This window comes from Gymnodraco acuticeps, unplaced genomic scaffold (assembly GCF_902827175.1).
Source record: "Gymnodraco acuticeps unplaced genomic scaffold, fGymAcu1.1, whole genome shotgun sequence".
NCBI classification, from domain to species: Eukaryota; Metazoa; Chordata; class Actinopteri; order Perciformes; family Bathydraconidae; genus Gymnodraco; species Gymnodraco acuticeps.
The window spans coordinates 3,795-75,883 of record NW_022990406.1 but is presented as its reverse complement, the minus strand read 5'-3'; the positions used below and the strand labels follow the sequence as shown (position 1 = coordinate 75,883).

Sequence of the window (72,089 nt, the reverse complement as noted above, 5' to 3'; positions counted from 1 at the left end):
GCCTATGGGGTCCCCTGGGGGTCAGATTTGAAAGAACATCCTATTCTGAGTTGGGTGCAAAGTGCTCCCAAAAAAATAGTTTCGTTTATCTATAATAATCTTAACTCCCAGAACTATATTCCTACATCAGGCATGAGAGCATGGGACAGGGAAATATCTACTTTAGGACAAGAATTGGATTGGGATGCAATTTGGGCTAATGTTACGGGTGCTTCAAAAAACCCAAACCATCAGTATATACATCTGAAATTTTGTCATAGAGCATATCTAACACCAATAATTAGACACAGAATTGGATTGGTACCTGACCCGTATTGTTCATTTTGTCACCAGGGAACCATTGGCTCTTTCTTACATGTTGTATGGGAGTGTCCAGGAGTATTACACTTTTGGGGGAAGGTTATTAGTACCCTTACAGATTTAATGGAGTGGTTGGGGGGTGGGCTATGGAGTGGGTGGGTAGCTGGGTGGGATGTAGGATAGAGGGATGGGATTGAATTAATCCAAAATGTTGTGCAACCTGAATTGTCTTCTGTACTGTGTTGTAAATTGAAGATGTTGCAATAAAAAATGTATGATTAAAAAAAAAAAAAAAAAAAAACGGAAGTTCACACTATTAACTCAATACTTTTATTCTGAAGATTCTTCACTTCCGGTTAGCATTAGCATGTGGCGAAATGCTACGTTTTCAAACCGTGAATCGAAGGTGAAATGACATGTGATTTTGTACACTGAGCACACTGGGATTAGCACTCATTTATTGACGCTGAATAACGTTTATCAGGGAATGTTTAAATAACCACAGACACCAGAATATACGTAAGTGCTAGTTTTGTTGCGAGTCCAAGTACCGGTTCGGCGTACCGGTACGCAGCACTACACGTGACTGCTTCAGCAAGCCATTCAGATGGGTTGAACCAGCGCCATATAGATATTTATCTATATAGATACCTAGTGGTTCGATGCTTCATTCAAAGCTTCATTTTGCCATCACTACAGAGTAGGCTTGTTTGAGACGCGTTGCGGCTCGCCTCGAAAGTAGACGAGAATAGCCGATCGCAGCCGGGGGAGGTCTCAAAACGCTCGCCTGAAGTCGGACAGCTCGGAGTCGGCTTCGTCTTCTTCTTCTTCTCTCGGTTTTTTGGCGGATTGCAAACAGCTTGAAGGTGCATACCGCCACCTCCGGAGTCGGCTTGACTCGGTTTGCATTTATAAAGAATGCACAAATGTGTTTAATCGTTAATGTCAGATATGTACTAAGTAAATACATTTGTTCCTGCTCAAGATTAGGTTCAACTTTATTGTTATTGCACATATTACAGGTACTGAGACAACAAAATGCAGTTTAGTTTCTAACCAGGTGCAACAAGCAGTAAAGTGAAAAGTAATGTACACAATCTACAGAATAAAAGATAGAATGAATTGAATGATGAATAAACAGTGAGGGGTATGAATATAGGCAAGGCAAGTTTATTTATATAGCACTTTTCAACACAAGGCAATTCAAAGTGCTTTACAAAAAATGAAAGACATTCAGAAAATGGCATTTAAAATCAGTCATTAAAAAGAAAAGCTAATAAAATAAACATTAAAGAAAAAATACATGGATAAAAGTTTCAGTGCAGTCTAAGATATGAATAGTTCAATTAAAAGCAGCGACAAAAAGAAAAGTCTTCAGCCTGGATTTGAAAGTAGTCAGAGTTGCAGCGGACTTGCAGGTTTCTGGGAGTTTGTTCCAGATATTTGGAGCATAATAACTGAACGCTGCTTCTCCATGTTTAGTTCTGACTCTGGGGACAGAAAGCTGACCAGTCCCTGAAGACCTGAGAGATCTGGATGGTTCATCATTTAGCAGGAGGTCAGAAATGTATTTTGGTATTTTTTAGTGAGACCTGTGAAGACACAGTTGCAGTAGTCGAGTCTACTGAAGATAAAAGCATGGACAAGTTTTTCCAAATCCTGCTGTGACATTAGTCTTTTAATCCTAGATATATTCTTTAGGTGATAGTAGGCTGATTTAGTAACTGTTTTAATGTGACTGTTGAAACTCAGGTCAGAGTCCATGACTACACCTAGATTTCTGGCTCTATCTGTTGTTTTGAACATTGCAGACTGAAACTCAGTGCTAACTTTTATACGTTCTGCCTTGGCTCCAAAAACCATTACCTCAGTTTAATCTTTGTTTAATTGGAGAAAGTTCTGACACATCCAGTCATTGATTTGTTCAATGCACTTACTCAGTGTTTGAATTAGAGCATAGTCTCCTGGTGAAATTGTTACGTAAATGTGTGTGTCATCTGCATAGCTATGGTAACTTATTTTGTTGTTTTTCATTATCTGAGCCAGTGGTAGCATGTATATGTTAAAGAGAAGAGGCCCCAAGATGGAGCCTTGAGGAACCCCACATGTCATATTTGTCAACTCAGATGTGTATTTACCTATAGAAACAAAGTTGTTTCTGTCCTTTAAGTAGGATTCAAACCAATTTAGAACTGTTTCCGAAAGTCCCACCCAGTGTTCCAGTCGGTCTAGTAATATGCTGTGGTCAACAGTGTCAAACGCAGCACTGAGATCTAATAATACTAACACTGAAGTTCTGCCACTGTCTGTGTTTAAGTGGATGTCATTGAAGACCTTTACAAGAGCAGTCTCAGTGCTGTGGTTTGGACGAAAGCCTGACTGGAACACATCCAAACAGTTATTTAAATGCAAGAAATTACTCAACTGTTGAAAAACAACTTTTTCAATGATTTTACCTAGAAATGGGAGGTTTGATATGGGCCTGTAATTGTTCATTACTGAAGCGTCTAGATTATTCTTTTTTAAGAGCGGTTTAATGACTGCAGTTTTCTGGGCCTGTGGAAAAATACTTGAGTGAAGAGATTTGTTTACTATGTGAAGTAGATCTGAGGCCATGCAAGGAAAAACATCTTGGAAAAACCCTGTTGGAATAATATCAAGGCAGCAGGAGGAGGATTTCAGAAGTTGAATAATGTCCTCTAGGTTTTTATCATTAATCTGATGGAACTGTGTCATGGTGTTTGTATTGATTTTAGGTGGACACAGGGACAACACATCTGCTGTACCTGATGCAGAGGCACTGACTGCTGGTCTGATTTTCTGAATGGGGGGGATACTGACACTGGGGGGTTAGTTAGTCTGTCGACGGTAGCATTGTTTTTGTTTTTGGCAATGATGTCAGAGAAGAAAGACTGTCGTCAAATTTACAATTCCAAATGATAAAAGCCAAGTCTCTCTTTATAGATTTCAAAGTGAACCTGGAGATTTGTTTTTCTCCACCTGCGTTCAGCTTTTCGACACTCTCTTTTTGCTGTTCTCACGGTCATGGTCTTTCTCCATGGAGATCTTTTCTTCCCAGTCACTTCCTTTAACTTAGTTATTTTTGAATTAAAATAATCTACTAGCTCATTTACTGAGATGTTAGCAGGGGCAAGTGTGGAAGAAACATTCTGAGTAAACATTTCCCTAGTGTTTTCAGTTAAATATCGCTTTGTGGTTACTAGGGGTGTAACGGTATCCGTATTCGTCCCGTACCGTCACGGTTCGGACGTCACGGTTCGGACGTCACGGTTCGGCACATGCAGTCACACGACGAATACGCCTTTTTTTTACGAGTAGGAAAAAAGTCTGTCATTCAGGGCAGTATCCACTACACTATATATAATCCAGGGGGCGGTATTGCGCCTAAAATCTGTTTGCCAGCCGCCCTTAAACAACAAATGAAGAACAAGAAGAAACACAACAACAAGTCGAACAAAATACAATAAGAAGAAAAGTTAGTATGGCGATTTCAGATAACACACAGGAGCTAGAACCCACCTGCTTCTTTTAAATCAGCTGTGTGGGAACATTTCGGGTTCCCTGTGAACTACAATAACGATTAAGTGTGCGAGTGGTGGATCGGACGAGTGGTGGATCGGACGAGGACGGTGTGTCGACGTTGTTCGATAGCGGTGCTGTATGCTAATGGCAACACACGCCAAACATGCTAAATCATATCAGAAGGCATCACCCAGATTTGCCAATCACCGGAGCCCGGCAAAAGACAACAGCAGTTCAACAGCTTATCCCCGCTGTTTTTAAGAAGCCAATAGGCATGAAAGCCGTGAGACCAAAATAAATAACGGAAGCTTTTGGCATATGTTTTTCAACGACTTTGCGCTTTTGAAACACTTTCTTATTATTTATGATGTAATATTTTCAAGACATTCTTTTTAGTTTTACAGCTTGATGAAACCTTTTTGTTTGACATCAGCCATTATAGATAATATGGCCATCTGAGTGTATTGTGTATGGTTTGTTTTTAACTGTTTAATACAGTTAATTATTCAAAATGTCAGAGTTCTTTATTTTTAAACTGAAACTTGCACTACTGTTCAAACATAAATAACAACAAACCTGGAATTATGCATTTAGGACTTTTTTTTGCATTTTCTTGTTGTACCGAACCGTACCGAACCGTGACCTCCAAACCGAGGTACGAACCGAACCGTGACTTCTGTGAACCGTTACACCCCTAGTGCTTACCTCTTTTTGAACATTTGTATGAACAGAAATGGAGCTCTCAAAGGAATGGTCAGAGAGTGCAACATCAGTCACCACAACCTCAGAGATATTCAGACCCTTTGAGATCATTAAGTCCAGAGTGTGCCCCTTATTGTGCGTGGGCTCCGTCACATGCTGAGTCAGTCCATAGTTATCAAGAACACAAAACAGTTCTTTAGCCCCTCTGTCCTGGGGTTTGTCAACATGGATGTTAAAATCACCAACAATGACTAGACGGTCAAAGTCAAAGCACACTATAGACAGCAGTTCAGTAAAGTCATCAAAAGAAGCTAAAAGAAGCTAAGAGCACAGCTGAACTCCCGCAGCCCTGGGGGGCCCCTACATTGGTTGTGATTGCAGATGACAGGGTTTGGTCAAGTTGCTCTCTACTGGTGAGGAAAGCGGCATACCAGTAAATCAGGTGTGGATTTACTTCCATTTTGGCCATTTTTGACACCAAGATGTCTGCTTGTATTGTGTTGCTGCTGAGAAGTCTAGGAAGAGGGCTCTTGCATAGGTGTGACGTTTATCTAAATGTTTAGTGATGATGTGAACCAGAGTAGCAGCAGTACCACCCCCTTGCTTATAGGCAAATTGGTATGGATCAAGTATGTCTTGTCCTTCACAATAGGTTTAGCTGAAGAGGTCATTCCTGTCACGGTTCTCATGGTGTCCCACACTTTTTTGGGGTCTTTGGCTTTAAAAGCATTTCCCAAAAGCTCTCTGTGTGTTTTGATTCCCTCAATTTGACTTTCAGTTCTTTCTCTGTCTGTTCAAGTGCTCCATAGTCTTTGTTTTATGTCCTTAGTCACATATGATTTCTTACTTTCTTTTCTGGTTCCCTTGAGTTTGGTCTTATACACTGGTATCATATTCACAACACTATGATCAGAGTTCAGTATTGGTGGTCTGTATTTAGACACATAGGCTCCTTTATCATTAACAAAGCATTTGTGCAGGATATTGTCTTTCCTGCTGTGATCCCTAACATACTGCTGGAACCCAGGTAACACAGTCTCCAGGCGACATTGCTTCATGTCCCCGAGCACTATTGCCGGTGCATCGGGGTGGCTGAGTTGCAGCTCGTGAACACAGTGTCCTCTGCCGCTGGGAGGCACGTAAACAACAAACAGTAAAATACACCCGGATTCTCTAGTCAGATAAAAGGGTCTTAACGTCATGCCGAGAATTTCTACGTTGGGATTGCAGGTTTTACATTTTACTGAGTATGATCGGCACCACAGATCATTAATATACACACAAATACCGCCTCCTCTGGTTTTCCCCGAGTTCGCATCCCTGTCTGCTCGAACAAGGGTGAGTCCGGGTACTTCAAAGAGAGATTCAGGCATCGTAGATTGGAGCCAACTTTCCGTGAAACACAATAAAGAGGCCTCGAGAAATTCATGACAGTACCTTGTGTATGTCCTTAGTGTGTCCACGTTGTTGCTCAATGAGCGCAGGTTTGTGAGAATGATGGATGGAAGTGGTGGCCGGCTGAATCTCCGCCGTATTCTGAACGCCTCCCCTCCTTCCTCGTCTCTTTTTCCTGGTGTTTCTAAGCGGCTCCCGAGGGATTTCATCCAATAACGAAGAGCACAGATGGCTTGGTGTATTCGTAGGAGGCCGATCGCATTGTAGCTCTAGCATTGCCTCGCGTCTGTAGCAGCGTAGAGGCCGGGGCTCCTCGCCATACCTGTTCGTGCTGTCACTCAGGTGTGTCTTGGAAAGTTGAATGGCCAGACATGGTCTGCAGAAGGCAAACGTAATCCACAGGATCAAAAGCATGGTCTCTCAAAATGACGAGCATACTGAGACTCGCAGTGACAGGATGCCATCTCCCTCTGTCTCCTGTATACCAGAGGTGGGAGTAAGTCATACATGTGCAAGTCTCAAGTTACTGGGGTGAGAGTCAAGCAAGTCAAGTCCTACGAAATCCTGATGAATAACCCCAGTTTAAATCAGTTAAAAGACAGTGGTTATGAAACTAGAGTTTTATTTTCAACATTAACAACAATGGAGAGTGGGGCTCTGAAATCATAAAACAGGTAATAGGGGGAATAATTGTGTGTGTGTGTGTGGGGGTTAAAACGTAGCAGCCTGCGGTCGCTCGTTAGCTGTTCTAATGAAGGTAAACACAGTGAAGGCACAGCTCTTTGCAGCTGCTGCTGCTCTTCTCAGATTCTGTGAGTTACACGTTACAGCCTCCTGGTGCTGCAGAGATTTCATGAAGTGAAGGAGGTTGTCTTCTATAAAGCAGCAGATACTGTGAGAGTCACAGACATGAATACATAGGTCAAGGCAGACTGGTTCACAGACTCTCCTGTTTTGCCGATCCGGTGCTTGAACAAATAACTCTACACCCCTGGCCGAAATGTCCCTAAAATGAAGTTCGAGTTTGAAATATATCTCAAATAATGTATGTATTTCCCCACATAAACATAACAGTCTGCAATGAAACGGCTGTCTCCTGTGCGCTCCACTTCCTACTTTCTCCTGCGAACGAGAAGAGACTTTCTCTCTCTTTTTTTTCTTTCATTGCCCTCTAGGTGCTTCGTACAATACAAATGCAAATATTCTATTTTAAAAAGTAAAGTCCTTTCGAGTCATCTGTCTCAAGCCTAAGTCTCAAGTCATGAATACCAAGTCAAAGTCAAGTCTTTTATCAATGTTAGTCAAGCAAGTCTCAAGTCAAAAAATAGGCAAGTCAAGTCATGTGACTCGAGTCAAGTCATGTGACTCGAGTCAAGTCATGTGACTCGAGTCCCCCACCTCTGGTATATACTTTGGTTAGAATATTGCTGTATTACTGTATCAAATATAATAAAGACAAACAGTTGATAAGTAGTATTTTGTTAACTCAAGGTTTATATTAAGTGAGTTTTTATTGTGGTAACTTGTGTATTTATGCTTTTTAGATTGACTTTCTCTCTTTCTCTGTCCGTCTGTTCTAGAAACCGAAAGGAAGAGAGAGACATCACAGCTGTCAGCAATGTGACAAATCCTTTACAGCATCTGGAACTTTAAAGAGCCACCTGCGTATTCACACAGGAGAAAAACCGTACAGCTGTGAAGAGTGTGGGACAACTTTCACTCAATCAGTTAATCTCAAAAGACATCAACGTATTCATACTGGAGAAAAACCTTACAGCTGTGAAGAGTGTGGGAACACTTTCACTAGATCAGGTCATCTCAAAATACATCAACATATTCATACTGGAGAAAAACCTTACAGCTGTGAAGAGTGTGGGAAAACTTTCACTACATCAGGTGCTATCAAAATACATCAACATATTCATACTGGAGAAAAACCTTACAGCTGTGAAGAGTGTGGGACAACTTTCACTCAATCAAGTGCTCTAGAATCACATCACCGTATTCACACTGGAGAAAAACGTTATTGGTGTGAAGAGTGTGGGAAAACTTTCACTCAATCAGGTGCTCTAGAATCACATCACCGTATTCACACTGGAGAAAAACCTTACTGGTGTGAAGAGTGTGGGAAAACTTTCACTAGATCAGGTGCTCTCAAAAGACATCAACGTATTCATACTGGAGAAAAACCTTACAGCTGTGAAGAGTGTGGGACAACTTTCACTCAATCAGGTCATCTCGAAAGGCATCAACGTATTCATACTGGAGAAAAACCTTACAGCTGTGAAGAGTGTGGGACAACTTTCACTACATCAAGTGCTCTCAAAAGACATCTTCGTGTTCACTCAGGAGAAAAACCATAGTGGATTTAAGAGTGTAGGAGCCGCAATTAAGCATATTTTGTTTTTTTCACAGTTTACAATAAACAATTCCCATCTATTGGCCTTGTGTTGGGTAATCCTTTTTTCCATTACATATCCCATCCCAACAGCGCCATCTGTTGACGTAACGTCAGAATTTACAGGCATAATGTTCACTGTTCCTTTAAAGTGGACCTATCATGCTATATTTGAATAATATAGTGTAGGACCATACCTATATAAGGCATATTTATACTTTTTATTTTTCAAAATACCAAACAGATCATGCATTTTAGTCATTCCTCATTTCGCTTAATTTAACACTGTCTGATTCTGATTCTGTGAGAACAGCGCCATCTGTTGACGTAACGTCAGAATTGACAGGCATAATGTTCACTGTTCCTTTAAGTTTCGTTTTCTGTCCGTCTGCCATTAGCGCGCTGTTTCATTGCTTTACATACCAAGGTTTACGTACACTGTGTCAATAGTTGTAGTATGAGCATCGTCTGGGCTGGCCGTCTGGTAGAATCGGTATGCTCTTCCTCCTGTGTCCACTTCCTCGCCTGTCACCTATGACCCCTTTTATACACCCCACCACCAAGTGTTCAAAATAACATTCAGGGTGTCCGCGGGTCTTAAAAAGTATTAAAAGTTGATAAATCAATTTAGCAAAAATAAAAAAAGTATTAAACGGCATTTTCCAAGGTATTAAGAAGGTCCACAGCAACGACAACATGAAACACCCTTTAATTTAATGAAACAACATGTCGGGAAACCCCCTCAAGCAGACATGGGGACTCGAGTTTGTGACTCGGACTCGAGTCGCACTTAAGTCGCACACACAGAGACTTCAGACTTGACTTGGACTCCTGCTCAAAAGACTTCGGACTCGACTTGGACTCGTGTTTTGGGACTCGTGAACAATCATTGTGTTTTCTATTTTTGGCGTATTAAAGGTGGGGTAGGTAATTTTGAGAAACCGGCTCGAGATCGCTAGAATTTGAAAATACACAACCGGAGAAAATCTGCCACTTCCTCACAGAGCCCCTCCTCCAACACACACGAACGCGCACATGACCAATGAGGGCCCGAGATAAGTGTGTACACAGATGGAAGGCTGACAGGCAGGTAGGCCATCCAGTTACTTTAGCCGGGCCGGCTAAAGTAACTGGTCGTGCTTTTTACAGTATTGCGGCTTCCACAGATGACTCTTTTTATTGGATCTTTTGTCAAAGCACTCGGTTAGCAAACATGTTTAGCTCAGCATCAGCTATGTAATGTTAACTTAGCTTGCTACTAGCTTTGTAACTGAATATTTGAAAATATGAGTGAATGTTTGCTTGTCACACTTGTTTGCGTTGAATGACGTTGACATCCAACTCTTGACATGACATAAAAAGGTCGGTAACGTTAATCATTACGTTCCGCTGCCACCATCTACTGGCTAACGTTAAACGTTGAAAAATACATAGTTACATACATAAATACATCTGTCGGTTTATAGGCAGGTTACAGGTTTATTGTTGACCACGTAACGTTAATGTTACAGGTTTATCAGGTTACCATTACACTGGGTTTGAGTGAGAGGATAGAGGAATATGTTTATTTATAGTAGACTTAAAAGATGTCATTAGAGACCCAGTGTAATTAAACAATACGGTTGCAGAGGTCAAATTTTAACATTTTTGTCCACTGGCCAAATGGCTAGCCTAGTGAATGTTGAAATGTTACCAGCCACTCAATAGATTGCCATTGTTATTTGTGGCTGGTGCGTGCAACATACAGAACCAGCCACTTGCATGATTTACCAGCATCTGGCTGGTAAATGGTGTTAATGGTAGATATCTCTTTTGGAACAGGTCATGTTTTAATATCACCAGTTCAGTATATTTCAGATATTATTGCAGCAATAGTTTTTTAGTTGCAAATGGCACAGAACAAATGTTTACTTTGAAGTACTTTTAACACAGTTTCCCTGCGGGGGATTAATAAAGTATTTGTGATACTGATTTCTGATTCTGAAGTGTTTTGCTTATAAGTTGTTTGCATTTAGCTAAAGTGTGATGTTTGTCCTCATATTGCAATAGCCTGTTTAAAGTGATCATATAACAACTAATCAGTACTGATACTGTATGCTAATAGATATAGGAGTGATAATAATACAGTCAATGCTTTGAATGTCTTAGATATAGCTGTGCAGTATTCTTAACAGACTGGATAGCAGCAGACAATAGAAGGCTTATTACAACCAGAAGAGACATGAGACTTTTATTTTTTAGAGACTTGAGACTTGACTTGGACTCGTGACCAAAGACTTGAGACTTGATCAAGTCTCACCCCACAAAGACTTGAGACTTGACTTGGACTCGTGACCAAAGACTTGAGACTTGATCAAGTCTCACCCCACAAAGACTTGAGACTTGACTTGGACTCGTGACCAAAGACTTGAAAAGTCTTGAAAAGCACCGGGTTTTCCTCTTCACACCGCAGCGGAGCCGCCTCTTAGCTCCGGAATCCGGTTCGTTTCAAGCACCAACAAAAATTGTCCGGCCAGAGCAAAAGCACCACATACGTCACGCTTACGTCGAGGCGGGGGCAGAGATAGATCAACTCCTGAACAACAACAAAAAGCCCGTGTTTTATCCAGTTTGTACACAACGATGGAGAAACTTAACAACTTTCAGAGTTTCAGTGTATCTGCCATAGACTGTATATATAAAGGTTTCTGCTCATGGTGAAGCAACGTGTCTGCGTGTTAAGGTGGAACCTGAGCATTCACGTTGATCACCTCTCATTATAAATCTATAAAACTATAAATATTAAACTTTACTTCACGTGTTCATTTAAGAACAGCTGTTACATACCTGGGTGAAGGTTACAGTTCATTTAAATGAAAGATACAACGTTACTCCACACTCATGGTTCAGTCCACCTTAAGAAATAAGACCGACCTCGGAAGCAGTTGTGTTTTAAAAAAACCTTTATTGACACGAGTACACTTTTTTATAAGAATATAACTAAACCACAGAAATGACTCCGGAAAAGCTGCAGATAGAGCCATAAGAAATGAATGCAACTGATTTCATCCGCGCGGTTTGGCTTTATGAAGCAGGCACGCAAACGGTTACGCCATGACGCAAACGATGACGCAACACCACATTACCAGTCGGACTCTGGGCGGTGTGAAAAGAGCCAGAGCTAAACCGAAGAACTGGTTCTGAACCTGAAAAGCTCTAGCACGAAGCTTGACCGGAGTTGCGTTGGTGTGAATGAGGTAAAGGTGGCCCCATGCATAGCGTGCCATAAAATGCTGCTTCTTATTTTAAGTTTCGTTGCCTTGCTCCGCTCGGTGGGGGGGGGGGGGGGTATATGTACTTCCTGCTCTGGTCCCTTTTCCCGCCATCGTCAGTGTCTGCCCCGCCCCTGATTGTTTCCACCTGTGCCCACTTACCTCATGTACATATTGTCCTGTCTCCCCTTGTTAGTTGTCGGTTCGTCTTGTTCGTTGTCCCAAGAAGCCAGATCCAAGCCATCGCTTAAGAGATTCAGTGTTGTGCCTTTTTCCCTCCATGAGAGCACGTTACTTTAGTCATTTTGTTATTTCCTCTAAAAGAGTGATTTTGTTTTTTGCAAGTAAAGATTATTTGTTCTTCAAACCTTTTTTGTCTCTGGGTTGTGCATTTGAGTCCTAAACTATTGAGTCAAGGTTCCTAACACTATGGACATCAACTCTTAATCGCAGCAGCTTGTTTGGACAACATGTTGAACTGGAATGCTATAAAGAGTGAAGATAGAAAAGCACTGCATTCTTCTGCGATCTGTCTTCGTGGATGTTGCAACACAATGGAAGAGGTTGAGTTTTTGGATGAAATGAATAGCACATCAAACATGAGAAATGTGATCATGAAACTCCCGTTTAAACGTAGGGAAAAGTGAAGAACAACTGCATATGCATATAATGAACACAATAAGACAAGAGCAAAGTTTCCAATATTGGTCGACTTCATTGAAAAGCATGCTCGCATTGTATCAGACCCCATGTTTGGAGACATACAGGATGTCATGCCAAAAAGGGATATTAAAGTGTACAAGTCACCCAGCAATAACCCTGCTCATGGTTATAAGGGAAGTAGCTTTGTTACTGTGACAAGCCCAGGAGTCAATGAAGAGCAGAAACCTTTCCAAAACATCAACTCAGACCATAAAGGCATTACTGTTCAGAAGCGCTGTGTACTTTGTGCAGGAGAACACACCTCTGAAACATGTCAGATGAACAAAACATCTCACAATGAAAAGATCGACTGCTCAAGGAATTTGCTTTGGCTGTCTAACGAAAGGACATCTAAGCAAAGACTGTCAGAAAATAATGAAATGTGAAGTTTGTTCAATGAAACATCCAACAATATCTAAACATCTACAAGAAAAGGATTGAACAAAAAGACAGCTCTGATAAATCCACCCAAGCAGCTTCTGTCAGCATTAGTCTCTTTAGATGGCAGACACCACACTGGGGCCGGTGGGCAACAAACCCTACCAATTATCTCAGTTCAAATCAAGTTGTCAAACTCGACCCAGACTGTGCAGACTTACGCATGTATGGATCAGAGAAGCACTGCACGTTTCTGTACTGAAGCCCTTCAACAACATGTGCATGCCAAAGCCAAGAGAACAAGATCCTCTTAAAAACAATGGGTCAGGAGAAAGTGACACTTCCTTTGTCAAAGGTCTTGAAGTGAGTTGCATCGAAGGTAATGATGTTTATCAGCTGCCTAAAGTCTACACACAAGAGGAAAGTCCTGCTGGAAAAGAGCACATTCCCAAGAGACCATCAATCAATGGAAATATCTAAGAGAGATTAAGTGGCCTGAACTGGATTGTGAAATCGGGTCGCTTATAGGAACAAATGCACCAAAGCTAATGGAGCCGTGGAAAATAATAAACAGTCCAAATGGAGGACCCTTTGCTGTGAAGACAGTCCTAGGTTGGGCTGTGAATGGACTGAATCAGGAAACCACTGAATCTGAGGATACTTTATGTTGTTAATGGGATATCAGTGACAGATTTAGGTGAGCTGCTGGAGCAGCAATACAATCATGACTTTCCAGAGAAAGGTTGTGATGAGAAGAGAGAGATGTCAGTTGAAGACAAGCCATTTTTAAAGATCATGTCAGATTCAGCTCAAATCAAAGATGGACATTATCAGCTTGGACCTCCATTCAAACAGAAGAATATCATGATGCCAAACAATCGCAAACTTGCAGAGCAGAGAATCATTAAAAAGGAAATTCAAAAGGAACAAAGTTTTCCATGATGAATATAAAACATTCTTGGAGGCTGTGAGAGCAAAAGGTCGCACTCAGCTACTGCCCCAAGAGCAGCTCAACCCTGAGAGTGGAAAGGTGTGGTACATACCACATCATGGGGTTCATCACCCAAAGAAGGGCAAGATTCGTGTAGTGTTCGATTGTTCCGCATCTTATCAAGGATATTCATTACATGACTTATTCAGGGTCCCAGTCTTCCCAACACGCTACTTGGTGTGCTCATTCCATTCAGACAAGAACAGATAGCTTTCATGGCTGATGTCGGATGTACCATCAGGTCAAGGTGGCTCCTGCCAATCAAGATTTCGCTTTCTTTGGTGGCCAGGAGGAGATGTCAGTTTACCTCTCGCAGAGTACAGGATGACAGTACATCTATTTGGTGCCACTTCATCAGCAAGTTGTGCAACCTATGCTCTCACTAAAACCGCTGAAGACAACATCTCTACATCTCTCATCTCTACATCTCTCATCTCTCATCTCTACATCTCTACATCTCTCATCTCTACATCTCTCATCTCTCATCTCTCATCTCTCATCTCTCATCTCTACATCTCTACATCTCTTCATCTCTCATCTCTCATCTCTACATCTCTCATCTCTCATCTCTACATATCTCATCTCTTCATCTCTCATCTCTACATCTCTACATCTCTCATCTCTCATCTCTACATCCATCTCTCATCTCTCATCTCTACATCTCTACATCTCTCATCTCTACATATCTCATCTTCATCTCTCATCTCTACATCTCTACATCTCTTCATCTCTCATCTCTCATCTCTACATCTCTCATCTCTACATCTCTCATCTCTCATCTCTACATCTCTCTCTACATCTCTCTCTTCATCTCTCATCTCTCATCTCTCATCTCTACATCTCTCATCTCTCATCTCTACATCTCTCTCTATCTCTACATCTCTCATCTCTACATCTCTACATCTCTCATCTCTCATCTCTACATCTCTCATCTCTACATCTCTCATCTCTACATCTCTCATCTCTACATCTCTCATCTCTCATCTCTCATCTCTCATCTCTACATCTCTCATCTCTCATCTCTCATCTCTCATCTCTCATCTCTCATCTCTACATCTCTCATCTCTACATCTCTCATCTCTACATCTCTCATCTCTCATCTCTACATCTATCATCTCTCATCATCTCTATGGAGACACCCAGTTATCTATCTCTATGGAGACACCCAGTTATATATCTCTATGGACACACCCAGTGCTCTATATTGATTGAGATAGAACACACCCAGTTGCTATCTCTATGGAGAGGCGAAGTCACGCCCATCTACTTCCGGACCATGGGACCCCGGAAGCGAAAAATGTACATTGAATTCAATGGAGAGAGAACACGTATCTTTTGATCCCGTTTGAATTGTGCCACGAACTACACATATGATGTTTGTCAATCTTAAACAATCATTTCCATGTCAAAAAAGTCACATTTTGTCGTAAAACTGCTGAAATATAAGACTATGAAAAATACGCTACTACAAAGACTACAAATCCCAAATCCCATTCTGGGTCGCGTAAGTGATGTCACAGGCATGCTCGGTGATTTATAATAAGACTCGTAATTAAAGCGAAGAAGAAGAAGATCTCATAACTGATTTATTCCCTCCAATAAATTATAGATCGCTAAAAATAAATTCACTTTTACAAGATGCCTGTGTGCTTTGTACAAGGTTGTAGTCATAAAAGTGATCATACCACTTGCTCCTTCTATCGATTCCCGTCTGATGAAAGGACCAGGAGTCGCTGGATCAGACATATCAGGTAATATCATAGGTAATATACATGTTGTGCATGGAACATAGTCAAGTTAGCTACCTAGCTAGTAGCGACGAGTAGCGAGCACGTTAGTTAGCATTACATTACTTGGCCTTGTCATTTTTAGTAGCCTTACCATGAAGTTATTATTTTATTACATGAAGTAAACCAAAATGTTAAACAGTAACCAAACATGATGGTAAGTATTTCGTGAAACTTTTGAAGAGTAGCCTACTGCGCCCTCCACCGGGTGCTAAGGAAGCAGTTCAGGGAGAGTCGAAGGCAGGCAGGGAGCTTTGCATGACATTCTTCTGGACGTGTTTCATTGTGATGACAATCTGTTTGTTGGAAAGACAGTCGTTGTGTGCTTATTGAGAGAAAATGGTTAGAAGAGATAATTATTCAAAGTGTTGTTACTTTAAAGTGTTGTTACTGACCTTTTTCTCCTTTATTTTCTTTACCTCACCTGTAACTGCTGAGACGTTGAGGAACATGCACACTGACCTGCTCTGGCAACCTGATTTCCACTGTACGTAATAGTATTTGGTTATGATATATTATTTATATACATCAAAGGCACAATGCACCCCCCAGAGACACACATGTATTGAGTGTGATATTTTGCATAGGTCATGTGAAATCATCTTTACATACTAGAAAACTGTAGGAGCGGCAACTTGTTTTGAAATTGAATTTTTAATATCCGATAATAAAGTTGATCTGTTTTCTTTATTCTTCTCTCTTCCCAGCTCCATCACCATTCTCTGTTCCTGCAGGTCCTGCTTGCTAATCAATGCTCATATTTTTTTACACAATTACAAATAAAGTCATTGTATTGTATGACATGAAGTTGTGCTTCATTCGGAGTCAATAATAAATTCATTCTGCCTTCAACTGCGCAATGATTGTGGACTGCACCGACATCCATGTAGCTGCCCCCCAGTAAGATGAACCAAGCAAAGAGGGTCCCCATCATGCCCAAGGACATCCAGCTGGCCCGCCGCATCCGCGGAGAGAGGGCTTAGACTGACCTGAGACCAGCACACCCAAACACAACAGCTCTTTTAAGAGCCACATACATTTTCAAAGAGTTGCAATCCTACATTATTATAATGATTAAACTGGTTCATGTATCACTTAGTTTACTAAACCGTGATGAATGAAAGTGAAATTAGTGAGGTAGTGGTTTACTGAAGTTACGAAGACATTAATATATGAGTAACAGGTCAGTATAAACACAAGCTTCTGTCAATTATGGATCATTCAAACTATTTATATAAAAATATGTAATAAAGTTCTAAAACAAGTATTCGGTATATTCCTTGATAGCTTTTGGAGAAGGTTGTTTTTAAGTTTACTAAAATCTATCGTTTCAACTGTTTCACTTTATAAAAATGGAACAGGTGAGTAGAGCATCATTGAGTTTCTTATTCTGTCAGTAAATTATCCAAATGAATGTTTTTCATTATTTTAGTCAACCATAAACAAATTGATTGTACCTTTTAATGATGACCTTACATGGTCGGCAAAGTTAAATTAACTTCAGAAAATCAAATCTGTTCTGAGAAAAAACTAATAAATGTTTAAAGATAGGAACTTGCCATCCCACTGAAAAACAGTCCGTAGAGATTTAAAGGCGTAGTTGTAGTTCAGTCCAACGTTTCATTTGGATTCATTTGACAACAGTCAACTATTTTCATAAAGAATATATATATTTTTCAAAGTCAACTTTATTGTCAATCTTACTCAGTTTGAGAGATCAAAAAGACGTTTAAATACAATTATACAATTTACAGATATGTATACAAATATATATATCCTATATACACCATCATGTATAATGATGGTGTATGATGTAGAAGGAAGTGTGGTAGATAACAAGTAAATATAGAGTTACATACAGATCCATGTTACAGCAAAAGATGGAATAACTAAGAAGCACGCAGTATAATAATAATTACATGCAACAATTAAATAACTGTTTAGCATCTTCACCACAATCCCAATCTGCTGTGTCCTGTTTTCCTCCCCTCTGCATAACACCCCATCACACATACGAAACACAACGCAGAGTCCGAGGGTGTTAAGAGTATGTTTATTGAAATGTCCTCCTCTCTACTGGCCAACACAGGGTGTATATGCTGGGTGTAGAATTGTTCCAGGAGGAGGAGATTTCCATGCCATGCAGGGTCTTTGGGGATGGGGATGATGATCGCCTCCTTCGTGGTCCACACAACAAAGTAGCAGAGACTCCGGTCTGTGATGTGCAGCTGCCCTTGGACCTGGTGCCAGTATGGGTGATTCTCCTTGAGAATATATGACCCACCCTCCTCACGGAGACAGAAGGATGGTAACTGGACTGCCTCCGTGATGGTCATGTTCCTCTGGCTGTGTGGACACTTCACCTCCAGCAGGGCAGATGGCTGCACAAGTCCATCGGGTGATGCTCCCAGAACACCCGACTCACTCACAAAGAGACCAGACTCGATTCGAACACTGTCACTTGATAGGCTTCCACAAAAGCCTTCACCCCTTCGGCCTCGTTTACAACCCCCCAGTTGACAGTTGGCGATGTCTCTGGCCAGTGGGTTGTATGTCTCCTCTCGCTGATGGTAAAGTTGAGACACCGGCTGGACTACTTTGGAAGTGCCAGGCTTCCTCCACTGGCACTCAACATCTGTGGAGCTGATCTGCCACATGGCAAATATTGCCAATGCTGCAGCGTGGCTGCATTTGTACATCCCCTGTGCACAATCACAGACAGCGCTCTGCATCGCGCCATCGTCTCCCATGCAGATCTGTAAAAATAAAGTAAGTACCATTTGTTAACATGCTATAATAGATTGAATGAGCAATAATACAAGGATGGTCCGGATCTGGGGGTGGGAGGGTTTATTTTTCCATAGTTTTGTCCTCTTGTCTGTTGTTATTGTTTGTTTTTCTGTATTTTTTGTAATTTGTGTTGTATTGGTTGTGATTGTACATTGTATTTTTCTAAATGTGTATGAATACGTTTTTGAAAAACATTTGATCAACAATAAAAAAGGATTTGGTCAGGATCTAGACTCAGTGTGTAGTTTATTAATTAATCAATGCTCTCTACATTAGGAAAACACATACCGGTGTACCAGAGGGAGTCACACACAGCTGTCACTAGATAACCAAAATCCTTGAATCGACACACAGCAAATAAACTCAAATGACAACGAGAAAAAGGAGATCACACATACAGTATAGTCGATATAAAACTGGCCGCTTCAATCTGAAGAGCAACTAAAACAAAACACGGGAGTGTACCTTGTTCTTGTGAACACTAATGTTATCCACAGCATACACAGAGACCACAAAGTTCTTAAGGAGAAAACTAGTTGCTAAAACAAAACACGTTAGTGTACCTTGTTAGCTAATGTTAGCTAGCTGACATTAACGTTACACATTGCACTCATATTACTCACCGAAACCTTGTAAAGCCGGTCCCGCATGCTGGCTCTTACAGAACCGACTAACTCCCCTTTCATATAGGTACAGCTCTCAACGTGCCCAGACTTGTAGTGATTTTCACCTCGTAAAATACTTTTATTCTCATTCTGAAAGAATGTGGTGAAATGTGCTAACGTGACGGCCATCTTTATGTTGGTGACGCGTATTGTGCGAGACGAGAGACCTGTAGTTCACTGAGCGGTTTCACACGAAAAAATGTGTAACTTCACAGTTTTACGACACATTTTTATTTGTTTGACTTGCAAAATGTTCTTTTAAATTGACAAACATCATATGTGTCATTCGTGGCACAATTCAAACGGGATCAAAAGATAACCTTTCTCTCTCCATTGACTTCAATGTATAATTTTCCGCTTCCGGGGTCCCATGGAGGCTTTCGGAAGGGGAGGGACTTCGCCTCTCTATGAAGACACACCCAGGGCTCTATCTCTATGGACACACACAGTTATCTATATCTATGGAGACACCCAGTTCTCTATGGAGACACACAGTTCTCTATCGCTATGGAGATAGAATACACCTAGTGCTTGAGACCATGTGGGAGGGTCTTGCAGAGTGGGCGAGTTCAGTATTTGCTGTGCGCTTTAATTTAAAAGTATTGTTATATGTTGCCTATTCCTGGATGTATGTGTGTAGATATGTCCTATTTGTGTTTGAATAGTGTGAGGAGGGAGTACAGGTGAAGGAGGGGAACTTCCATATGTTTTCACTTTGGTTGGTGAGGTGTATGGATTGGAGTGCCTGTTTTAGCATTACTTTGTTTTTGCTCAGTTGAAGTGTCTCTTGTTTATTAGTGCCTTAAGTCTAGTCCTGTGTGAGGTGGTACTTCAACTTAATGGATGCCTCAAGGGCCTGAATGGCATTTGCAAGCCTATAAACCTACTTATTTTTGGACAAATGGTCTGGAGGTTACTCAAAATGTGTTAGCCTAAACCAGTTTTTAATAGAGGGTGATTTAAATCCATTGTGCATCTGAATACCAGTCGTGCAATCAATGCAAATGCAGTTGAAAGTCCCAAAGATTGGTAAATCAGGGGGTAAATTGAAACTTGTATAGACCCCCCAAAATAGGGCTCCTTATTGTAATCAATGTGGGTTTTATATTTAGCTGGAAAGTAAGATGCAGCCATAAGAATCAAACGCAACGGGGTGTAGTAGAACGAAAAGGACCGTCGTTCACGAGCATTACAATGACGAGGAGTCGAGAGAGACTGAAGAAGGGCAGAAAGAACTACTCTGCTCAGAAACCTTTGCGTTGGGTTTCTGACGGAGCATGCACCAGCAAAGCCAATGTGCAGGAATTGCAGGTAAATACATCCAGTTTTATCTAGTCATTGGTTTGTTTGGATACCAGAACACAAGATGAAAGTAACCTTAAATTGAGATGGTTTAAAATGCTATTTTGTTTTAGAACGTAATAAAACAAAGTAAGCGTAGATTATTGGATGAAGCCTGTGTAGATTTCCAGAATAAAGTCAAATATGAATAGGCTATGACCAGGCCATTCAATGTTGCAGGCTTATATGGAGAGCCAAGAGGCCAACTGTGACAATAGTCTCAGAATTTTTGCTTAAAATATACAACAGATTGTAATTATATTTAAAATATTACCACCCCCTTTATCCCCGACCCTTACAAACAAAACAAAACAGTGACGTCACGGATCAGCCAACCAATCAGACAGTAGTCTCGCGATGCCAGACCCATCTTCACACACTTGGTAGCACTGTACTTTAATCAGACAGTTATCAAGGTACCATATATGTTGAGTGGAGACGGCCGAAAACACTCGGTTTGTTACGAATTAGCTGGAGTTAAATAGCCTATTTTTTTTACCGGAATTCCGTCAACCTACTCTTCAAGAACTTCAAGAACAAAAATGGATAGCAGGAAAAGCCTGGTTTATACTTCTCCGTGAGCGCGTTAGCGAACGGAAATGTTCATTTGGTGCTCATGTTTGCACAGTGGTTTGCCATCAGGGATGCAAACTTGTCACCTTTCGGCAAAATGTGCCGTTTTGAATCCAAAATAGGTCGTTTGTGTGATTTATGTAGATCTGCAATACAAATATTTTTGGGGTATGGGGGGATCTGGGACCCGGAGTAATCTGCGGCCGCGAGCTGTTATGTGCCATCATGACACGCATGGTGTTCTTTTTTTATATATTATAATGAAGCGCGAGCTGTGTGCTCGAGTCTTCCTGCCTGTCGGCTCTGCTCATGGATGTATTATAAGGCTCTGCTGCTCCGCGGTGAGGGTCTAGCTTCAGCAGCTACATTACCTACGGGTGCGTTCGTTAATATGAACTGTGTGGTTCGGAGTCACTGTGGTACAGACTGGACCGCTGGTGAACAGCTGTTAGAACGGGCCGTTCAGAGCAGAGCTCCCTGTCGGAGCGCAGAGCGTGCACTGAAAAGTTTTTCTGTCGCAATATGATTTAATGAATCGTTGAGCAAGCTAACTAGCATACATTGTCACTATCTGCTAACGTTAGCTTTAGCCTTCGTTTTCTAATAGTTTTTAAAAAAAAACTTTACAGATGTTACAAATTTGGCACTGGTTTTAAATATGCAAAGGCCTCTAACTTCGATGTGATGGCAGCATGTATTTGCTATGTCCCATGGTAATATGGCTCATGTGTTTATTTATTATTTGTGGGGCAATTTAAATGTGTTATTTATCTTTTTTTCAAGATTGAAATGAAGCTCAGTGCAAGTTCTTTCAGGAAGACTGGGTGTGTATACATTCACTCCGCAGCTGCATATAATCAGCTCATCACAGGCGTTCTCTTTAACCTATTACATTTCACCTCATTCTCCAGCAGCCAATCAGCAAGCTGCAGCCAGACTTTAAAATGGTTCTCCTCTCTCCTGCAGTCAGCTGTGATGTCAGGTGTTCATGCACCTTATCATGGCATGTGTCAATACATGTTCCAACTAAATGAAGTCTCTCCTGATTGAAACATCATGTGTTGAAATAAACAACTGCAGTTCAAAATAAAAAGTGAATTGCCTAATACTTTTGTTGTGGAATCAATTCATTTCTTTCTTTAAAGGCAAAAACATGAAAAAGCTAAGAAAAAAACTATTGAATAAAATATATTTGGAGCAACTTCATTTATAAATGGCTGTCAACTTAAAAACGTGTGTTCACAATGATGGTAATTAAGTACATACAACTTACAATTCCTTTTAAATCATACGGTAAAACAAGTTGGAGCAACTTCATTTTTGAGTACTCAACTTCAAAACTTGTGTTTATGCTCCAATTATTGTAAGTGGTAATTAAAAACACCTCTGACTGTAGAGGGAAAGCCTTCTCCCCTAACTCAAATAACTTTGTTGCTTTAAGACAATTTCATTAGAAGTTGTCTTAACTCAATAAACATCGATGCAAACTGTTGATTGATTTTCTTTGTTGAGCCAAGGCATTTGTTTTTAGAGTGTAGTGCTACCACCACACAACAGTTATTCATACGCTTTCTTTGGTTTAGTTTTCTGTAAAATCATTGGGGTGAACAGAATAGAAAAGACTATGTCAATGACAATGTCAAATGTATTGATGAAGCACATTTTAAAACAGTTGACCAAAGTGCTGTACAATTTATATAGTAAAAGTAAATGCAATAAAACAACACAATAAAACACACAAAAATAGAATATAATACTTTAGATTGCAGTTTTTGTAATAGATGATGTGATACCCTTTGTTTCTGTTTCTGTTGCCTCATAAGCCTAGGGTCTACGCCTGCTCTTGCAATGGCACATTATTCACAGTTTTTGACATAACCCCTGTCATTCTCCAGACCACGGTTTTAAATGTCCACTCTCCTAGTGTCACAGAATGGTCTGGGGCATCCATTCTGCTACACTACTCCCAAACTCTATAATGAAGCTCTGGTCTCTGGAAAGCGGTCACTTTCAATACAAGTCACGGTTTACTGAAGAAATAGGAGAACCTGTGTTTTAATGAAAGCTTTAGCGCAAGTTCAATAAGGAAGACCTAACTCGAGTAACTCACACGTCACTCTATGGCTCCCTTCCCCCCTCATTAAATACGAGGGCGTCACCCCTCAGCAGCCAATCGCTGCACATGCTAAATGCCTTAAATGCCTGCTCTTCCTCCCTGTCAGTTGTCATTGCAGATGATCACACGCAATGGTAGTTGCAATACAATACTGCTTTTCGTGAGAAAAACCGTAAGAAACAACTAGCTCAAGATGTCCAACTCGGACAATTCGGAACACGAACCTTCTCTGGAAGTCTCCGATCCCGGTTCGGCTCCCCACAGCGGCTTATCAACAGAGGAAGACTTCCTCATCGCCCGGCTCCTGCAGCAGGGCTTTCCCACAGCCCCAGGCCTCACTCTCTCTCAGCGGCGATAGCTCTCGGACCAGGTCTCCAGCGTAGCTCCCCAGTCCGGGGCAGCAGCTCCAGCCAGCTTCCCAGAGAGCAGGACGAGGCCGCAGCCGCGGAGGTAAAAAAGGGCAGGAAGTCGAGCCCTCCAGGATCCCGTCCCCCTCCAAAAAAATCCACCCCTTCTCAGGCTCTCCAGTCCGGGAGCGTCACACACCCCTATGGAGAGTAGCGCGGCCGGCTCCCTGCAATCCCTGGCTAGCTCCATGATAGCTATCGATGCTCGCCTCCAGGCTCTGGAAGACTCCGCCACAGGAGCTTCAACTTCCGTTGCACTCAGGTACTAGTTTTAACGAAAACGTTTGCACTCGACCCTTACACAGGGTTGGGTCGTAACGGAATACATGTAACGGTGTTACGTAATCGGGAAAAAAAGGGAACAAAATCAGTATATTCAGCTGGCGTTACATTTGAAAAACGAGTAAACTGAGTGCAGTTACTTTCGTAAACCTGAAGTGAATACTTATTGGAATTATTGGTGGAAAGTTTCCTCACAATGTAATATTCATTACCGGCAGAACCGTGTGCACAGCGCTGCAGCGTATCTGCGAGCGAGAGATGCAGCGTGTCCGTGAGGCCCCGCCCCGCACGCAGATGAGAGAGAGAGAGAGAGAGAGAGTTCTCTTTCAAAACATATTGGAAGGTAGAAACGGAGATGTTTAGATACAACGTGGAAGATAACGTTTATGTAGCATTTATTTATTGTCGAAATGATGACATTCATAACGGGATCAAATCTAACTGAATGGCCTGCTGCTGCCGAATGCATGGGGCAAGTAACTGGGAAAAGTTTTAAAAGTGATTACATCGTTTCAGATAATAAATAATAATGATAATGTATTCTATTTAGGGGCGCCTTTCAAAGCACCCAAGGACACCTTACAATGCATACACTTTTCCAAGGAAAGGTTTTAAGACAGTACAAATAATGTAGTCTGGGTGAGTTTTTCTTTTTATGTGCGGTGCAGATGAGAGAGCTGTCAAGAATGACACTAAAATGTTGTGTTCGTGCTCTTCATAAGCCATTAAAACAGTAAAATACGTGTCTCCCGTTCACCAAAACATACCCATCTGTTATGGAAAAGAAAGTATTCTAAAGAGAAAGAGGAAAAGATAGAAAGAAGAGGAAAAGGAGAAAAGATAAAAAGAAGAGGAGGGAGGAAGAAAAAGAAGAGGAAAGGAAGTATTCTAAAAGTAATCTGCCACCGGTACCGGCGGGATCGTGGTTAGTTTCCGATGCGCAGAAGAAAAATCTGGCCCACCCTATATTTTTACAGGCCCACCCTAAAGTACATTTCTGCCTACGCTACTGGTCCGCACAGCAGCAACAACCAATCACATGAATCTCTTGCCCCCGACACACAAAGCAATAGCAATGTTAAAACTAAGTAAACTGGAAAAAAAAATTTTTTTAAAAATCCCCAACAGGCGAAAACCTACCAGTTTCACCCACTGTCTCTGCCTCCTCCCTCCATGCCTCGCTCCTCTGGTTTGTATCCCGGTAGATGAACAGAGACTGATCATACAGCACCGGGTGATTCACTACCGCCATAATGAATTTTCCCTCACATTTTTGGAATATGAGGAATTACCTGCGTAGTCTCTCCCAACATACACGCGGTCTGATTGGCTAGCGCTTGTACCGGCAGATTTGCATAAACGGGATTTCATTGGCTGACGCTTCTGCCGAGGCGCCAAAAGTTGAACATTGCTCAACTTTTTGAAGCGAGCAACGCCAGCAAACGCTCCACGTCGCTTCCCAAAATACAGTTATACTAAAAGTGACGTCACCCCATTCAAAGTGAATGGGCAGAAGCGTCTGGAAGCTGTAACGCACGCCACCGTGTGGACGGGCCGTCACAGTGGCTCTGCGCCAGAAACATCAACAAATAAATAAATAACTAAAAACATTCTGGAATATCACCCCTCCACTCCCATTAACATCCCTCAGCTAGCAGCTGCGCTATCTACAGATTCCGTGTTTGTTGACTATCTCCCGTCAGGGCTCTCCCAAGGCTTCAGGGTAGGGGTCCTCCCATCTCCCACAGTGACTTTCGTAGCAAGAAACTTACAGTCAGCCGCTAAAGAACCCAACATAGTTTCCCAGCTCATCGACAAAGAACTTCTCAAAGGATATATAATCGGTCCTTTTAGCTCCTCCCCCTTCTCAGTGCCACACGTAAATAAAAGGCTGATTTTCGATCTGTCCGCTCCCTGCTCCGGCCCATTCTGCAGCGTCAATAGCATCATCCCTCCAGATCAGTTCTCCCTTCACCATGCCTCAGTGGATAATGCAATAAAGATGATCAAGTTCACAGGGCACGGAGCTCGGCTCTCCAAAGCGGACATTACCGATGCCTTCAAATCATCCCCATTCATCCGTCTCAGTGGAACTTGTTCGGTATTAAGTGGGAGTCCAAACTCTATCTTTGCGTTCGCCTGACCTTCGGGTGCAGAAGCAGCCCCTGTATCTTCAATTCCTTCTCGGAAGCGCTCTATTGGATCCTGCTGAACATCGTCAGAATCCCCTCCGTCCTTCACCTACCGGACGACTTCCTCCCCATAAACCCGCACAGGACAGCTCAGGGATCTCACTGGCCAAGCTTAAACACTGCTTCAGGAGTGAGGTGTCCCTCTCTCCAAAGAGAAAAACGTTAGGTCCCGTCACACGCTTAGAGTTCTTAGGCATCATCCTCGACTCCATAGACATGAAGGCGTCTCTCCCCTCAGACAAATCGCAGCGCATCCAGGACATCACCAAGTCATACTGCGAGCAACAAGTTATCACAAAACAACAGTCGCTCTCCCTTCTCGTACACCTCAACTTCGCCATGCACGTCATCCCCCAGGGGCGCTCGTTCATCTCCCGCCTCCTGGACGCAGCATCAGCGGTCGACAACCTCCATGACTGCGTTTTCTTAGACGAAGGCTGCCGCTCAGACCTTCGGTTCTGGTCCCTCCTGCTCGCCCACTGGAACGGAATTACTTTATTTTACGATGGCCTCGTGCGTTCCTCTGACTCAATGAGGTCTTCACGGATGCCGCCCATCCATGGGTTTTGGGGGGTTTCTTCCAGGGAGAGTGGTTCGCAGGGTCATGGCCCCGTCAATTTCTACCTCAAGCAAGTTCTCACTAAATCCAGCCTATCACCCATATCATAGCCGGGGCATTCCTTCAGGATAGGTGCAGCCACCTCTGCTGCTAATCAAGGTCTCTCTACCTCATCCCTACAACAACTAGGACGGTGGTCCTCCTCCGCCTTCACAACCTTCATTCGTCCGGACATCAGCGCCGTACGGGCTTCCCAAAGATCTCTCAGACCCTAACTACACTCAAAAAACTGATTCTTGGTCCACATAAATATGAAGCAATATTTTCAGATATAATATAACTGAAATCTGTCAAATATAAAGTGGATTTGTTCAAGCAATTAAACACAACGTGAATATGTTGAATATAAACGGAATGTAAGACAATTAGTACAGTTTATTCTATTAAATCCCATAAAGGGGAGGCAGACCCTGAAGGGAGGTAACGCGCATGACGTTGATTGTTCACACTGGACGTAGACTTGGTGTTTTCTATGTGCTACCCGCTTGACTTGGCGTTTGGTTTCAACCTACACCGTCGATCGACGGACTTTAGGTAAGTCTAATTGTTTAATATTCCGCTGCTTAACCATACGTTATTGAAGATGAACAGTTATTTTAACGTGTTTATGCTATACGAATAGAATTGTCTGCATGTGTATATTCGTCGTGCAGTTAGTTTCGCGCCACAATGCTGGCTGGCTGGCTAGCTAGCGAAACGAGGCCTAGCTAGCGAAACGAGGCCTAGCTAGTTGGGTGCTGCTTGTACTAAGCATGAACCAGAGCCAGCAGCACAGTTTGTGCTTTGTTGCCCTCCAAACATAAGCCCGAATGCCCTATTAGGAGGGCTATGTATGTTTCTGTCGCTTAGGTTGCGTCAATAATTACAGTAGTAGCTTAGCCTTAGCCACCGTACTTCCGGTCTGTCTCAATGCGGTGATCGCAGCACAGATACACCCGGGAATTCGTGAGAGTAATGGCGCGTTTCCACTGCAGCGGGTAGCTCGCTTTAAGCGTGCTAATAAGGCCTAACCAAACCGAGCGAGGCCTGAAGTGGAAACGCGCCATTAGTAATTCAAGTTACATTGGAGTTCTTTTCGTGTCGTATTTTTAGCTAACACTATCTAATACTTTCTTATATCAACTCCACTCTTCGTCATGACATAAGGCTTAGCTATAGCTGTAGCTCGAGCCAGACAGAAAGAGAGTAGAGTTAGGATAGGAAAGAAAAAAGAAATGCATAAATACATGGATGAAAATAAATAAATGTAAGACATATTGGAGCCCTCTTAATTTACCAACTTCTATTCATGCATTTATGTACTTGATTTATGTATATATTCATGAATTACTCATGTATTTATGCTTTATTTTACTATTCATTTAGTATTTATTATTTTTCTTCCAATTTGTCTTCATTCTCTCAAGTATTTATTTACTGCTGCAATTATTTATACTATTAATTATTTCCCTATTCCCTCTTATAGTTATTTGAGCATTCATTTCATTTAGTGATTATTTGATTGATTTATTGATGTTTGTCATGTTGTTGTCCTCCATACTAGGGTTGGTGTGAATAATCAAATATGACATAATACTAATTAATTAGTGATTAAAAACCGACATTTTCTACCAAGTAGCATCATTTTAAAATCAAGCTGCTGCTCTACATCACAGACATCCAGCAGAGGCCTTATTTATTTACATAATATTTCAATATCTGGCTAGTTTGCTGCATTGTTCTACAATGCCAAGGAATAGCTTATTCCTCACCTTTGGAAACTAACCGTGTGCTATTTTTGTTATAGATCTAGGAGCTAAATCAACATTGTGGATGGGCAACCTCTATATAGGTAAGTAATTTGAACGTGATGCAATAATTTCATTTATTATACTTCATAGCATTGAGAAGTTTTTTAAACTTGTATTTTTTTAATTTTTTTTTTAGGTGTAATATGTGAATGGGCGTGTGGCAATGTAAGGTGTGTGGAAAGTCTGTAGCAAGTAGATACGAGCTGCTTAAACATGGCAAATTAAAACATCATGGGAACAGGTTCCGGCATCCTTGCCCATACACTAATTGCCCCTGCACATTTAGATTGTGGAACAGTCTTTTGAGTCATATATACCGTAGTCATAAAACCCAAACATCTCCAAAGCCATCTGAGTTGTCTACATTTTCATGTCAGTTGTGTGCTTGTCCTGAGCTTTCAAATGAACAAGCTTATTTCAGTCATGTAAATGAACATCTACGGAGAAATGAAACTGTAACATGCATGTTTAAAGATTGTGTTTTTAAAACTAACATCTACAATACATTTCATACTCATAAATACAGGAAACATAATCCCCATATTTTAAGTGATTTCAAAGCTGAGGTTGTTACTGTAGTTGTTGGATTAATTGAATCTGACAATACTGTTATTGATGGTGCTGCAGATGCAGATGTAGAATCTGATACTTGTATAGATGCACATGGTTGTTTTGATACTGAAGATCTACCCAAGGTTATTGAGCAGAAAATTGCCTCTGTTTTACTGAAATTAGAACACATTTTGTTTGTACCGGCAACTGCAATTGACGAATTACTGCAGGAATTACACTTTTTGTTAAGCTTCTCATCTGTTCCAATAACCTTTAACGGCCTATCGGACATTTTTAAAAACCACTGTGTTGAAATTGATGAGTCCATTGTCAAAGAGCTTGCTCAAGAAGTGTGTAAATCTAATCCCTTGACCAAAGCCTTTGCAAAAGACGGCCCCCTCGCTACATCTTTCAAAAGAAAAAAGTATTACAAAGAATATTTCAGTGTGGTAAATCCAGTTGAGTACATCCTTGATCCTAAGAGTAAAAGAACATATCAGTATATTCCTATATTGCGTTCTTTGCAGCATCTGTTAAGTAACAGTGACATACTAAAAAGTGTAATTCACACACACGAGACACAGAAAAGTACACAATGTTTAGGGCAGTATAAGTCGATAAGAGATGGAATTTACTCAAAAGAAAATGGCCTTTTTACTGGGGAGGATTTCAAATTATCATTATCACTATATGTTGATGACTTTGAGGTGTGCAACCCCATAGGTACATCCAGAAAAACTCATAAACTTTGTGGTGTGTATTGGATTTTGAATAATTTACCACCTGGATCTCACTCAGCTCTTTCTTCCATCTACTTAGCTGTATTATGCAAGACTATTGATGTGAAAGAGTACGGATATGAACACATTTTAGATCCCCTTTTACAAGACTTGGTCATTCTAGAGACACATGGTGTTTTTATTTCAGGTCTTGGAGCGTCTGTGAAAGGCACTGTCCAGTCGGTCATTGCAGACAACCTAGGAGCCCACGGGATAGCAGGGTTCATTGAATGCTTTTCTGGTGTCTACTTCTGCAGATTTTGTACAGGTACAAGAGCAGACATTCAGACTAAAACGGTTCAGTCAGGTTATTTTGAAAATCGTACAAAAGACTTGCATCACAAGCACATTACATTTGCAAGAGAGAATGCCACCATCTGTTGTGGGGTAAAGAGAGAGTGTGTTTTTACAAAAAGATTATCTTACTTTCACGTTACTCGGGGCTACCCTCCTGACATTGCACACGACTTATTTGAGGGTGTTGTTCCAGTTGAGATTGCCCTTTGCATTGGTTTGTTTATTTCCAAGAAATATCTATCTCTTAACACTTTAAATGAGCTTATCCTGAGCTTTCCATACAAGTGGGGGGACAGAACTAACAAACCTCATACCATACCGCGCACTTTTGCCGCTTCCAAGACCATTGGAGGAAATGCCCACGAAAATTGGAATCTGTTGAGGTTGTTGCCATTTATTATTGGAGACTTGATACCAGAGGCAGAGCCTGCTTGGCATGTTTTGCTTGATTTAAAAGAAATTGTTGAACTCTCTGTCGCCCCTCTTCATAATCAAGAAACTATTGCCTACTTGGACTGTAAAATCGTAGAACACAGAGATAGATTTTTGGAGCTTTTCCCTACAAAACTGTTACCAAAACATCACTATATTGAGCATTATCCTCAAATGATTGAACGTTTTGGACCTTTAGTTGGGCAATGGACCATGAGGTTTGAGGCAAAGCACAGTTTCTTCAAGCAAGTTGCTCGTCACACAAATTGCTTCAAGAATGTACCACTCACATTGGCATTCAAACATCAGCAAATGATTGCATATCATATCACTGCATCCCACCTTAAATCAACATTGGAAGTTTCAAATGTTTCCATGCTTCCTGTGGATGTACTGAACCAGAAAGTAGTGTTACACCTCAGGCAAAAATACCCCACTATTAACGAAGTACATTTTGCAAAGCACGCAACCCTTAAAGGAATCTCCTACAGAGTTGGCATGCTCATTCCTTATGGCTCAACTGGTGGTCTGCCTGATTTTGCTGAAATAATTCAAATATGCATTGTTGAAAAGAGTGTGAGCTTTGTTGTAAGGGTATTGTGTGCATGGTATCACGAGCACTTCAGAGCGTATGAGTTGACCATATCTCCGAATAGTGAGGTTGCCCTCGTTGATGTTGAACAGCTGCTCGATGCTTATCCACTCTGTGACTACACTGTCGGTGTAAGGCGAATGGTTACCCTGAAAAGGCATATCATTGTTTAAGGTTGGTCTGAATGTGACTTAAACAGCTGTGAATGAAAGCTGAATACTCTGTAGATATTTCTTTATTTAAAAGGGACAATGCACATTAACATGAACAACGTCCATCATGTAAAGGTGCCAGATTTAGCCATATGTGCCAAATTTCACCTGCAGTCTCTAGCAGGATGATTGCATTTGAGAAAACATTAGAAAGCATACAAAAACACGACATGTAAGCTTAAAACATGAGCACATGCGCATATAAAGAAGTAACAATCACTATTCCATGCCATTACAGCTATTCCTGTGTAAGCACAACACAAGCATAAAATAACAATTAATTACGTAAATGTTACAAGTTAATATTTAGTGATGGTTTAGTACTTGTCCTAACTTTGTTTCCCTGTATTTGTTTCCTAGAATACATTGAGGGGAAAGATGTCATGTCCTGTCCACCTGCGAGTTGTTCTTGGTGTAGATGACGCAAGAAAACTTACCCTCAAGTCAGGAATGCCATCATCTGTGGATCAACTTGTCCTTGAGATAAAGACCTATTTTGGACTTGAACAACAGTTCAGGCTCCAATACAAGGATCTCGACTTTGGAAATGAGTATTTTAATCTTGAGTCAATCAGTGACATTGAAGACAAGGCTACTGTAAAAGTGGTATTTGTTTCATGTGAAGAAACTAGCTCCAGCATTCCAGAGACATCACTACCTTGCAGCACCAGCACACCATTAACTTCACCCATGACATGCAACAGCTCTGTGATCCTAACCCTAACCTCTGTAAATGCCCTTCGTACTACATCCCCTGATGAAGACGGCTTGTCTTCTCAGCACTCATTTGACAGTGGAGACGCTGTCATTCTAGATCCAGCTCCAGAGACAAGAACCTCCTCCTGGCCACCAATCTTCTTTGTTCCCCGCTTTTCATATTTTGCTGAATTTCAGCTCCAAAGAGCAACTGCTGATTTCAGAGCAAATGGCACTCTTCTTACCCCTTCTCCTAAACTGCGAATGGATATCCTTGAAGGCATGGCTGAAGAAATATTCAAATGCACAGCATATCCCAGTGATTCCCAAATTGAAGAGGCTGCTACTGTCCTTGTGCATACCCATCCATGCTTGAAGGAGAGAGGAACTCGTGCTGGCCATGAGGGATGGAAGCAGTATCTAAAAACAAAGGTTGCCAATTTCCGCACAAAACTAAACAAGATTGGACACCCTGAGGTCAGTGTAAACTCTCTCAAGAACAAGCGCAAAGGACAAGAACAAGCAGCTGCAAATATCAAAAAGCCAAGAAAGGCAGAAGTTAACTTCCTCCCACCACTCCCTAGTGGTGAAACAAGAGACAGTCTTGAGAAAGAAAGGGTAGTGCTCCTGACCGAGGTGAAAAAGAGAAACAACGACGCTGTAGTCAAAAAGAAGATGCAGAAGACCTTCGCCTACAGACGCCAAGAGATTGTCCAGGAAGCTCCTGTGGTGGCTGAACTTGTAAACAAGTGGCCTGCCTTGTTTACAGTGAGTGAAGTGAGTATTGTTAATAATGATATTTTGATATTAATATTGCTCTGCTGATGTAGAGCTTACTCACACTGTTTAGTGCAAGTATAATTGAAGAACATGACGTTTATTTAATTGTTTGTCTCAGATAAATGCAGAATTCATGCGAATCACAACTTTGCCACTCCAAGCCAAGTTCCTGGCAGAGCTTGACAGATACTCGCCTAACCTACTGAAGGTCTTCCACAATAGAGGAGGAGATGCTGGAAGGAAGATCCGGCTTCTCATGGCACCGACAGCTAGGGTAAGTGCATTGTGCATTACATCCTTACATTATTTAGCCATATGAGCATATTTTTGCCATCCAACACTGGTTTTAACAAGTTTTAAAAAATCCTTGAAAATATATAGGTTTGTGGTTAGCACTGCCACTAACCACCAATGAAGAGCAATCTGAAGTGCAGCTCATTTTAAAAGTTGTCCTTATTTTTACCACAACATGAAGGTTTCTTGAGATGATAGTTTTAAAAATAGATCAACACAATCAAGTAATATGTGTATGTCCTATTAAAGGGAAGCTCAATGTAGAAAGATTAGAGAGAAAGGTGTCCCAAGTATTTTCAGATTGAAAATATTTCTAATGCACGCAAAATATTGATTTCACATTAACAATAAATCCCAATCATGTCAGTTTTCTTAAAACTATTTGGATGTTTAAAAGTATTCAGTATGTTCAATCTACATTAATAAATTGTTTGTCGTATCTAAACTCAATTGCTATCGTATGTGGGTGGTTATAGGATCCTTTGTAAAGGCTAAATTAATTTTTCACACATACCAAGCGGTTTATATATGATATGAATAAATGTAACAACATTCTGATATTAAAAACTACATTTGAGTTTAAAGCACATGTATTTTGATCAGACTTACATGTGTCAACCTTCTTCTCGCATGTTTTTTACATTAACAATAAATAATATACTTGTGCATACATTTTTTGTGCAAAGTCTTGAAATATTGAATATGTCTTGTTTTTATAGAGTGAGGACATTGAGCTCAAAAGAGACTCTGTCCTGAAAAGTCTGTGTGCCTACCTGAAGGAGGACAGCAACAGTCTCATCAAGGAGTACCTGGTAAGTAATTTGACTGTAACGTTTTTGTATTAAAGGTACATAACAATGTGTTAAGAGTATAATGGCTTAAATATAAGTTTGTTATTTGTATTACCCTAGAATGATCATTTTTGTTGTCTACATAGGAGCGGGTACGTGCCGCAATGATTCTACACTAGCACAGAATGGACAAACTTAATGGCCATACACGTTTTTATACATAGTAGGTGCCTGCTAGAAAAGCCTTAGTTATTGAGCTATAACATATAGTACTATAGATAAATAACCAAGTCCATCTTCAGCACACTTGATACTGAAAGGCTTGAGGCAGTGGTGGATGATGCCATCTTCAGTTACTAAATTACTGTCCTTGAAGGCCACCATACTTTCTGAACATTTTTCCAAAGGGAGGGTGGAGTAAGGGAGCTTTGCTATCTCCGATATTACGCACTGAACCTTTTAAAGAGTCTATGTCTACTTTTTCAAAATAGTCATCTTGTTTTCCACCTTTTTTTAGAATGTCAGGAGTGAGGAAGCCGAGAGTGCAATCCCACAGACTACCATGGGACTTTATGTGATCCGCAATGAGGGCGCTCAGGAAGAGGACGGGCCAGAGGATGTCGGTGTGATCATCGAAGGTGTGGAACTGCTATCCAATCTGCGAAGTATTTCGTTAGGATGGGCCATGCTTTTTGGGTTGATTTACACTCTCAACTTGAGCTATCCACCGGAACTCAAGTTCACTTTTGAGTTTTTACAGAAAGTGTTGATGAACTTGGATGGCAACAAGCTGTCACCAAAGGTCCAAAGCCTTAAAATCAAGATGCTTCAGTGAGCCCATCATTTCAGGGCTGGACAATCAAGCTGTGACAAGAATTTTTCTTGTTGGACAATATACGTTTGATGACTACATACTACTTAAGGCGGTTCAAGTAGGAAATATTGAACTCTGGGACAGTTATTTTTTGGCACATTCATTCGGTTTGAACTTTAATGGACCATTTTGGTGGAGAAAACTGTTCTTTGACATGTACATTTTTCGATGAGATTGCATAATCTTTTGTTGCAATAGATGAGAACGAGCGATGGAGATCCCTTTTTTTTTTTATCGCCATAAACATCTCATGGACTCGCCACTTAAAAAGCTACAATGCCAAGTGAGATTCCTCTGTGAAAGTCAGTCTGAAAATGTTTACAATGGACAATTGTGATGTTCTTAAAAGTTGCAAGGTGTTGAATTTTAACATTTCTTTTCACCACTTAAAAAGCTACAATGCCAAGTAAGATTCCTCTGTGAAAGTTAGTCTGAAAATGTTTACAATGGACAATTGTGATGTTCTTAAAAGTTGCAAGGTGTTGAATTTTAACATTTCTGTGTTAATACCTAATAGAGTGGTGCAGTGAAGATGTATTTTTGTAGGCCGACCCTGAAGTAAGCTGCGCAAGGGTTCCCTCGACAAAAAAGCAATGGGATTTCTCTGTGGGTCTGTGGAAAACGAACCCGTTTGATAAATGCACATTTTGTTCAGCCGGATAATCTCCACGTCTACCTACTTTTATAATAATTACAATTATAATAATACAAATTAGAAAAGTAGGTAGACGTGGAGATTATCCGGCTGAACAAAATGTGCATTTATCAAACGGGTTCGTTTTCCACAGACCCACAGAGAAATCCCATTGCTTTTTTTTGTCGAGGGAACCCTTGCGCAGCTTACTTCAGGGTCGGCCTACAAAAATACATCATCACTGCACCACTCCATATTGAAAAATGTTGCACTTGAATTTGATTCCAACGCTTTCTGAAAGCGTCAGGAATGGAGCAGCTCAAGGTAGCTTAATGGGTTACAAAGGGGACTGCAGTTGCCTCCTGTTTATTCCAGACCATTATATTTTCTTAACTGTGAAAAAAGTACTCATGCTGTGAATACTAGTGCTGGGGGGAAACGATTATTTTGAAAACGATTAATCGGGCGATTATTTGATCGATTAGTCGACTAATCGAACGATTATTTTTCTGTTGTTCAATTCATAAAAAACGTAATGTAAAAAAAAAATTGTTCACGATACTGTGTCTCAGGGGATCTTAATATTTAAGAACCTATTAATGTGTTATACCAGATTAACGGAAATAATCTCAGCTAACTGACGATACAAACCATGTTTACCAAAACAAAACACAAGTCTCATAAGAAGCATCTAAATGACCCCTGAGCGAAAAATGCTAACGGACATTGGCACAGATCTCAAGATAAAAGTACCCTTATTACTTATCGTAGCTGCACATACAAGATATCCGATTAAAGCTGAGACTCCACAGATTATGTAGGTACATAGTATCATCACTGAGTGATCCGGACTCGCGACAGGGGAAGCAAATAGTCATCACAACACGTACCTTCACAGAGCTTCTAGGGAGATCGTCTCACCGCCGTAGCTGTCAATCTGATCAAAAGACGTGTTCAATGGCATTCAAATGAGAAAAAACGCGGCTGAATCGGTTAATCCATCCATCCATCCATCCATCCATCTTCTCCCGCTTATCCGTGGTCGGGTCGCGGGGGTAGCAGTTCCAGCAGAGAGCCCCAAACTTTCTTTTCCCTGGCGACATCAACCAGCTCTGACTGGGGGATCCCAAGGCGCTCCCAGGCCAGCGAAGAGATATAATCCCTCCACCTGGTCCTAGGTCTACCCCTTGGTCTCTTCCCAGCTGGACGTGCCTGGAACACCTCCCTAGGGAGGCGCCCAGGTGGCATCCTAACTAGGTGCCCGAACCACCTCAACTGGCTCCTTTCGACGCGAAGGAGGAGCGGCTCAACTCCGAGTCCCTCCCTGATGACCGAACTTCTCACCTTATCCCTAAGGGAGACACCAGCCACCCTGCGGAGAAAACCCATCTCGGCCGCTTGTATCCGCGATCTCGTTCTTTCGGTCATGACCCATCCTTCATGACCATAGGTGAGGGTAGGAACGAAAATGGCCCGGAAGACAGAGAGCTTTGCCTTCTGGCTCAGCTCCCTTTTCGTCACAACGGTGCGGTAAAGCGACTGCAGTACCGCTCCCGCTGCCTGTCTATGTATAAACAAATTATTGAATTTATAATCCATAATTCCATTTTAAATCGGAGAGCAAATGCTAGCTGCTAATGGTTGCCACCACAGCTAGCTGCTGCTTCCGGTCAAGCAGCAGTCTCAGTGAGATATAAATATCTTTGCGTTTTGGACTAACTTTAAAATATTCCCATGCTTTTGAAGACCTAGGGCGAGATGTTTTCGTTTGAGGGCTTCGTGCGCAATCCTGTGAGGAGGAGTTGGTAGCCGTTTCAGTCTCCATTGTGTTAGAAGTGCGATTGCGAACTGCTTGTTGCTTTGGGTGACCCACGTGTGTGTGGCGTCATACAGTCTATGGTGGCGACGCGTCGACGCGGAAATATGTCGTCGACGATATTTTGAAGTCGACGCGTTGACGACGTCGACGCGTCGCTACAGCACTAGTGAATACAAAGCTGACTGTTCAGTGTTTGCAATGTGGTTGTGAAAACATTGTGAAATATTTGTGGTTTAAAGTTTAGTGAACAGCACTAGGTTGAAGAAAATACCATCATAGTTTGAGCTCAAAGTAATGAATGTTTGGTCAATCTGGAAATGTGACAAATTGACAGATTTGATGATGAAAGGATGTGAGCAGATGTTGAAAAAGTTCCATTGTGAATTAAACCTTGGAAAACTATTCTTGTATGTGCATATATGATTTAGTTGCACAATGATGCATATGAAAAGCATTTAAAACATCCCTTAACCTGTATGTGCAGTAAGTGAATCAACACATTAGGTTTATTTAAAACATCCCTTAACCTTTATGTGCAGTAAGTGAATCAACACATTAGGTTTATTTAAAACATCCCTTAACCTTTATGTGCAATAAGTGAATCAACACATTAGGTTTATTTAAAACATCCCTTAACCTTTATGTGCAATAAGTGAATCAACACATTAGGTTTATTTAAAACATCCCTTAACCTTTATGTGCAATAAGTGAATCAACACATTAGGTTTATTTAAAACATCCCTTAACCTTTATGTGCAGTAAGTGAATCAACACATTAGGTTTATTTAAAACATCCCTTAACCTTTATGTGCAGTAAGTGAATCAACACATTAGGTTTATTTAAAACATCCCTTAACCTTTATGTGCAGTAAGTGAATCAACACATTAGGTTTATTTAAAACATCCCTTAACCTTTATGTGCAATAAGTGAATCAACACATTAGGTTTATTTAAAACATCCCTTAACCTTTATGTGCAGTAAGTGAATCAACACATTAGGTTTATTTAAAACATCCCTTAACCTTTATGTGCAGTAAGTGAATCAACACATTAGGTTTATTTAAAACATCCCTTAACCTTTATGTGCAGTAAGTGAATCAATACATACATTTTATGTAAAAGTTGGCATTAATTCTATTAATCCGATCTAAAAGTTACTTAATTATTTCACACCAAGTCAACGTAATGGAAAAACTTAGCATTGAAGTGAGTATTTACATTAAACTTACATGATAAAATTGAATGGAAAATGTACATGTAATTAAAACACTTAAAGTCAACGCTTTTGGCTTAATTATTTTTTTGAGTGTATGGTAGTTATACATATAACTGGTGGTGGCTCAAACACATTCACAAGTATACATGTCTCACTAAGGTTCCCGATATTCAAAACTGCATTCCTGTCCTAATTCCGCGGGCCCCGCCCACAGGGAATAATGTCTCGTCTCACGCTGCAACCACATGTAACGGGCTTCATCTCCGGCACACAGGTATTTCATTCCCAGGCCTTGCTCAAACGTATCAGTGTAAAATGTATTTCCTGCAGTCCGCGTGGACTCGGGCCACCGTACACTCCGGTGTCAGTTACAAAACAAAGGAAGTAAAGAAAAAGATATATATATATATATATATATATATATATATATATAGCCTGCGAAGTCAGGCGTGGCGGAAGGCCACCGTACACTTCGGTGTCAGTTACAAAACAAAGGAAAAAGAAATGAAGAGTAAGAAAAAAAAAAAAATATATATATATATAGCCTGCGAAGTCAGGCGTGGCGGAAGGCCACCGTACACTTCGGTGTCAGTTACAAAACAAAGGAAAGAGAAAGAAAAAAAAAAATATATATATATATATCTATATATATAGCCTGCGAAGTCAGGCGTGGCGGAAGGCCACCGTACACTTCGGTGTCAGTTACAAAACAAAGGAAAGAGAAAGAAAGAGTAAGAAAAGGATATATATATATATATATATAGCCTGTGAAGTCAGGCGTGGCGGAAGGCCACCGTACACTTCGGTGTCAGTTACAAAACAAAGGAAAAAGAAATGAAGAGTAAGAAAAGGATATATATATATATATATATATAGCCTGTGAAGTCAGGCGTGGCGGAAGGCCACCGTACACTTCGGTGTCAGTTACAAAACAAAGGAAAGAGAAAGAAAGAGTAAAGATATATATATATATATATATATATATAGCCTGCGAAGTCAGGCGTGGCGGAAGGCCACCGTACACTTCGGTGTCGTAGCGGAAGGCTACCGTTACAAAACGAAACCGCTCGCTCCTCGGCGTAGTCAAGCCCTGCTGGCCAGGCATGCGACCCGCAGGTCGTTTTCAGGTAAGACCGGTGTTGTGTCACATTATGCCTCCCCGTCATGAAATGCCCCCCTTGTCACGGGAACGCGCATTTCTAAATGACACGTTTACACCTCTAAATGACACGTTAACACCATAGGTTTACACCTTAAAACGATGTTTAAAACGAAAAGTAAACGTTCAGGGTTTTTATTAATGGTAATTTTCAGACTGTGAGTTGTTTAGTGGTAGCTCATAGTCTTGATTCTTCTGGTTTAACTTTTCGCTCCGTATTTGAGGTGTCGAAATTCGTTCGTCACTTCCTTTTCAGTTTGTTTTTTTAAATGTTTTTTTTTATCATTATTGTTACGTCCTGTCTGTATAAACGTGCTTTAAAATGTATTGTTTAATTTTACATAGTTGTCATCTAATAATCAAAATATGTTTACAAATGTTACATAGTCTTTGTCAGCATATATGCTATGCATACAAAATAAAAGTGTGACATTCATGAAACTTGCTCCATTTATTGGTACCAGTCCTAGAACCATACCCTGAAAAATGCTTGAGGGTGGGATTCATAGAAACCTCTTTTGGTGGGGGGGGGGCATTATATGACAGGCCTGGCCATCACAATATGCCCCCCCTTGCTATCTTACAAAATAAAAGTGTCACATTCATGAAACTTGCTCCATTTATTGGTACCAGTCCTAGAACCATACCCTGAAAAATGCTTGAGGGTGGGATTCATAGAAACCTCTTTTGGTGGGGGGGGGGAATTATATGACAGGCCTGGCCATCACAATATGCCCCCCCTTGCTATCTTACAAAATAAAAGTGTCACATTCATGAAACTTGCTCCATTTATTGGTACCAGTCCTAGAACCATACCCTGAAAAATGCTTGAGGGTGGGATTCACAGAAACCTCTTTTGGTGGGGGGGGGCATTTTATGACAGGCCTGGCCATCACAATATGCCCCCCCTTGCTATCTTACAAAAATAAAAGTGTCACATTCATGAAACTTGCTCCATTTATTGGTACTAGTCCTAGAACCATACCCTGAAAAATGCTTGAGGGTGGGATTCATAGAAACCTCTTTTGGTGGGGGGGCATTTTATGACAGGCCTGGCCATCACAATATGCCCCCCCTTGCTATCTTACAACATAAAAGTGTCACATTCATGAAACTTGCTCCATTTATTGGTACCAGTCCTAGAACCATACCCTGAAAAATGCTTGACGGTGGGATTCATAGAAACCTCTTTTGGTGGGGGGGGGAATTATATGACAGGCCTGGCCATCACAATATGCCCCCCCTTGCTATCTTACAAAATAAAAGTGTCACATTCATGAAACTTGCTCCATTTATTGGTACCAGTCCTAGAACCATACCCTGAAAAATGCTTGAGGGTGGGATTCACAGAAACCTCTTTTGGTGGGGGGGGGCATTTTATGACAGGCCTGGCCATCACAATATGCCCCCCCCTTGCTATCTTACAAAAATAAAAGTGTCACATTCATGAAACTTGCTCCATTTATTGGTACTAGTCCTAGAACCATACCCTGAAAAATGCTTGAGGGTGGGATTCATAGAAACCTCTTTTGGTGGGGGGGCATTTTATGACAGGCCTGGCCATCACAATATGCCCCCCCTTGCTATCTTACAACATAAAAGTGTCACATTCATGAAACTTGCTCCATTTATTGGTACCAGTCCTAGAACCATACCCTGAAAAATGCTTGACGGTGGGATTCATAGAAACCTCTTTTGGTGGGGGGGGGAATTATATGACAGGCCTGGCCATCACAATATGCCCCCCCTTGCTATCTTACAAAATAAAAGTGTCACATTCATGAAACTTGCTCCATTTATTGGTACCAGTCCTAGAACCATACCCTGAAAAATGCTTGAGGGTGGGATTCACAGAAACCTCTTTTGGTGGGGGGGGGGAATTTTATGACAGGCCTGGCCATCACAATATGCCCCCCCTTGCTATCTTACAAAAATAAAAGTGTCACATTCATGAAACTTGCTCCATTTATTGGTACTAGTCCTAGAACCATACCCTGAAAAATGCTTGAGGGTGGGATTCATAGAAACCTCTTTTGGTGGGGGGGCATTTTATGACAGGCCTGGCCATCACAATATGCCCCCCCTTGCTATCTTACAACATAAAAGTGTCACATTCATGAAACTTGCTCCATTTATTGGTACCAGTCCTAGAACCATACCCTGAAAAATGCTTGACGGTGGGATTCATAGAAACCTCTTTTGGTGGGGGGGCATTTTATGACAGGCCTGGCCATCACAATATGCCCCCCCTTGCTATCTTACAACATAAAAGTGTCACATTCATGAAACTTGCTCCATTTATTGGTACCAGTCCTAGAACCATACCCAGAAAAATCAAGCTGCTGGGACTCCCAGCAGCTTCTACTGAAGCCTTCCGAGTAAATCGCCAGAACGCCGACACCTCCTCATCTCCACCGCTCCCATGTTTTATTTTGTGTTGCCATAAATTAGTCTCTCTGCATTTGTGCGCTGGGCTAATGCTAATCCTAATAATGCTAATGCGAGGATAATAAAATGGCGGCTCTAGAAAATGCTTTACTGGCTCTTGTTGTGAGTTACCAACACAATCAGGTAGAAAGACACTGATTATAGTATTTAATATCTAAAGAGTATGATCATTCAGTTTAACATTAAGAAGAAAAACAGCATTGACACACAGTCCTCTTAGTGTCTAAAGCGGTCCAGTAGAGTGATAAACAGGACCCGTGTATCGAACCTCAGCATTCAAATCCAGTCTTCATGGTTTATAACTGGAAATAAACATGTAACTAATACCAACATTAGCCGCGTTCACACCAAGTACTTTGCCGTACTTAGTGCCGGCACCAAGTACTTTGCCGTACTTAGTGCCGGCACTTAGTGCTCCGGGACTTAGTACCCCAGGGCACTAAGCTCTTGTTGTGAGTTAACAACACAATCAGGTAGAAAGACACTGATTATAGTATTTAATATCTAAAGAGTATGATCATTCAGTTTAACATTAAGAAGAAAAACAGCATTGACACACAGTCCTCTTAGTGTCTAAAGCGGTCCAGTAGAGTGATACACAGGACCTGTGTATTGAACCTCACAATTCAAATCTAGTCTTCATGGTTTATAACTGGAAATAAATATGTAACTAATACCAACATTAGCCGTGTTCACACCAAGTACTTAGCCGTACTTAGTGCCGGCACTTAGTACCCCGGCACTTAGTACAGATCGCGTTCACACCGGAATAAGTTCCCTGAGGGAAGATTACGCAAATGAGCCGCTGACGTAACTTCGTCTTCTTCTGCTTTGGGTTTACTGGCAGGCCGCAAACAGCTTCACGGCGTATACTGCCACCCGAAGTCCCCGGCCAGAAGTCCCCGGAGTTGGGGAAGGCTTCAGTAGAAGCTGCTGGGACTCCCAGCAGCTTCTACTGAAGCCTTCCGAGTAAATCGCCAGAACGCCGACACCTCCTCATCTCCACCGCTCCCATGTTTTATTTTGTGTTGCCATAAATTAGTCTCTCTGCATTTGTGCGCTGGGCTAATGCTAATCCTAATAATGCTAATGCGAGGATAATAAAATGGCGGCTCTAGAAAATGCTTTACTGGCTCTTGTTGTGAATTACCAACACAATCAGGTAGAAAGACACTGATTATAGTATTTAATATCTAAAGAGTATGATCATTCAGTTTAACATTAAGAAGAAAAACAGCATTGACACACAGTCCTCTTAGTGTCTAAAGCGGTCCAGTAGAGTGATAAACAGGACCCGTGTATCGAACCTCAGCATTCAAATCCAGTCTTCATGGTTTATAACTTGAAATAAACATGTAACTAATACCAACATTAGCCGCGTTCACACCAAGTACTTTGCCGTACTTAGTGCCGGCACCAAGTACTTTGCCGTACTTAGTGCCAGCACCAAGTACTTTGCCGTACTTAGTGCCGGCACTTAGTGCTCCGGGACTTAGTACCCCAGGGCACTAAGCTCTTGTTGTGAGTTAACAACACAATCAGGTAGAAAGACACTGATTATAGTATTTAAAATCTAAAGAGTATGATCATTCAGTTTAACATTAAGAAGAAAAACAGCATTGACACACAGTCCTCTTAGTGTCTAAAGCGGTCCAGTAGAGTGATACACAGGACCTGTGTATTGAACCTCACAATTCAAATCTAGTCTTCATGGTTTATAACTGGAAAGAAATATGTAACTAATACCAACATTAGCCGTGTTCACACCAAGTACTTTGCCGTACTTAGTGCCGGCACTTAGTGCCCCGGCACTTAGTACAGATCGCGTTCACACCGGAATAAGTTCCCTGAGGGAAGATTACGCAAATGAGCCGCTGACGTCACTTCGTCTTCTTCTGCTTTGGGTTTACTGGCAGGCTGCAAACAGCTTCACGGCGTATACTGCCACCCGAAGTCCCCGGCCGGAAGTCCCCGGAGTTGGGGAAGGCTTCAGTAGAAGCTGCTGGGACTCCCAGCAGCTTCTACTGAAGCCTTCCGAGTAAATCGCCAGAACGCCGACACCTCCTCATCCCCACCGCTCTCATGTTTTATTTTGTGTTGCCATAAATTAGTCTCTCTGCATTTGTGCGCTGGGCTAATGCTAATGCTAATAATGCTAATGCGAGGATAATAAAATGGCGGCTCTAGAAAATGCTTTACTGGCTCTTGTTGTGAGTTAACAACACAATCAGGTAGAAAGACACTGATTATAGTATTTAATATCTAAAGAGTATGATCATTCAGTTTAACGTTAAGAAGAAAAACAGCATTGACACACAGTCCTCTTAGTGTCTAAAGCGGTCCAGTAGAGTGATACACAGGACCCGTGTATCGAACCTCAGCATTCAAATCCAGTCTTCATGGTTTATAACTTGAAATAAACATGTAACTATTACGAACATTGAGTTGTGGTTAACTCACCTGTGTAATGTCATCATAGTGGGACTCAGATGTCATGGCAGCATTTTCATGCAGAGTCTCTGCCTCAGTGGAAATCTTGTGGATGAAGATTGCACTTGAAATAATTTGGCTCTATGAAACCTGATGTACTTATATGATTCTGTTTTTTTCAAGTTTGTAAGTAAGTCGCTTTGGATAAAAGCGTCAGCTAAATGCAATGTAATGTAATGTAACTATATAGCGAGTACGGAGAAAACAATACAGTTGCTACATAAGCAGTAGAGCCGATAACGCAGTGATTATAACACAACCCCACATATTAATGTACATATGTAGTAATGTAACGTAACATTAACCAGTACCCATACATTTTCCACCACATTTTAGCTGACTATCCGTTACTATCATTGACCGTCATAACAGCGGTACAAGCCGTTCTTCTGTTGTTGTTTTATACAGGCTTGTCTGATTATCAGCTGTTATTAATACTTAGGCTAAACATGTTGTTATATCAGAACAGCACAAGTTAGATTATATTGAAAATACGCCGGTACAGCTTGTTATTAATCAGCGAGACGTCTGCGGTGGCTAAGCTATCACTGTCCAGAAACTCTTTTCAGTGCTATATTACCAAACAGTGTACATTTAAAGCTAACAAACATGTGAATGTATTGGGGAATATGTATCAGGGGACGTTGCTTGTGTGACAGTCAGACAGCGAATTATTCCTTGTGAAGGTAAACTTTGTTCGTGACGCCAAAATGTGAAGGTAAACTTCTGTTGTTGCAATGTTGAGGTAGAATGAAGGAGTCTGGAACCGTTGTTAGCCAAAAGCACTGAAGAGTTTTATTGGAGAAAGTACAGACAATAACGGCCGGGAGATCATCTTAGTTTCACACATGTCCAGTGCTCCACCAGCGATCTCTGAACCAAAAGACACAAAACATCTAACCAACACGAGGCGAGGCGGGCTTCCAGAAAGCCCGCGTATAATCAATAGCCGATGCAAGACAATGATCTGCTTGTCTCAAAGAGATGCTGCCAGGTCTCAAACCCCCCACGGATATCGGAGAAGCGTTTGACCTGTGACCTCAACCTACAGTGGAGTCTTTGAGTGACTACAAGCAGATGTTTGCAGTATCACAGACTCTAAGGAACCATAAAAGACTCTATAAACAGATCAGAAGAAAATATTCTCTTACATTCCTCTCCAGTTAGCAAACGGTAGCTGAAACGCCGGTGGAGCACGGCCGTCGGCAAATGCTACTTAAATAGTGGTAAACAATGTACCACGTCACTCTGGATAACAGTATTAAAGCATAAACTGTATGTACAAAGGTGCACAAGTTGTTCAATCATGCTTTGAATTAGGATTTATATATAAATGTCTCTATCTGCACAAATGTGGTTTATTTCTAAAAATGTTTTTGATCCACACAAGAATGTTTGTAATAGATATCCACAAGTATTTTAATTAAAGTGTTAGCAATTTTCATTAAAGATATATTTTGTGTTGTTACATTTATACATAAACTATTCAACCTGCATTCACAAACTCACCTTTTTTTTGTATGAAATGCAGAGCACTTTATACATGAAAAGCAATAAATATTCATGTGTTGATAAAAAATTTGGATAATGTGGAATTTTTCAGATTTATATAAAACAATACACATTTATGTGTGCAATGATATATATGTGTGCGGAGAGAGATATGTATATCCTGATTTTACATTTCTGAACCATTTTGTGAGCATTTATTCATATTGAAGGACTAATTTGACTAAACAAAATCAACATTTTTACTAAGGGCACAAGGTAGAGTACTGTATGTTGGGCATGCATTTTTATATCCAATAACAATAAATAACAAATAAACAATTACATTTGACAATGGAAGTTATGTAATATCCCTGCAGTTAAGATCTTGAGCAGTCTTGGAATAAATTCAGCCTTGTCTAAGAACGAAACAATACAATGGTAAAATGCAGTCAATTCAAAGACAAGACCTCAAAAAAGTGGTCTTGAGACAAAGACCGATATGGACTCCTAAAACACTGAGTACCTTAAAGTATATTATCAGATAAAAGCTATAGTAAAGGTGCAATGAAATTATAGAAATATTAGACATAATGATATAATATAGTATTAAACAAAAGCCTGATAATTACATCTCTAAACTGCAATGAAATGTAGGTAGTATTAGACATAATAATAATAATAATAATAATAATATTAATAACATAATAATAATATTAATTATTATTACTATGTTATTCTTATTCTTATTACACACACAACATTTTTCACAGAAACATGAATTGTCAGGACCATCCGGCAGTCAGCCAATCAGAGCTCCTTCTGTGTGAATATTCATGAGCGGGTGCAATACCAAAAACCAGCTGTATGAGCGCTCTTCTGACACACAGAAAATACACAATTTCTGGGTTTTGTGTATAAAAAGGTCTTTTTTTTTTTTTGGGTATTTAAGCTTTCTACACCTATAGAAACACTTCTACGCTTTTAGAATTGTTATTTATTAGCAGGACACCGACCCTGTCCTGTTAATAAAAAATGTCTGGCTAATGTCGGTGTGTATTCATACCAAAAGTCCTCTTAATTAACAAAGGTGCACACACACACACACACACACACACACACACACACACACACACACACACACACACACACACACCTTGGGTTTTGAAGACTGATAAATCCTAGATGGATGAACAAACTTTGCAGCCCAGTTTCCCAGCTTTGCAGTCTATCCACGGGTATGCCTCTTGTTTCCTCCGCCACATCTCCTCCGTCCATACCTCTGGGAAAGGTGAGCTTGAGCTAGCCAGGGGAACGTTGCTAGCGCAGCTAACGTGCACATTAGCTAGCATTATCCACGTCTTTAGGCGGCTCTTCTGATGATGTAGTACTCGCAGCTTCACTTGTAGCTTCGGTGCTGCTAGCCTCTTTCTTCTTGTGAATTATATTCTTTTTAGAAAATAAGTCAAGTAAAAAACGTTTTCCTTCCATTATAGAGCTTTTTCGTTAGCGTTCTTGAGGGAAAGAGCTGCCGCAAAATCGACGGGCGCGGCGAGCTGGCTCACTGTGGGTGTGTCAGTGACTATGGTCAGTGACCGCGGGGTCAGTATGAATCATACTTTTTTAAGGAAATCGTTTTTATTTTTTATTTTAATTACTGTGAAATGTATTATGTTTTTGTCATTATTACAACAAATACAAACTTGCAACTGATAAGACTGGCAATGATTTTATATGTATTAGACTATTACAAAAAAGATCATGCTCCAAATAAGTGGGGATACGGCGTACCCCCAAGTCCAACGCCCACTACACCACTGCCTCTAACCAATTCAGGCTCCAGTGGGGACCTTTCTCCCTGCGTGCCTCTCCACCTCTGTTTCCTACTTCTTACTTGCTACCCTTTTCCCTCACCCTATCCTAAGGGAGTGCATGTATGTAGACACGTTAGTCTAGCTGCTATAGGCTTGGACTGTTGGGGGGGGACCTTACTCCGTCTTTCTGGCTGTTTGTACCTGTGTACTCTCATGTTCCGATTAACCCAGTTTCCCCCAAATCTCTTTTCGAGTTAGTCGAGGCTAATCATGTTGCTGTGGTCGTGTGTCCTGGATCCTCTATCCTGAGTCCTGGATCCTCTATCCTGAGCACTGGATCTGAGTCCTGGACTTCGAGTCGTGGCTGAACCTGTCTCTGCGGTCCTGCCAGACTCTCACCATACTACTTCCCTGATGGCTCCCACAGGATTGTTGATATCCTCGTGGATTCATCTTCTTATTACAGACACATGCATTTCCTAACATTTGGACTACCTATGCTGTGAAATGTATTATCTTTTCAATTACACACGGCATCTATTGCACGTCTGTCCGTCCTGGGAGAGGGATCCCTCCTCTGTTGCTCTCCCTGAGGTTTCTCCCATGTTCCCTTTAAACTGTGGGTTTTCTCCGGAAGTTTTTCCTTGTACGATGTGAGGGTCTAAGGATAGAGGGTCTAAGGACAGAGGGTCTGAGGACAGAGGGTCTGAGGACAGAGGGTGTCGTATTGTCATACTGATATTCTGTACAAACTGTGAAGACCACTGAGACAAATGTAACATTTTTGATATTGGGCTATATAAATAAACATTGAATGATTGATTGATTGACACACACACACACACACACACACACACACACACACACACACAGGTGTGAGTGTTTGTATCAGTTCTGTGAAAGTCACACACCCTGACCCCAGGGTGGCAGTTTCATTGGAAGAACATTGAGAAATAATTGTGGTGAAGTAAAAAAAGCAGGAATGTACCACACACACACACACACACACACACACACACACACACACACACCTCTCCCTTTCTCACGCTGCATGATAATAATAATAATAATAATACATGGGACTTTTATAGCGCTTTTCATGAAACTCAAAGATGCAGAGAATTAAGAATTAAGAAAAATAAAGACAAGAGAAAACAAAAAAAAGAGATAACAAAGAAATACTAAAAGAGATAAACAAAACAGAAAATAGGGGGGAGGGGGATGGTCAGTGGTTGAATGCAGTGTTGAACAGGTGGGTTTTGAGTGATGTTTTGAATGCTGTGAGGGAGGAAGAATCTCTGATGGATTGGGGTAGTGAGTTCCAGAGGGTGGGTGCAGTAACGGAGAAGGCTCTGTCGCCCCAGGACTTGAGGTTGGTCCGGGTGGGGAGGGACAGGAGGTTGGCAGCAGCAGAGTGGAGGGAGCGAGTGGGAGTGTGTCTGTGGAGGAGGTCAGTCAGGTAGGATGGGGAAAATAAAGGAGAGAAAGACAAGAAAGAGGAACTAAAGGGCGACAGTACGTCACCCAGTTTTTCAAAAGAAAAGGTGGGTGTGGTCCTTGAGTGGTGGAAATTAGTCTGTTAGCTAAGCGTAGTCCATTGTGAATAATCATTGTAATGTTTTGCTGACATTAAAGGTGGGGTAGGTGTTACGGTGTGTGTAGGAAGCAGGACCCAAATGCAGATTATAGTGACAAAAATGACTCCTTTATTTCAAGGCTAAATTAATCACAAAGACTGAACAGAACACTCACCGAAGACCAGGTCATAACACAAGACGAACCAACAAAGACAGACAGAAAAACCAGAACTTAAATACACACAAGACTAATTATACAAACAAGACGCAGGTGAGGAGGGAGGAGAAAACACAGGGACACCAGGTGAACACAATTGGGTAATAAGACACACCAGGGAAACTAACGACAGGGAACCACAGACAGATCTAAAGACAAAACACAACACAACACAGACAGAAACAGGCAAGACAGGAGGTGAAGACATTTCAAAATAAAACATGAAACAAAAGACAGAAAAAGACAAGACAAAATACAACACAGACAGATCTTGACAGTAGGTACGTTTGAGAAACCGGCTCGAGATACACTTTTTGTTATATTCCATGGAATGCTCTTAACATCCCGATAGCAATGACTATCTGAAGTGCTTCGACAAAAAAAACATTAAAACATATCATCTGTGGAAGCCGTGGCGCTGTAAAAAGCACGACCAATCATCTGAGCCGGCTAAAGTAACTGGATGGCCTACCTGCCTGTCAGCCTTCCATCTGTGCACAAACTTATCTCGTGCCCTCATTGGTCATGTGCACGTTCGTGTGTGTTGGAGGAGGGGCTCTGGAAGGAAGTGGCAGATTTCTTCCGGTTGTGTATTTTCAAAACTACCGACCCCACCTTTAAGTACTGTTAATATCTTCACAGAAAATTCAGAGGTTTTTCATTTCACTCCTCTTTTAGCTGACATTTAATAAATGCAGGCACATTTTTAGCAGCTATTCAATGTTCATACTAAATCAGTTGTCCCTCCCCCTGGTGCCAGGACCAACAGATCCATCTCTAGGCTCCGCAGCCCTGTCCCCCCCATAAGGCTGTGCAGTCTTGCTGTCCATTGAAAGCCAGTTGGCTAGAAAGCTGGACTTCAAGGACTTGATCAGTGACTTTGCCTGTAAGAAGGCTAGGCGCTGGGCTCTTGGTGAGTAAGGCTGAGCCAGGGCTCGTAATAACTGTTGAAGGGCAAGGCTATGGTAACGGTATTGGATCACTACACAAGATGCATGATGAGAAAAAGACTGAGAACAGGTGATAGGCTCTGATTTAGCGCCACCATCAGGCCTTTTCACTTCCATTTCTTATTGTCCGTTTACACTTTAATACCCGCTTATTTTGTAGTTGCTATATTTACTTGAAAAATCTGCTGCTTATGTTTTTTTTTTTGTTATAGCATTTTATAAATGATAATATTGGTGATGTTCACTTTATTTTAATTTAAGAGGTCATGTATATTTAAGTTATATATATTTTGATGCTTGAATGTTCCATTCAAAAATGTTATTAAAAAGGCCTGTTCACCATGAAAGATGACTATTGAGGTCTGTTGTCAGGAATGTTAGTGTTATATCAAATAGTGAATTCTACTGCAGCAGAATGTTGCACGTCTGCACAGTGTTATATGTTCACCGCTCAGTGTCAGTAAATATTGTGCAGTTAGTATTGGACTACAAGATAGATGCAAGCCTGTACAGGTAGAGTTATTCAAAGCATAAATGAGTGGGTTGGGTTCTGGAGGTGTGGTTACAGCATTGTTTAATTATTATCATTATTTTAATAGCAACATTCATTCATCTGTTGTCATCTTATAACTTATTTATCTTAACAGCTATCACTGTAAAAAAAAAAGGATTTAATTTCATCTTACTATATTTATCTTTACATTCTGTTCTTGCATATGTCTTATTATATTTACGTGTATATAGATTTCTGCCTGCACTAATTTATTATTCTTAATTTAATTTTGAATTTATTTTATTGTTTTATGTCTTATATAACTATGTTGCATTGTTGGAGGAGCTCGGGACAGATGATTTTCATTGCCATTCCTACACTGTAGCCTATGTGCATATGACATACATCCTTTGAATCTGAATCTTGGAAACACGTAATTGTTGAATGGATTAACTGCATAGTTAACATGTTCACCCTCTATTGTCTTTTATAATGCACTCTTACATTTAAAACAACATTATTCAAAAGAAAGTTGAATATCTACAGACCTCAAAAAGTTATTTTATGTGTTTTTGTTTATTATTTTTATTAGGGAAGGAGATGCCTGAAAAACACTGCAGTGCCCACCATTTTCTATTTCACCAAAGAACACCAGCCTAGAAGGAAAAGCAGGGTGAGTAACAATGACGAGGTCAGTGACAGTCCTAGTTGGACTGTTAATAGCAATGAGGAGGAGGTTGCAGATGTAGACCATGGTAGTGGTGAAAACAGTCTTGCTGCTGATCAGAGCAATATCATTATGATACAAGACACACCTGAAGAAGCCTTTGTTGTTCCACATGTGGAGCATAATGACATTCCAACAGCCAATGCTTGTGAGGAGGATGTTGGTTTGTGTAGCAGCAGCCAACAAACAAAACACATTGGAGAGCAGGCAGACTCCGCCTGGGTCTTCAATTTGTTTGCTAAAACTGCACTTTAACTGTTGTGCATTTCAAGATAAAACCGTTGAATCTTTGAACCTTTAGTCTTTGAGTTATGTCAGTATATCGCCCATTCAGAATCTGAACGTTGTTAGAAGTGACTCGGCTGTTCCTTGCAGGAATCGCCCTCTGTGAGAAGGTCTATGCATCTAATACTGATTTTAATATTTCATATGTTCTTATTATGATGTGTTCATACTGTCTCTCCTGTGTGTCCTGTTCAGGTCACCAAGACGAGGCGTAACTGAGGAGGAGGATCGCTGAGTCTCTGCTGAGGTGTTTACCGCTTTATAGGATCAGGTCACATGTGTCTCAATGAAACAGCTACTAGTGGCTGATGTCTCTTTTGACTTGTTGGAGAGTCCTGGTTCTTGGATGTGGATCCTAAAGTGTATCATGGGTATTGTCTGTGATGTCAGACTGTGTGCAGTTTGCCCTGAGCAGCTTGTGTGAGCAGCCACCAGAGGGCAGCATGGTGCAGGTTTGAACCAGCAGCTGACAGGAGGCTGATGGGATGTTAAACCCAGCAAAGATAACAGCATGCAGCTCGCTCTGTAGTATGAAACAGATTGATACACATACACACAAAGAAATACAACATGCAGTACAGGTTGATGTGTGGATGGAAATATACACAAAGGATGCACTCTGTTTAGTAGAGGGGATGTCTTGATTCATTTTGAGGTCCCTTTGAAGTAGTGTAGTAGTCTTGGGTCCATTATTCAAGTTTATGTGTCTGTTTATCTATAGTCGTTGTGTGTCTGTTTGTAGTTATTTTACGCAAGCGAGCCCCGATGCATCGGCCAGACATCGCCATCAGCTGATGTTCGACATCATTTCTGCCATCAGCAGATCTGCAATAAAAGGTGACATTAGGCCATGGTTAGTAGCTGATCTTAGCTGATGGGCTAATGTGAATTGCCCACATTGCCAACGTTCAGATCAGGGCTGGGCAATATACTGATATTACTTCAAAGCAGTGGCGTAACAAGGTTGTGATTGGCCCCGGTACAAATATTGTTTTGGGCCCCCCCCCCCCCCCACCCCCATCGCCCCAAACATAAGCGCACGCTGATGCGTTCACACACGCACGGATATACACAACCACTCAGAAGCGCCACATGGCTATCAGACCACCACAGCCTGACAACGGCACAGCGAACTAAGAAGAGGATTAAGCCTGTTTCCTTGATGTGTGTCTCTGGGGAATGGGCTGGGCCTACATAGACCGGTTCCTATAATATAGCTTTTGATCTTGGTGTCGGGGGTCTCAATAGCGCCATAGAGTCCCCTATTGGTTGGGGCCCTTGGGGGAACTGTTGGACCACCACCGGGCACAGCCAAACCCAGCCTCTCCTTCTGGCTGGCTGGAGAAGAAGGTTGCACAGCCACGGCCACGGATAGAGCTTCACTTGTGGAGCTAGATGGCAATGATGGTGGTGTAACAGGTGAGCTATCGTTAGCTTCCGGCTGCCGCTGCCGCTGCACGTCAACATTGCTAACGTTAGCGCTCGATTTCGAGGATGATGTAGGACAAAAAAAAGGGTCTAATTTTGTCAGTTTAGCTGTTACATCTCCTTGTTCTCTCTTGTCCTTTCTCTTTTGAGCGCTGCTCTTGTGCTTGCTGTACATTATAGATGCAAGCTATTACATTTTTTATAATGCTACCGAACTTGCTGCTGCTAGCTACAGTACAGTACAGGTTGATTAAACGGTTCGCTCGTCACGCAAGGTATCACATGACATGAAAGAGAGCAAGGTCATCGGACAGACAAATTACAAATGAATTTAGGTTGCTTGGTTACTTTGAAGACTGCGTGAACCGGTCAATGCCATTGGGGCTCCAAAATAAAAACATATATCACATTTTTTATTTTTTTTTGCATTTTTGTTGTTGTTGCATGGGCCCCTTGCCGGCTCTGGGCCCCGGTGCGTTGCACCAGCTGCACCGGCGATAGTTACGCCACTGGTTCAAAGATTAAATGGTTTTATCGTCATATGAACAACAGTTGTAGTGTAGTTTTAGCCGGAGCTTGAAGTGGGGATCAAAGTGCCATTACGCCCTTATTTACATATTGGCTTGTTTATCAGTAAACAATTATTACAGTGAATAAAAAGCACAGTCCTTCCCAGTCTGCTCCAGGTTTAATTACAGTGCCCTTCATTTGAAATACCAAACATATATCTATAGGTGGAGATGAAGCCCTTCAGAACTTAGATCAAAGAGTGCAGCGTGTACAAAAGATTAGATCTAATAGAGTATCCTACTCAAGGTCAAGTACAAGTTAGCGTACATAAATACACTTTACCCAAGAAAAATGACTTGCAAATAAATTGACAGAGAAAATGGAAAAATATATAAAATACTTCAGCCCAAGGGTTGTGACGAGGTGCTGATCTGGAAGTAGGACTATGTGCATATACTTTATTTATATCTGGTTATTTTGAGAAGGCCTGGGGCCTACACCTGATAATAACTTCTCAAAATATGCATTCCTGAGTAGAGTAACTACAATTAACCAGAGTTCACTAAGTATTAAGCTACATGCATAGAAATAAACACAAATACAAAAACATCAAGGTCTCAAACACAGGTGTATATATATTAAATAAGCCCCATTGCAGCCACAGTCTATGCAGCCATGGCCGTTCCCACCATTAAGGTCACAGAGGTCCGGACCTCCAAGGTGCGCAATCTATGCCTGTGAGCGTGCTGCGCAAGCTGAGATAATGTGTTATGTGGTGTGCGTAGTTGAACCTTTTCAAATTTAAGTTTGTAGCAAGTAGAGGGTGTGTGTGTGTGTGTGTGTGTGTGTGTGTGTGTGTGTGTGTGTGTGTGTGTGTGTGTGTGTGTGTGTGTGTGTGTGTGTGTGTGTGTGTGTGTGTGTGTGTGTGTGTGTGTGTGTGTGTGTGTGTGTGTGTGTGTGTGTGTGTGTGTGTGTGTGTGTGTGTGTGTGTGTGTGTGTGTGTGTGTGTGTGTGTGTGTGTGTGTGCGTGTGCGTGTGTGTGTGCTTGCACATTAGTCTTAAAGACCCCCATAAAGCTCAGATTATAACTCGAACCCTGGACGACAAGATGCATGATAACTTATGAAGGGCCGTGTAGGCCAAAATTCAAACTTACCTCGCACACACACTACTGAAAACATCTGGCCTTGCACACACACTACTGAAATACTCTCACATTCACTACTGAACACCTCACACACACACACTACTGAAAATTAAGCCTCACACATATTAGTGAAAATGAACCTCACACACACACTACTGGAAACCTCTGGCCTTGCACACACACTACTGAAATACTCTCACATTCACTACTGAACACCTCACACACACGCTACTGAAAACATCTGGCCTTGCACACACACTACTGAAATCCTCTCACATTCACTACTGAACACCTCACACACACGCTACTGAAAACATCTAGCCTTGCACACACACTACTGAAATACTCTCACATTCACTACTGAACACCTCACACACACGCTACTGAAAACATCTAGCCTTGCACACACACTACTGAAATACTCTCACATTCACTACTGAACACCTCACACACACACTACTGAAAACATCTAGCCTTGCACACATACTACTGAAATACTCTCACATTCACTACTGAACACCTCGCACACACACTACTGCAAATTAACCTCACACACACACTCCTGAAAAACATTTTACTGAAAGGTTCTCAGTAGGGAATGTGCATGTGTTTCACCTATGTGTGTGTGAGGGGATTCTTGCTGTAACGGAAGTCATTCTAATGTAACGGAAGTCATTCTAATGTAACGGAAGTCATCTGCTAGTGGGTCTCTTTGCTAGCCCCGTTAGCTTCATTAGCTCCAGGCTGCTACTCGGACGTGTTTGTTGTGTTGATGCCTGGTGGAGTATTCTTCATTGAAATATCGCACTTATCTTATGGCTCTGCGGTTCAAACAGACCGTCCATGAATGCAGTTTATTCGGTAAGTGAAATTCAAGCACTTTATTTCTTACTTGTCTTTTTATTCAGCTAACAAGCGAGACGAAGCTACATCTGTGCTAACGATGCTATCCGTAGCATACAAGTTAAAACATAATAGAGAAGTGTAAAACATTAAGAAGGATTATACTGTAAAACACAAGGCTTCTCGGTGAGGTTGGTAAAATAAGGTCATGCTTGTACATTAGTTAGTTTGCTAGTTAGGTAACTGTATGCATTGTTATTGTTAATTTAAAATAGCTATGCTCGACGATACAGACAGCTAGCGTTACATTAGTGTTGAAGAGCAGAGTATGAGATTAACCCATAGATTAACCTCACTATAAGATCTGTGTATCTGAACAATATGAATCTCACATTTCCAGTTGGTTCCAGAAATAACGTTGACGTAGATATTGCAATATGGTTTGTTGTTTGTTACTTAGCATTTTATTATCATTACACTGGAGAAACCGACTTATTGTGGCAGCAGAACGTGAACATGTAACTTAATGCCTGCATTTGAGGACGAAAAATAGCTCAGTCAATGCTTTAGGGACAAGGAAATGATTTGTTTAAATATTAGATATGACGTTATGTGTGCTTCTGTGACAATGAAGCTTATTCATTGCATTACATTTGTTGAAGATGTTTGTCTTTTACCCTTACGTGTGTGTTACACATGAATGGGAATATGGCATAGGACCAGGGCCGGACTGGGACAATATGTCAGGCCGGGAATTATACACCATACATACAATACATACATACAAATCTATAAATGCCTTAAGGTTTCTAAAATATACAATATGTGGTAAATTCAACAGTGGATCCAGCAAAGATTCACATTTTTGCATGATTTTTGTTATTGATTTGTTGCTGTTACTTAATTATACTTTTAATAAATTCAAGTCAAGCTTAGTTACATGTGATGGTAGCTATATGCTCTCTGTGTGCCTCCTCCGCAACCAGACTGTATTCAAACTCTCAAGTACCAGTTATATCTACTTTAAACAATTAAAAAGACAAAATCAACTACATTTATTGATATACCAATCTTTATTTTTGGGGCCTCTTCTTCTTTTAAATTAAACTTTCAGACGTGAGATATTGAAATACAGTAATAGTTTTGTCTATTTAAAAAAGAATGAGCCATTCCTTACAGTTAACTTCATATTTCTTATTGTCTAAAGCATTTATGACACACATTTCCCCCTCATATTCACAGTGTGGATCAATTGAGACAGCGTGCAGAGACTTTGGGAGAAACCTCAGCATGACGGATGTCCTGTCTGTGGGTTTGGCTGGAGAGGACTGAGGTGGAGAGGTCTTTCTCTGGGAGGAGGCCCAGGCCTGATGGAGGAGGCCCAGGCCTGATGGAGGAGGACCAGGCCTGATGAAGAAACCCCCTCACTGCATCTGTGAGCACATACTGGGCTCAGCTGTCACAAACAAATGATGGTCCTGTTTGACTTTGTGTTCACAATAAAAGTGTAGTTTCTTAGTGAATGTCCTGTATTGGTCTTTAATCTGAAATCAGCTTTTCATTTTCTTCTTGCCCCTCTGAGAAAACGGTGAGGCAGTTGTGTCCTTCAGGTATGTCCTTTCCTAACAGAAATGACAAGAAACATGACATTATTGCAGAGCAAGTGTGTTATTTATGAAAGGTTTGTTTATTTAGCGGCTGTAGAAATAATGTATTTTTTTTAATTTTAATGTGTTTTTTTAATTCAGCACTTTGTACTACAAAGATAATCAGATTATGAATGAACAGTCTGCAGTTAATCAACATTAAAATATCTTATTATTAAATAATATTCAACTGCTCGGTTGTCTCACTGCAAGAACCACTTTTACCACGTCTTTTACAGACAATATGTAAAGACAAATGGTAGCAATTCTCACAATGTAAAATAATAATTGCCTTAAATACATTGAAATGTGAAAGCTGATTATAGTTGTTACTTTATCTATTTAAACCAGAACGTTTATCGATTCTTTGTACAGTATGAAAGGAGTCTTTGTACCTTTGAGTCCATGCTGAAGTTCACTGATGTTAGGAATAGGTCTGTCTCTCGTGGTCAGCATCCTCTGGTCTGTCTGCATCACCTGGAAACTTTAAACAAACATATATATATGTAAAGTAACAATGTGTTGGTCACAGACTATTTTTACATGCAAATGTCATGTGATAATCTTTTTGTTATCCTTAAAAAAAAGTGCTGGATATCAAAGCCCTTACTGTATCTTATCAGTTGGATTGTGTATTATAGTTGGGGTCCTTTTTATTTCAGAATCGTTTTTCATGAGACAGTCAATTTAAATATTTGTCCTATGCCATATTCACATTCATGTGTAACACACACGTAAGGGTAAAAGACAAACATCTTCAACAAATGTAATGCAATGAATAAGCTTCATTGTCACAGAAGCACACATAACGTCATATCTAATATTTAAACAAATCATTTCCTTGTCCCTAAAGCATTGACTGAGCTATTTTTCGTCCTCAAATGCAGGCATTAAGTTACATGTTCACGTTCTGCTGCCACAATAAGTCGGTTTCTCCAGTGTAATGATAATAAAATGCTAAGTAACAAACAACAAACCATATTGCAATATCTACGTTAACGTTATGTCTGGAACCAACTGGAAATGTGAGATTCATATTGTTCAGATACACAGATCTTATAGTGAGGTTAATCTATGGGTTAATCTCATACTCTGCTCTTCAACACTAATGTGACGCTAGCTGTCTGCATCGTCGAGCATAGCTATTTTAAATTAACAATAACAATGCATACAGTTACCTAACTAGCAAACTAACTAATGTACAAGCATGACCTTATTTTACCAACCTCACCGAGAAGCCTTATGTTTTACAGTATAATCATTCTTAATGTTTTACACTTCTCTATTATGTTTTAACTTGTATGCTACGGATAGCATCGTTAGCACAGATGTAGCTTCGTCTCGCTTGTTAGCTGAATAAAAAGACAAGTAAGAAATAAAGTGCTTGAATTTTACTTACCGAATAAACTGCATTCATGGACGGTCTGTTTGAACCGCAGAGCCATAAGATAAGTGCGATATTTCAATGAAGAAGAATACTCCACACAACAAACACGTCCGAGTAGCAGCCTGGAGCTAATGAAGCTAACGGGGATAGCAAAGAGACCACTAGCAGATGGCTTCCGTTACATTAGAATGACTTCCGTTACATTAGAATGACTTCCGTTACAGCAAGAATGACTTCCGTTACAGCAAGAATGACTTCCGTTACAGCAAGAATCCCCTCACACACACATAGGTGAAACACATGCACATTCCCTACTGAGAACCTTTCAGTAAAATGTTTTTCAGGAGTGTGTGTGTGAGGTTAATTTTCAGTAGTGTGTGTGTGTGAGGTGTTCAGTAGTGAATGTGAGAGGATTTCAGTAGTGTGTGTGTGAGGCTTAATTTTCAGTAGTGTGTGTGTGAGGTGTTCAGTAGTGAATGTGAGAGGATTTCAGTAGTGTGTGTGTGAGGTGTTCAGTAGTGAATGTGAGATGATTTCAGTAGTGTGTGTGTGAGGTGTTCAGTAGTGAATGTGAGAGGATTTCAGTAGTGTGTGTGTGAGGTGTTCAGTAGTGAATGTGAGAGGATTTCAGTAGTGTGTGTGTGAGGTGTTCAGTAGTGAATGTGAGAGGATTTCAGTAGTGTGTGTGTGAGGTGTTCAGTAGTGAATGTGAGAGTATTTCAGTAGTGTGTGTCCAAGGCCAGATGTTTTCAGTAGTGTGTGTGCGAGGTGAGTTTGAATTTTGGCCTACACGGCCCTTCATAATAACTTATATTGCAGCTATACTTTGGTTTAAACCCATGAATAAAATAGCTAGAGAGCTAAAGTTAATTTCATTCTGTCACTATCTGCCTGTATTGTATTTTGTCTTGTCTTGTTTCATGTTTTATTTTGAAAGGTCTTCACTTCCTGTCTTGCCTGTTTCTGTCTGCATTGTGTCTTGTTTAAACCTGTCTGTGGTTCCCGGTCGTTAGTTTCCCTGGTGTGTCTGATTACCCGATTGTGTTCACCTGGTGCCCCTGTGTTTTCTCCTCCCTCCTCACCTGTGTCTTGTTTCTGTGATTAGTCTTGTGTGTATTTAAGTTCTGGTTTTTCTGTCTGTCTTTGTCGGTTCGTCTTGTGTCATGACTAGTTCGTCGGTGAGTGTTCTGTTTTGTCTTTGTTTAGCACCTAGCCTTGAAATAAAGGAATTCTCACTTTAATCTGCATTTGGGTCCTACCTGCTTCACACACCGTGACACATTCATCCAATGTCAGACCTTTTAACAAAAGTTTCAATGATTTTCTTTCATTATAATGTGAGTAAAAGGTTGAAGAGATCAAATGTATTGCTAGCCCCGAGCCCCACTGGCATGTTTTGGACCTCGGTATTTACAAAATCCTGGATACGGGCCTGTATGCAGCAAACAGTCTTTGCTTTAAACACACATAACGGTGTTAGGCCAGAGCAAAAAAGTGTTGCAGCTTTTCAAATTGACGTACTGCGTAGTGCGCACACAGCGCTACCTTGTAATGCAAGTGTTGGATGTCCCTCTCGTCAAACGGACTATAGCAGAGGATAGTTTAGGTTTGCTAATGGCAGCACCTGACCGCCAACGTGGTGCGCATGCGTCTTGGAGTATCCGCTGGGAATACACTGCTCCCTGGGTAAAGCAATATGTGTTCTTGTTAAAGGCAAAAGGATCAATGGAACATGATTTTAGAGGGCTGAGTAGAGCAGCCTGTGAGAAGTGCCTGTACGCAAATAAAAGTCACGATACGCCAAAGAATAAAATGTGGAAGTGCCGGTACTGCGTAGCGGTGAGTAGTGGCCCACTTCGGGCACTGGTTTTAGCAATAACAACCTAAGACCCAGGCTCCTCCAACAGAGTGACTTTGGATAGACATAAAGGAAATAAAGGAAAATAAGTGCAATAAAGCTGTGAAAGTGACACAATTGTTTTCATAAATTAAGCCAATCACAGCATGTCCCCTCTCAATAAATTAAAAACTTTGTCTGTTTATTTATTTTATAAGATGAGTGATTCATGAATGGCAATTTATTTAAATTAAATATGTCTTATCATAAAAAGTAACGTGTAATAATGGATTATGAGGACGACGAGAGTGTAGTAATGTGTACAGCAGTTCAAGTAGCTTTTTTAAAGTCTCTTTGAATTTGGGCTTGATTAGAGTTAGTGTCAATTTGTGGAGTTTTTGTGTTTCTTTGAGTAAAAAGGTCTAATTGAAATCAAAATGTGAGCATGGTTGGACATGATTACCAAATCATTGAAGTTAACTAACCAGCTGTTGTCGATTATTTTCAGTTCATTCGGAGCGATGACCTCTAAAGGAAGCGGGACAATGGAGGTGGCGGCGCTCGGACGGCCTTTCAGCCTCGGGATGTTGTACGACTGCCGCAACGACTCTCTCGTCCCTGGTGAAGAAAAAACATCACCTTTTAAAAACAGACATTTTATTTTTGCCAGGAACGAAACACACAGATGAAAAGCTATAAATAAGTTATTTAAGATTGTTTGTTGATAGCATGGACTAGATTGTTGTGATGTTGGAAGAAGCAGGTTTGGACTAGCTTGTTTGTGTGAGGCTCAAGTTCAGATTCTGGTCAAAGATCACACCCAGGTTTCTTGTCTATGGTTCAACGTTGAGGGCCAGGGTGTTGATTTATGTCAGAGACAAAGTTACCAGGAACACTATGAAAGACCTCGATTTTGTATGAATTTAAATTAAGGAGGTTAAGTGACATCCATACAGTCAGTGATGGAGAGTACTAATATTACCCATCACATTTTGACAAACATTAAAGTAAATCTGTGTGTCGTCAGCGTAACAGTGGTGAGAGATAGAGTGAAACTGACTGAGCCGGTTGCCTAGAGGTAAAGCGTATAAAGAAAATGTTTTGGGGCCAAGGATTGATCCCTGTGGAACTCCGCAGAGTAAAGGGGCAGATCAGGAAATTTTTTTGGACCAATTCCAAAGGTTGCCCATATCAACTCAAACAGTTGATTGGGATCTGAGGAATGCTTGACATTAGAGTAGAGATTGTTTTCATATAAAATCAGTGTGGTGTGGGGAAACAATGGAAGGCAGCTTTTATTCCAGGAGATGAGCCAATATCTTAACAAACAAAGGAGGCCATTGACAAAAGATTTACCAAAAACATAGAGGAAGTCTGGCAACAACTTGGCACCAAATATCTTTAAATGTTCAACAGAGAATCCATCAGTGCATGAGCTAAAGGACATAATTCAGCTATGACATTTTTATATAAATAATGTCCGCTTAGGTGCCCTGTTGGATAGCCTCCAGGTCTTGTTTGATTGCAGCATGGAGATCAGCACTCTAGACGCCAGTTGTGACGTGAAGTATCCATCTTGGCTTTAACTACCTGCAGGAAAGCCTTCTCATCAGGGTTATTTTGGCCGTTGATGGATGCTGGAGAAAGTAGTGCTGTCCTTATCCTTTGTTTGAGAGCAGAGCTAGCCAAACTATACAGTGATTTTGGTTGAATACTTTTAGTTTAACATGCCATGACTATGGCATAGATATGTCTCATAATTATTTGTGTGAACAGAAAAATAATTTGTGTGTAAATATGTGATTTGTAAATGTAAAACACCACAAATGCATTTAAAAGATTTGCAAACTCACAAATAAATGTGCAAAGCAGAGATTTGAGATCCACGAGCGCATTTTTGATTGACAAATACAAAATGGATTCACAAATGCCTGATCGAAAGTTGTCAATGTTAAAGAGATATTCACAGATCTTTTTTTAATTTGTAAAAACATTTAGCGTATATGCAGATCCGTTTTACATTTGCAAATGTATTTGTGAGTTTGCAAATCTTTTAAATGCATTTGTGGTGTTTTACAAATCACATATTTACACACAAATTATTTTTCAAAAATAGACAAAATGTAAGCCCATACATGAGTCACACAATGTTCTACAATGTGTAGGCTACTGATTGCTGTTATCTGTCACTGTTACCGCTGAACTGGAAGTTATTTGACTTTTATTGTTTATAGGAATAAACTCAGGACGGCTAGACGAAGGTGCTCAGAATTCAAAAACTCAAAATGAACATCTGTTTCCTATAACTACCATAGAAATAACCCAAAATAACCCTGTATCATCGTGCCTGGCCATATCACTTTTGTTATGGTTTTGCTCAACAACTGCGGTGTCTCCACACTGTCAGGTTCCCAACAAGGACGCAGTGTAACAGTCATGAAAATAGTCAAGTACATTAAACTGATTTGTGTCTCTTTGTCTTGTAAGCAAGACAAGCTTTCTCTATTATCATTAATGTTCTCAGGAATTGCATCACTGAGCAAATCATTGTATATTTCAGTTCCTAACAACAGCAAAGCTACAATTATTGGAAAGACGATGCTTTGATTCCCCTTAAAGTTATAGTGTGTATTAACATCTAATCTGGTTCTAGCTTGATTTTGGTTCTTCTTTTGCAGGAATCACTTTGTGGGACTGTGATGACCTTAACAATCATATTAGAGAAAGACCACAGCATTATAATGATTGTGGTATAGTTGCATCTGAATCAATTGAGGACAAATCTTCAGCACTAAATGTTGAAGCATCACTGAAGGCAAGTTTCTTGGGTGGACTGGTAAAGGTTGGTGGATCAGCCAAATACCTGAACGATAGCAAGACTTCCAAAGATCATGCTAGAGTAACACTGAATTACCAAGCTACCACAAAGTTCCAAGAACTGTCCATGAATCATCTTGGGGATGTTAAGAAACATCAGTTTGTGTTTGAGAAAGGAATAGCAACACATGTAGTCACAGGTATCCTTTATGGGGCACAAGCCTTCTTTGTCTTTGACCGTGAGGTGTCTGTCAACGAGAACCATCGAGACATTCAGGGCAACTTGAAGGTGATGATCAAGAACATTAGCTCCCTTTCAATAGATGGTAAAGGCTCGCTGAAAATGGAAGACAAGGACAAAGCAAATGTTGAGAAATTCTCCTGCCGATTCTTTGGAGACTTTTTTATTCAGAAACCTCCGACATCCTTTCAGGAGGCAGTAGAGGTGTACCAAAGTCTGCCAAAGCTGCTGGGAGCCAACAGGGAAAACGCAGTACCAGTGAAGGCTGTTGCCTCTGACATGTTTAGATTCTACTGCCGCTAAACTTGTCCGTCAGATAAGTATAGGATTAGTTGAAGAATGTCAGAGTGTCCTGGAGGACTTCAGTGACCTGGAGATGAGGTTCAATGATGCACTGAGAACCCAAACTGCACAGCAGTTCCCACAGATTGGAGAAAAACTCAAAACCTTTAAACAGAAGTGCTCTCAGTTCAAACTGGAATTCCAACGAACCCTGGCAAAGAAACTTCCATCAATCCGAGGAGGAGGAGAAGAAGAAGCTGTGCTCGCAGAGGAACTGAGGAAGACATGTTCTTCTCCTTTCAACAGCAAGGACCTGAACGAGTGGATGGACTGTAAGGAGAGAGAAATCTACACCGTGATGTCTCTGACCGACATGATGACAAACACCAAGATCATCTCATCTCAAACAGACCTGGACAAAGAAAGCTTCAAAGCAGAGCAGGCTGTGTGTTTTGTCTTCACCTCGCTGGGAAGAGATGAACCGTACCTCTCAACTTTATCAAACTACCTTAAACAAACACCCAAACCAGATGATGCCCAAGATCCACACCCTCCAGATCAATGGTACAACTCAAGAGAAGAATGGGGAGCAATGCGGCATAAAGCAAAGCTCTTCAGTGATTTTGCAGAGGCCAACAAGGAGAACAAGAACATCACATTTCTGACGGTGGGTTTAACAAACGAGACACAGAAAGGTGCCAGCATCTACCTTTATACAGACGGCCTTTCTGTCAATGAGAACTTTGAGCCGCCTTCAAAGCCTGCAACAGTAACAGGAAGTGATATAAACCACAGCAGTGTGACGCTGAACATTTCTCCACCCAGATTTGGAGCAGAGGACATCACCTCCTACTCTGTTGAGTACTGTGTCAGAGGAGAGGACGGCTGGAAACAAGAGACAGCATCCAGAGCTGAAGAAGTCACAGTGAGCGGCCTGAGTCCTAACACAGAGTACAGGTTCAGATGCAGGGCAGAGACACCAGTAGGTGCCGGGCCAGCCAATGAAGTCAGTGGATCCATTCAAACCTTACCCTGCAGCCCTCCTGGAAAACTCCACGTTGAATCTACCTCAGGTGAGATATCAGTCAGCTGGGAGAAACCTGCTGAGCTCGGACAAGATGTCCACGTTTTGAGCTACATCGTGGAGTACGCCGAACCAGACCAACAGGTGAAAGAGGAAGATCTCCACTGGGAGAGGGATCCCTCCTCTGTTGCTCTCCCTGAGGTTTCTCCCATTTTTCCCTTTAAACTGTGGGTTTTCTCCGGAAGTTTTTCCTTGTACGATGTGAGGGTCTAAGGACAGAGGGTGTCGTATTGTCATACTGATATTTTGTACAAACTGTAAAGTCCACTGAGACAAATGTAACATTTGTGATATTGGGCTATATAAATAAACATTGATTGATTGATTGATATGGTGGGAGCTGAGAAGGCGATCATTTCAGGACTTCAGCCAGAGACAGAATACGCTGTCAGGGTCAGGTGTGATTGTGGTGCAGCTGGAAGAAGCAAAGAAAGCATCGCTGTTAATGTCCGCACAACAACACCTGCATATCTTAAAGAATTCCTCAAACGTAAAAGCAAAATCATCAATACTGAATCTCCCTCAGTTTACAAACTGCCTCTGACAGAAGAAGACATGGACGTTGATGGATGCCGGAGGTACAACTTTGGCAAAGACAGCATGAGGCAAAATCGTACAATAATGCTTCTCGGAGCAACTGGATCTGGAAAGTCCACTCTGATCAATGGACTCATCAACTACATCGTTGGTGTAGAGTGGAAGGACGATTTCAGATTCAAGTTAGTTAACGAGGATCAGTCGAGATCTCAAGCTGAGAGCCAGACCTCTGAAGTCACTGTGTACCAAATCAACCACCAAGAGGGCTTTAAAACCCCTTTCTCTCTGACCATTGTTGATACTCCAGGCTTTAGAGATACAAGAGGAATAAAAAGAGACGAGGAGATCAAACAACAGCTTCTTAATCTCTTCTCTGCTGAGCGTGGCATCAGTGAAATTGACGCTGTGTGTTTTGTAGTTCAGGCTTCTTTAGCTCGGCTCACACCAAGACAGGAGTATGTGTTTGATTCTGTGCTCTCAATCTTTGGCAAAGATGTGAAAGAGAACATCCAGGTTCTGGTGACATTCGCAGACGGCCAACGCCCACCAGTTCTAGAGGCGATCAAAGCTTCAGGCGTCCCATGTCCTAAAACAGAAGACGGGCTGCCAGTTCACTTCAAATTCAATAATTCTGCCTTGTTTGCACAGAACCAATCATCTGCTGCTGCTGACTCCAGTGGAGAGGAGGAAGAGGGAGGCTTTGAAAAGATGTTCTGGAAAATGGTGGCAGAAAGCATGAAGACGTTCTTTGTTGCTTTAAATAAGCTAACAACCAAAAGCTTGACATTGACAAAGGAAGTCCTCAGAGAAAGAAAGCAGCTCCAGATCTCAATGGAAAATGTGCAGAAGCAGGTTAAAGTAGGGTTAGCCAAGATTGAGGAGATAAACAAGACATCTGAACAACTTAAACTGCATGACGCAGAGTGCAGCAGAAATGCAAAATGTGAGTTTGAAGTAGTTGTCACAAGGCCTTTTAAAGTAGATATATCTGGCACTGGAACGTTCGACACCAACTGTCAGCTGTGTCATTTCACCTGTCACACAGAATGTCCATATGCCAATGATGCAGATAAAAGGAAGTGTCCTGCAATGGGACCAGATGGAAACTGTACCCAGTGTCCAGACAAATGTCATTGGAGTAAACATGTTAACCAGAAGTACAGATGGGAGTATAAGGAGGTTAAAGAAAAGCAAACCGTGCAGGACCTGAAAGAAAAGTACCTGAAGGCCTCAAAGGCTAAGGGAACTGTTCAGGAAGTGATCGCTCATATGAAGGCTGAATATCAGCGTCTTCAGGCTGAAGTGAGGGAGATCATGAAGAGGTCTGCTGAGTGTCTGAAGAGACTAGGAGAGATCGCACTGAAGCCAAATCCTCTCTCCACTCCAGAGTACATTGACCTGCTCATTGAGGGAGAGAAATCTGAGGCCAAGTTAGGCTGGAAGCAACGAGTCGAGTACCTGATGGAGGTGAGAGGACAAGCAGAGCTCATGGCTAAAGTAAGGAGAGGAGAAAACCTGCTTTAAAGTGAAGAATTTCTAACCAAGGGAGAATTAAGACCAGTGCCAACTTAGACCAAGACAAAGAGCTGAAAGCAATAGGCTCAAGCCATGATAATGACCCAGACATTTTAATGACTATAGATAACCAAGGGTTGGGACCAATAAAGGACCATGTCGTACTTTATTTGCTTACACATCGTGTTTTAACTTTATTTGTCTAAATCACCATGGTTTCAATTTTGTAAACTAACTTCTTACAGCAAAGATGTTTTATGAATGTTGATGAATCTAAAAAGTAATCCTTGAAAGAAATGCTGAATAAGAGATTGACCTGAGTTTTAGAAGCCAGAGGAACAGAAGAGTTAAGTCAGGATATTTTGTGTCTACGAACGACATGTGTGATTTTGTTGTTGATTTTTGATGCTGTGTTGTAACGCCAAAGTAATGTTGTTCAAGCCATGTCAATAAAATGGAAAGAGTTTGAAGCCTAATCTTTCCTCCAATCAGAGTCCATTGCTTGCTGAATGAGAGAAGCCTGAGGCCAGGTTGGGCTCAAAGAGTTCAGTACCTGCTAATCATGAGAGAAAAACTATGAGTCTCGACACTTGAGAGACTGAGAATTCAATATGTTTGCCACATTTTATTTGATATGTTTAAACAATTGTATTTCTGCAGAAGTTATGTGATATTTTTGTCAGGTTCACCAAACAGGAGATAACAGATGAACCATGTTTGTGGGAACACATTTTGTGCATGGACAGTTCATTGTGCAGTGTTTTTCCCCTGTTAGGATAATTTACATATTTCATGTATGCAGTTTACATTGCTCAATAAATTACATTTAGCTGACGATTTGATCAATAACGACTTACCATACAATGTTTTAAAAAGATGTGTTGCTTATTGTTTTGTATCTTCTCTTCAGGTATATATATACTTTAAATATACTTAATGTAAACAATTATACTGATGTTTACTGAATTGCATGTTATTGTCCTGTAGTAATTAGGTGAGGGATGAAGAAAGTATGAAATGATTAAAAAACTGTATTGTAGCTCCTTGACTCGTGACCAAAGACTTGAGACTTGACTTGGACTTGCAAAAAAAGACAAAGTAAAGCTCTGTTGTCCCCATATCAAAGTGGGTTCCAGAGGGGTCGGAATACAATGGATTCTATATTGTGCTTAGAATCAGACATCAGGAAAGCACAGACCAACAAGGAAGTAGTGATTGCAGTCTTCTTTCATATTGAAAAGGCTTATGACATGCTCTGGAAGGAAGGACTACTAATCAAGTTCAAATCATTGGGAATTGGTGGTAAAGCATATAATTGGGTTATGAATGTTTTACTGGACAGGAAAATACAAGTAAGAGTAGGAAAGAACTACCAGTATGGCGCATAGTCCAGAATTATTCTGCAAGATATCACTCAGACTCAACAATCATATTTACAGATGGCTCCAAAGATCCAGAGACAGGGCGTGCAGGGGCAGCAGTGTATATCCCAGTGAGTAATACACATATAAAGAAAAGGGTAACAGACCATGTGTCAGTATACACCACAGAGTTGTTGGCATTGGTACTGTCATTGAAATGGATAGAGGAGAAAGAAATACATAACAGTGTAATTGCATCTGACAGCTTTTCAGCATTATGGAGTATACGATCAGGCAGATCTTCATCTAGAATGGACATCATAAATGAAATATTTCTAATTTGATATCAAATGCAAATCAAAGGCATAGCAACTCGTTTCATCTGGGTTCCTGCTCATGTTGGTGTGGAGGGAAATGAACAGGTGGATATTCTGGCCAAACAAACACTCAGAAGTATGAACATAGACATAGAAGTTCCACTCAGCAAAGCGGAGGTTCAAACATTCATTCAGAAATATGCACAAACAACATGGCAAGATCATTGGGACCTTAGTGATACAGGAAGACATCTTTATAACATTCAAAGGTATGTGGGGGATGGAAGGAAGGTGGGGTTTAAAAGAAGGGAGGAAAATGTCATTTCTCGGATGAGAATAGGTCATACAGGTCTCAATCATACTTTAAGTATAATACAGGTCTCAATCATACATTAAGTATAATACAGGTCTCAATCATACTTTAAGTATAATTACAGTCTCAATCATACATTAAGTATAATACAGGTCTCAATCATACTTTAAGTATAATACAGGTCTCAATCATACTTTAAGTATAATACAGGTCTCAATCATACTTTAAGGTAAATAATATACAGGTCTCAATCATACTTTAAGTATAATACAGGTCTCAATCATACTTTAAGTATAATACAGGTTCTCAATCATACTTTAGGTATAATACAGGTCTCAATCATACTTTAAGTATAATACAGGTCTCAATCATACTTTAAGTATAATACAGGTCTCAATCATTACTTTAAGTATAATACAGGTCTCAATCATACTTTAAGTATAATACAGGTCTCAATCATTACATTAAGTTATACTACAGGTCTCAATCATACATTAAGTATAATACAGGTCTCAATCATACTTTAAGTATAATACAGGTCTCAATCATACATTAAGTATAATACAGGTCTCAATCATACTTTAAGTATAATACAGGTCTCAATCATACTTTAAGTATAATACAGGTCTCAATAAATCATACTTTAAGTATAATACAGGTCTCAATCATACATTAAGTATAATACAGGTCTCAATCATACTTTAAGTATAATACAGGTCTCAATAAATCATACATTAAGTATAATACAGGTCTCAATCATACATTAAGTATAATACAGGTCTCAATCATACTTTAAGTATAATACAGGTCTCAATCATACTTTAAGTATAATACAGGTCTCAATAAATCATACTTTAAGTATAATACAGGTCTCAATCATACATTAAGTATAATACAGGTCTCAATCATACTTTAAGTATAATACAGGTCTCAATCATACTTTAAGTATAATACAGGTCTCAATCATACATTAAGTATAATACAGGTCTCAATCATACATTAAGTATAATACAGGTCTCAATCATACTTTAAGTATAATACAGGTCTCAATCAACATTAAGTATAATACAGGTCTCAATCATACTTAAGTATAATACAGGTCTCAATCATACTTTAAGTATAATACAGGTCTCAATCATACATTAAGTATAATACAGGTCTCAATCATACTTTAAGTATAATAGGAAAGCATCCAACCGGAAAGTGTACACACTGCAGCCAGCCAGAAACTGTTGAGCATGTTTTACTGCTTTGCAGGAAATATAGTACTCAGAGAAATGTGCTTTTCCAGACACTGAAGAAAGCAAAATTCCATGACTTGTCGCTATCAGGGCTGTTAGGGAAAACATCAGGCAATATATATTGTGAGATTATTAAGTTTCTAAGAGAAATTGATACATTTAAAATAATCTAGAGTTTTGGTTCTTTCTTTTGTTTCTTTTGTTTCTTGTTTTCTGCATAGTCTCTTGTCCACACTCCAGTCCAGTTGGTGGCGGTAATGCACCTACAAGTTGGTTTGCCAACCGCCAACTATAACACGGCGAAGAAGAAGAAGAAGAGAAGAAAGAAGAAGAAAGAATCAAGAAGAAGAAGAAGAAACAGAAGCGAAAAAGGAAGAAGAAGGGGGAAGAAGGAAGAAGAAGGAAGAAGAAGGAGAAGGAGGAGGAGGAGGAGGAGGACACAGGACAGAAGACAGAAGAAGCGGTGATTGGAATTTAAACCTCTTATCTTTACAGTTAATCACGAATCAGAAGTTATCTATTTAACACACCAGCTGTAATCTTGGTAGAAATAATAACTTACAAAAAACTTTAAAGTGTGCGACAAAATATAGTCTCAAACTATCTTTAAATAAAGGCTAACAGCTACATGATAACAGCTACAGGCTAACAGCTACAGTCTAACAGCTACAGTCTGAAAGCTAACGGCTATCGGCTAACAGCTACAGTTGTTATTCCAGTTCGGCTCTGGGGGAGTAACAGTTGATTTGTAATGCTCAGCTGACTTTATGCTAGTTATTTATTACACCAGTTGTCTTTAAGACGGTTTGAGTTGTTGTGTTGGTGCTCTTTACCATAGATATGGTTTTAAATATATGCTAACTATTAGCATCGCCATTCACGTGACGTAGCATTTTTCCCATTGAAATGAATGGGGTTCTTCAGTTAGCAGCTAACGCTAAGCTAAGCGACGGTTTAGCTCATTAGATAAATAGATATACTTTATTTAAATAATGATTTATCTTAAAGTGGGAAACGATTGTGTCACAGCAGAAGTGTTTTCAGGCATTACACGAGTTAAACATATTTAAAAGACGCAATAAGATATAATACAAATGAAGCATTAGCAGCAGCAAGATACACACAGGACACATATCACTAGAGTATCTAAAGAATACACAATATACACAAAATACTGTATACATGGAGTACATTAAACAGTCTCACTAGCTAATGTTTGCTTTCTGTGTTAACTTAGTGATAGTTACACACGGATAGCGTTATAACAGTGGTTCAAACTACCATTAATGTCACTTTCTATGTGAATAAAGTCATTTTAATGAAATAAAAGTGAACAAACTGTGAGCTGTAAGTTAGAATGTAAGTTGCTACACAGATTATGATGAATTATATCTAAATATTTGTATTATATTAATAATGAAGCAGCTCTGTGGTCTTCATCAGGACAGCTGATGAGCAGCATGGAGGAGAAGAAAGAGACCCCTGGAGCTCAGGTCAGTGTGCACTTCATCACAATATATTCCTAATTCCAGCGTTTCTGCCAGGCGGGCGTCTTGCCTTCATTTGACGCCCTTATTCAGCTCGGAACGCCCTATACAGACATAAATAAAGCAGCGACTGTATTCTCCATGACACAGACAGTCTGTGGTTGTACTTGTTTAACTTCTGTCTAGTTTCTGAACAGATATGAGGAGCTGTGAGCTCACAACTGTTTCATCAGCATACATCACATTCTCCACACACAG

At 40.7% G+C, this 72,089-nt stretch overlaps 2 protein-coding genes across 5 annotated transcripts; both read left to right on the top strand.

Moving 5' to 3' along the window:
- The first annotated feature begins 26,527 nt into the window (after nt 1–26,527).
- On the top strand, nt 26,528–35,065 carry LOC117551843 (sterile alpha motif domain-containing protein 3-like). 4 transcript variants are annotated; one of them, XM_034224905.1, is made up of 7 exons: nt 26,528–28,263; nt 28,359–28,392; nt 29,702–29,821; nt 31,447–32,559; nt 32,681–32,836; nt 33,576–33,668; nt 34,165–35,065. In XM_034224905.1, the coding sequence occupies exons 4-7, from the start codon at nt 31,465–31,467 to the stop codon at nt 34,480–34,482; spliced, it is 1,662 nt and encodes a 553-aa protein (XP_034080796.1). In that variant the 5' UTR covers nt 26,528–28,263; nt 28,359–28,392; nt 29,702–29,821; nt 31,447–31,464; the 3' UTR covers nt 34,483–35,065. The 4 variants fall into 4 exon arrangements, with proteins under 4 accessions (XP_034080796.1, XP_034080798.1, XP_034080795.1 ...); XM_034224907.1 differs by lacking the exon at nt 28,359–28,392; XM_034224904.1 differs by lacking the exon at nt 29,702–29,821.
- Nucleotides 35,066–59,961: 24,896 nt separating this feature from the next.
- On the top strand, nt 59,962–67,588 carry LOC117551841 (stonustoxin subunit alpha-like). Its single transcript, XM_034224901.1, is given in 4 exon segments — nt 59,962–60,136; nt 61,145–61,257; nt 63,315–63,957; nt 63,959–67,588. Coding segments are annotated over 3 exon segments (2,058 nt in total). The 5' UTR covers nt 59,962–60,136; nt 61,145–61,157; the 3' UTR covers nt 65,274–67,588.
- Nucleotides 67,589–72,089: the final 4,501 nt, after the last annotated feature.

Bases quoted from the DNA above. Each gene is read 5' to 3' on its own strand.
- LOC117551843 (XM_034224904.1), top strand. From the start codon at position 28,372: ATGGGCGTGTGGCAATGTAAG. The intron at 28,393-31,446 runs GTGTGTGGAAAG...TTTGTTTCCTAG, and splicing joins TGGGCGTGTGGCAATGTAAG to AATACATTGAGGGGAAAGAT. The intron at 32,560-32,680 runs GTGAGTATTGTT...TGTTTGTCTCAG, and splicing joins CCTTGTTTACAGTGAGTGAA to ATAAATGCAGAATTCATGCG.